General features: G+C 23.7%; 2 protein-coding genes across 2 annotated transcripts in view; both read right to left on the bottom strand.

Annotated features, from left to right (window-relative positions):
- The window catches only part of LOC134832598 (uncharacterized), a 36,842-nt gene extending 10,291 nt beyond the window's left edge, over positions 1–26,551 (bottom strand). Inside the window, exons 1-2 of the mRNA XM_063846684.1 lie at positions 25,983–26,551; positions 24,547–25,245 (exon numbers count right to left, since the gene is read on the bottom strand). Of these exons, the coding sequence (XP_063702754.1) occupies positions 24,547–24,649 (103 nt within the window). The 5' untranslated portion in view covers positions 24,650–25,245; positions 25,983–26,551. The remainder of the gene's footprint in view (positions 1–24,546; positions 25,246–25,982) is intronic.
- Positions 26,552–31,340: 4,789 nt separating this feature from the next.
- LOC134827111 (cysteine-rich motor neuron 1 protein) lies at positions 31,341–70,527 on the bottom strand. The gene is made up of 6 exons (XM_063839664.1): positions 70,270–70,527; positions 65,896–66,023; positions 51,677–51,840; positions 51,530–51,611; positions 50,049–50,092; positions 31,341–31,461 (listed from the first exon to the last, which is right to left on the bottom strand). Exons 1-6 carry the CDS (start codon positions 70,509–70,511, stop codon positions 31,414–31,416), a joined length of 708 nt encoding a protein of 235 aa, XP_063695734.1. The 5' UTR covers positions 70,512–70,527; the 3' UTR covers positions 31,341–31,413.
- Between the last annotated feature and the right edge of the window lie 1,562 nt (positions 70,528–72,089).

The following is a 72,089-nucleotide window of genomic DNA, read 5'->3' as shown; positions in this document are numbered from 1 at the left end:
CAAACACAAACAAAGGCGTTGATTAATTTTGAAAACAAAAAAAAAATACGTGGAATTTTCTGTCACCATCGCGAGCGACTGTAATTTGCGCTGTATATTAAAAACAATTCGATAAAACAAAAAATATTCCGCTGCGAACGACAAACATGGCAAAAAAAAATTAAAAAAAAAAGTTACGGAAATAAACAAACAATGCTGGATAAATGGTGCGCTATTTCGACACTCACATATGCTCGCATTGTTGCAATGACGACGATGTCATAGCCCAAAAAATAATGGGAAATGTGTTAAATCACAAAAATGTTATTTTTCCTGAATCGATACATTTGTGGAAACCAACCGGAAATTTTTATGTTTTATTATATGGATGATACAATTTTTTTTCATTTCGTCCTCTAGTTTTGCGTTCGTGGTTGTTTCTATCCCGTTTCAGGCACAAAAAGAACACAAAAAGCATCAAAAAGAGAGAACTTTTTTTTATGATATTGCACTTATTTCATAGATGACTTGTAAAAAATAACACAAATGATTTGAATTTTCATGAATGACTGGTGTTTTGATGATGTGAATACGCGAATGCTTTCCCAATCATGCAACCGGCAGACATACAGAGGAAAAAATATGTACTCAGGTAAAAAATTTTGGGTTCAGAAATTGTTTGCCGATTTCAAAAATTTATTTTTTTAATAATTTAATAAAATAAAAATTAATTTAAAAATTTTTATTTATTGTATTTTTTAATTTATTAATTTTTTTTATTAAAATTTTTAAATAAATTTAAATAAAATGCATAAAAATTTTTTTTGAATATTTTGCAAAAAAATTTTTATAAAAATAAAAAATTAATTTATTATTTAAAAAATTTAAAAAAAAAAAAATATTAAAATTTTTATTTATTTACCTTAATTATTAAAATTAAAAAAATTTTAAAAAAAAATTTTTGAAAGTATTTTTATTTTGATTAAAAATTAATTAATTTAAAAATTAAAATAAGTTAAATAAATTAAAAATTATTTTGATTTAAATTTATTATTTTAAAATTTTAAAGTTTTTTTCATTAAATTTTTAAATAAATCATAAAAATTCAGAAAATTTATTATTCTATAGGTATATGAAATTTATTCAAAAATTTTAAATATTGAAAATTCAACTTATTTATATTAAAAAGAAATTATTTACACAAAATTGATAAATTTTTTTTTTAAATTAAATCACATTCAAATTTTTTATTAAATTTTAATCAAAAATAAAATTAATTAAATTTATTTAAATTAAAAAAATTAGGTAATTAATTTAAATTATTAAAATTGATAATTTAAAATTATTTTTTTAATTTAATATTAAAATAATTAAAATTTATTTTAATTTAATATAAAAATAATTCATTAATATTAAATAAATAAAAAAATTAGTTTTTGAAATAAAAAAAAAATTAAGGATTTTTAACCCCAACTTTTTTTTAGCAGGGCAGAGAGAGAGACGTTATATGATGTGCAATGTTATTGTTCTATTGTTTGTGAAAAAATTTCCGACTAAATGTGGCTTGAAAAGTTTTATATTGACCTTTTTTATTGTGATATGATTCAGGGTTAAAGCATCCAGAGAAACACACACGATGACGAAAAAACGACCAATTGAGTGGAAATGTGAAATATGAGGAAAAAATACATCCGACCGACGACGACAACGCTTCTACTTGATTTTGGTATTTTATTTTTTTATCGGAAAAAAATAAAAATTTGTCATGACATTGGATTTGAATTTTTCTTCAAACGAACATCGAATGAAGAAAAAAATAAATGGAAGGATTTTCATTGATTACGAATGATGTTCGTATCTAAAAAAATTTGAAAAAAAAATTGTCGACGACAAAAAGACGAAAGTGCAGAAGAGACAAAAGGTTAGTTAGTCCAGACTGTCATGACCGCAATGAAAAAGGACAATGCATGTGGTTTTTGTCCAAGGATGTTCCGAGAAGGCAGGGCATTTTTATTGTTTTTCTATTTTATCAGAAATGAATGTTTTTTAATGTGAAATATTTTTTTATAAAGCATTTTTATTTTATTCGACAGTTAATAGTCTATAAAATTCTCAGAAAAAAAAGTTGTATCAGTACTGAAAAAATTTTTTACATGTCTGGAAATTTTTGCATAAATAACAATTTTTTGCAGTAAATGTCAGTTGATATTTCAGGTGAGTTTTATAAAATGATTTTAATTAATTTAAAACTGTTCTCTTAAAAAGTTTATTTTTTATTAAATTTTACGCATATCTCATTGAAATTTAAAAAAAAAATTATTTAAAAATTTTTCTTGAACTTTTTTTTGGATCAAAATTTTATGAATAAAAAAATTACTTTAATTTAAAACATAAGATTTTAAAAATAATAAAATTTAAATTTAAGCTTTAGAAAATTTTTCAAATATTAATAAAATTAGGTTTTCAGAAAAAAAAATTTTTTCCTGATATAAAAAAAAAAATAATTTTTTAAAATTTTTATTGAAAATCGATTTTTTCGTTTTTGACTTGATTCAAAATGAAAATGAATAAATATTCAATTTTTGCTCGATTTGAGTTCAAACATTTTAAAATTATTCACAAATTTCTTCGAATTAAAACTCCTGCTGAAACTTTTCATAATCATGCTTCTCAAAAGTAAAGCGAAATTGCAGGTAAATTTCCAAGAATTTATAATAACAAAACCTCAAAAACTGCATCAGACAAAAATGTCATACTCGAGCAAGTAACAAAAATTCTGTTAATTATATTTTCCTCGAATCCAAAGTTTAAAATTTTACTAATTTACCTCCATTTCGCTGCATTGCTTTCTGTTACCTTCCTAAAAATTCATAAAATTTTCCAAAAATAGAGAGTGTAGGTAAATATCGCTTTATTTATAGCTGGAAACGAAAACCATAAACAAGTGAATTCCCCGCACACATTTTGTCTTGTCACGTGCTCATACTTTTCCTGTTATGACTAGGACATTGTAGAGCATTTATTTTCTTTTTTTTTTCTCTTCTACTTCAGGTACGAAGATGAAAACATTTCTGCTACAGCCCTTCCTTTTCCCAGAGTATGAAATAAAATTATTAATGAAGGTATCCGAGCAAAGAGAGAAAAAGCCTCATATTTAAACAAAAATTTCATATAAAGATATTTCCTTTATGTTGTCGGTGCGGTGCTTGTACCAATATTTTGTACAAATAGAAAATTTTGCAGACATGTGTAATTACAAACTGAACAAAATATCATGAGTTTGTACTTTTATACACGACTCTCGTATAAAATTGTAAAATACGTAAGTTTCTGGGCAAACATGAGTAATAACACGAATATGAAAAGTAAAATTTCTCCTTCGGAACACAGGCAGCTACACGATGAAACATGACATGTCAAAATATTTGTGGGCGTATGTAATTGACAATCATGTGAGTTTAATTTACCGTTTTGAAGATTTTTGCCACAAGTCACGAGAGGCGCTGAATTATAAGAAATCCATGTATCGAAGTTAAAATATCTTGAAAATTATCTCGAAAATTAGTTAAACTAAAAAAAATATACATTGGGACAATATTTTAGAATGTGTATTGGGGCAAAATTTTATAATGTGCATTGGGGCGAAATTTCAAATTAATATTGGAGCTAAGTTGAAATGTACAATGAAGTTAACTTAAGAATGTGCATTAGGGCAAAGTTTTCAGAATGTGCATAGGGACAGAAGTTCAGAATGTGCATTGGGGCAAAATCTTGGAATTTAATTGAATCATGCATATTTTAAAACCATTGCAAATTCTGAAATTTTGCCCCAATGCACATTTTCAACTTAGCCCCTTATTTTATTTTAAACTTAGCTCCAATATTAAGTCAAAATTTTTCCCCAATGCACATAATAAAATTTTGTCCCAATACACATTCTCCCAATCTTATATCGAAATTTCATCCCAATGCATATTTTTTAATGTTGCCCCAATTAACATTTCAAAATTTTGTCCCAATGTACAATTTTTTAGTTGGTTGGTAGTTAATTTGCTTAATTTTCATTCTCGCGATTTTTTTAGCTAACGAAACTTGGATTTTTGATATTAAAGAATGTTGTAGCTGTTAACTCGTAAAAAAGTGTCTTACTTAATGGATCATGTAAGTTCTTTTTAAATAATAAATTTTGTGTGTTTTGTTTCGCTTTAAACGGGGCTTTTTGTCATATTTTCTGTGTGGGTGAATATTCATTCCTTTTGTCGCCAAAAGTTTGTCAACACTCTCGAGATCCTCGAACAAGTAAGTGAATGAATGCGGTACACCCCAAAGGTAAATTTTCGAAACGAAAACCTGCAAACCTTTTAAATATTACTCGTCCTGGATATGGAAATGTCTTTCTTTATATCTTTTTCTTTTCAGACCGCCCCGCCTGATGATGATAAGATAAAAACCAAACAAAAAAAGATGAACAAAAAGGTACAAATGTGTCATTCACACGTTTTCCAAAAAAATATTATAAAAAGCAAACACAGCACGTGCAAATCGCATATAGACGCAGGACGATAAGATGTGTTTTAGAGAGGTAAATATAATAAAAATTCTTTGGCATATGCTCTCTCACAAAATTCAAGACATGCGGCGGCGGAGAAGAGAAAAGTGCACAAAAACTGCCAATGTGTGAAAATTTTCTTCTCACTTTTTCTCGGGCTGTACTTATTTTGTATTTTATTGCAAATACATGTACAATTATAATGACATGTTATATCTCGTAAACATAAACATGATGATTATTGTCATTGACACTCAATTTGTCAGCACCTTCCAATTTACGTTTCAAGTGGAAATTCCTCGTTATATTACTTTTTTTTTTGTTTTTTTAGAACGATGGACGGAAAATTTGCTGTGCAAGTGCGAGGTTGCCATTAGTTTGTTGGAATGAGGAAAATTCTTTGAATATTTTGAATTCTTGACGCAAGGGACCTCATTAACGGGCAACGATCTTTAATGACGGTTGGAAGGTTTGTATGAAATTCTTGCTTTTATTTTATAGCCTGAAAAGAGCTGGATATTCTATCCATTAGACAATATGGGAAAATATTTTTATGCGCATTGAAAATATTTAACGTGAAATATATTGAAGTTCAGAAAGTTTAAAATAAATTTTAATAATTTTAGAAATTTTCGAAAATAATTTTAGATTTCAGACTGTTATAAAAATTTTTAATTAAAGTAATTAATTAATGTTTATAATTTTTAGTTTTAATAAGATTAATTGAATAGTCAATTAAAATTTTAACAAAAATAATTAATAAAAATTTTATATTTCTTCGAAATATTATTATTTTTCTTCGAAATATTAAGAAAAAATTTTAAGTCTCTATTTTATTTTATATTAAAAATTAATAAGTATAAACAAACTATCGTTTAATATAAAATTTCTTCAGAAAGAAATAAATTTAGTTTTTTGTTTAAATAATTTATGTTTTTTCAATAAAACTTTTAAAATTAAAAAAAAAATTATTTCTTTAAATATTTTTTTTAAACATTAAAATTAATTAATTAAATTGAATTAAATAAAATAAATTATGTAAAATTTTTTTGGCAAAAAAATTATATTATTAATTTTTTTTTCAATTTTTTTTTGATTTGAAAAAATGATAAATTAGAGTCCTCTGAAAAACAAAAATATAAGTTTTTAATTAATTAAATATAAATTAAAAATTGAACTTATTTTTCGAAGGTTTAACTCAGATTGGAATTTATTTAATTTAAAGTTAATTTTTTATTTATTTATTTTTTTTATAAAAAATAATTCTTAAACTTTTAAAGCTTTCAAAATAAAAATTCTGAAATTAATGGAAAATTTAAATGAAATACAATTATTGCCCCAAAAATATTAAAAGCAAACACAACAAATTAAAAAAAATACAAAACAAATAAAAATTATTTTTTTAACATCAAAAAATAAATAAATAAACTTGACTCAATCCATTATTAACGAATTCCGTTGAAATTTCCGAGTACCTCGTTATTTCTGTCTTTTCATCATTTCTCCATGGGAATAAAATTGGAATCGATCCATAACCATAATCATCACTAAATTGACATACACACAAACACACACACACAAGATCTATTAAATATAATTGACAGCTCACATTATTATAGTTAGTTGCCGATATGGATAAATAAATAAATAAAAATATCAAATACTGCGCGATCATCAGTAAATAACACTAACATTAATGACGTGACACGACAACTATACGACAAACAAACATCATCGAAATGGGCCCTCATCGATGTGGTGAGGCGAAAGCAAACCCGTGAAATTCCTCAATTTTTGACAAGAGTGCGAAATATACTTGTTGGTATGTGTCATGTCAGTTCCAATCAAAAAATATGATTGATAAATTCGGTCACGGTGTTAAATATTTCTAAAATATTCATCACATGTTGTGTGAGAAATTACTTAATTTTTATTTTTTTTTGTGTAAAAAAATGGCCCTGATTTATAACGACAGACTGTTTTATTTTCTTTTTTCTTTCACAAAAAAAAAATAAACGCCAACGACGACGACGACGAATATTTATAAAAAAAATATAAAGTAAGTGATTTTTTGTCTAGCTCGTCTTAACGAGAATCGACTCTTATTTTCTGACAGAATTAATTGACATAATCCAAGAGAACATCAATCATTTTGTACTGTACATAAGTTAGTGTCTGTAGAAACTTATTTTTTATATTTCTCATACATTTCATCCACTTCGTCTTATTATGTTTAAAAGTCAGAGTTTATGCGTCAATCAGCTGTGAGAATGTTTACACTTTTTATTCACACTCGTCTTCTTTGATTAGAGAGATTTTTCTTCTTCATCTTCTTCTTCGAATCTCGTTGATGGTGTTTTCGAGATTTTTTTAAAGCGATAAGATAAAAAATTGTGTTGAATGCATTTGCTTGACTTTTAGTTGTTTATGTTCAGCTGTTTATAATAATTTAAAAGATTTTTTATGCGTTGATTTATTTTTCATTCATTTTTTTTCGTAATAGGTCAAAAGTCTTCTATTGAGTCATCTTAATAGACATTAATCATCGTTGTAAAATTTTCAATAAATTTCATAAATAAAATCGCGATGTCATGTCGGCATCTATTTTTTATTTATTTTTCTTATTCTTCATCGCCATCATCTCGCCATCACGTGCAAATTATTCCTTTTCTGGCATGCGGCATCGATTATTACACACTTTGTACATTCCTTATTCGATGAAAACAATTTTAACACATTTTTCCATTTCATTCCATTTAAAATAATAAATTCACTTGTGTGCGATACTTAACATGCAAAATGCATAATCACAACTTTTTTTCGCTCCAAACGCGCGCTCTATTTTCAATTGTTCATTCTTCGCTCTGTTTTGTGTGCGAAATCGTGTCAACGTATAATGGCATTTAATATCATTTAATTTTTTCATAATAGAGAGCAGAAAAAAAAATAAATACGATGAATGGATGAATGGATGCCGTAAACGTGTGAAACCATGACCTAACTTAATGGGTATTAAATGAAGGTTTACATCTGGTAATTATATTTATTCTTATGTGTGAGAGCGCCATGCATTTATACACTCGAGTATTTTTTTCACTTCAGGTTCAGGTAAGCAATGATGAGGTTGGACTGTGAAAAATTTATTGCTTTCAATTTTATTAAGTAAACATTTTCGAATTTCGAAGAAAAAAAATATTTAATTAATTTTTCGTTGAAAATTTAATTTTAAACAAAATAAAAAAATATTATTTTATTGAGGTAAAAATTTAAAAAAAATATATTTTAAAAATAAAAAAAATTAATAATATTTAAAAATTAGATCATAATTAATTAAAAATTTATTTTATAAAATTATTTTGATCAAATTTAATTTTTTCTTTTATTTAAAGTATTTATTATTTTTTTAAAATTAAATTAAATTAAATTAATTAAATTAAATTAAATTTTATTATTTTTTGTTAATAAATTTAAATATTTAAAAAAAATTAAAAATTAAAAATTAAAAAACAAAAATTAAAAATTAAAAATCAAAAATTAAATATTAAAATTAAAAATTAAATTAAATAATTATTTAAAATTAATTAAATAAAAAATTAATAAAAAAAATATAGTACAAAAGTATAGAAAAATACTTTATTTTTTTAATTTATTTTTTAAACTTTAATTTTCATTAAAAATTATTTTTAATTTAAAATAAAAATTTAAAAATTATTTTAAAATTAAATGAACAAATATAAAATTAATATTACTTAATTAATTTAATAAAAATTCTATAAATTAAAAAATAGGAAAATTAAAGCCAATAATTTAAAAGTTAATTAATTATTCATTAAAAATATTCAAAATAAATTAAATTTTGGAAGATTCTTGAATTTTAAATAATTTAATTTTTTTTAAATAATTAATTTTAATTTACCTTGACTTATTAATATTTAATTTCCTGTTTTTCCATGTCAATTATAATTATTTTAAAATTTTCGAGACATTAATTTCCCACACTTTGTATGTACACAAAAAATCAGTGCGTCAAGATTAAATTTTCAATTTTTTATTACCCTTTCCTTCGACGTGCAAATTGTCGGTTTTGTGCAAACTTGTGTTGGCAATAAATATAAATAAACAAACAATAACGAATAATTTCCTGCACCCACTATAATCGTAATCTTGCTGACGCCTCGATTAAATTTACGCGTTCGAAAAGGAAAGAGGAAGCGAAATTCACATATTTTCGCCCTGCCAAGCTAATCAAGTTGGAATGAATTTAATTCTACTTGGCATTATTTATTTTTGTGTTAAATATGACGACGCGAATAACTTGTATGGCTTTCCCATATATTTTTATATTTTATTAAAATAATTCATGAAGAGAGCAAGGGAAACGGTAGAGATGACGACGAAGAGCGTTAAATGGACCATTTTCTGACTAATTGACACGACTTCACGAACCATTTCATGCGAAGCACTGTCATGCCAGCACCTCTCGCCAAACCCACTACATTTTCTATCTGACGTGATTTTGTGCTGATGTTGATGATGATGTGGTTTTATTGGTAATAATATACTGCAGCAGCGAGTCTGTCGATGATTTTTTTTTTCGTTTCCAGATAAAATTCATTTTCATACGTGATGCCCGACTTTTATTAGCTTCTGTATAAAATTTCACGTTAATTACATAATTTGACTTGCAAATTAAAAATTTATTTATGGAACATATCAGTTACACACATCAACGGGAAAAAACACTGCAAATTCCCGAAATTGCAATTTTAATGCTGCAATGCATTTGAACGTGTATCATTTTTATTGATTTTTAGTCAATCCTAATTATTATTATAATTATACCCCATCATTCCTGTGTTTTTATAAATAATAATGACAAAATAACACAAAAATGTTAAATAATGGATAAATATTTTTCGCATGAAACAAAAACCGCCGCCGTGCTCGTATGTGTCGCTGATCGTCGGTGTCATGTCATTTTTGCGATAATAATTAACAAGCAAGAACAATTGAATTTCCTCTATGCGGGTAAAATTTGATTAAACATAATTTTTCTGTACTCTACTATAAAAAAATAAAAAAAATATTTTGCCACGTGTCTTGTCTGGACAAGGCCTTGTCAAAAATCGTAAAATTCAAAAACAACGAAAAATATTAAGATTTTTTTTTTTTGAACAACAAAGCACATTGCACATTGCTCCCGGCTGACAAATTAAACAATATACACCGAAAAAAGGGAGAAGAGAGCATTTCATAATAAGTTCTAAAGGCAAAAAAAAAATAATATTTAATATTATAAAAAATGCTAAGAGTCTTCTTTTATATTTTTAACGTTTTTGTCTTATTTTCATTCTTTTTCGTCTTTTATCTTTAACGATTTTTTTTCCAAGGGACCATATTTTTATTGTTATTATGATCGTCGAAGAGCAAAAAAAAGAAACTAAGCCGAACCAACAGAAAAAAACAAACAAAAGGTAGCTTAGATAAGTAAAATTAAATACCGAAAAAATAAAATAAAGAAAATACATCAAAGCCTCGTTTTAATGATGAAAAGAGTAAAAAAGAGAGAAAAAAAGCGGCGGAAAAATATTTTAACGCACGTACAATAAAAAAAAATATTTCGTTATCGACAAATCCGTTTCCGGTTTTTACGAGCAATATTCAGTCAATAAATGGCCATAAAATGTTCTCCTTGAATGTCGCATCATTATTATCTTATCGCATCAACGAATTGATAAAAGATACAGGAGGATGGGAATAAGAAAAAGAAAATTTGTATAAAGCTGAAGCAGGAGTTGAAGAAGAAGACACATGTAAAGCACACAAAAGGGAATAATATTTCCTGAGCCATAACTGTTATCATTATACATTACATTACACAAAATGTTGTATGCACAAGTCTTCCTATGTGTCTTTAGCTGAAACTTTTTCCTTGCCGCGTGTGATATTGAGCTGTGCCATACACTTTTGACGTAAATAAATAAAATAAAGTACATAAGTGGTGAAATACTAATACATGATACATCACGTCACATCACACACAAAATATCGTTCCTGAAAATTGGGGGAAATTTGTGTTTTGTAATTTTTTAAGTTGCGAGTTGTAATTTGAGTTGAAAAAAAATTAAAAAAAAATTAACAAATAAATTTTTAATTTAAAATTTATAATAATATATTTAATAATTCAAAAAAAAAAACATAATTTTCTGTAAATTTTATTTTTATTTTAATTATTTAAATTTTTATTGAATTTAAATTTTATTAATAATTCATTTTAAAAATTTAGAACAAAAATATATAATTTTTTACTAAATTATTTAGGTAATTTAAATTCAATTTTTTTAAATTTTTATAACTTAAAATTTTGTTAAAAAACTTTCATTGAATTTTTTATTATTTATTTTAATAATTTTTTTTAAACAAAAAATGAACAAAAATAAATATTTGTGAAAAAAATAATTTTTAATATTATTTTAAAAATTTTAGATATTAAAAAAAATAAATTTGGTAATTCCAGTAATTAATTAATTATTTCTATTTTTTTTTTAATTTTCTATAAATTGAGTTTTCATCATAATTATTCAATTTTTTATTTAATTAAAATTTTATTAGGTAATCATTACAAAAAAATATGAATTCTACTAATTTTCAAATATTTTTTTTTTAACTTTTTTACAAAGTCTTCATTAAATTATTTTTTTAAAAAATGTATAATTTAACAATTTTTAAATATAAAAAAATAAAATAATTTATTTAAATATTTTTTAAAATTAATAATTCTTTAATATTCTTATGAAAAGAATTAAAAAATAATTTAGTTTTTTTTTCAATTATTTTATTTTTTTTTTCAAATTATAAAAAAAAATATTTTATAAATAATTATTAAGTTTAAGTTTATTTAAAATAAAATAAATATATTGATTTGTTTTAAAATGAAAAATGAAATTATAAAAAATAAATCTTAATATAAATTATAAGAAAATATGAAAAAAATGTTCGATCCTTAACATATTTTTTTAATTAAAGAAGATTCCTCATTATGCAAAACGTTAATTTATTACAATTTATCAGCAAATGTTGCTTCTCAAGTATGTAACAAAACAAAAAAAAAAAAAAAAAAGAAAATGAGATCTAAATTCAAGTTTACTCTTGTTAGATTATAATAAATAATAGCATATGGGAATTACTTGAACCTGAAGGCATCAAGTTGGTACACACAAAACTGGTTCCACACACAGTCACTCTCTCTCTTCTCTTCTCTTGCTGCGTCAACACACACTGCTGAAGACATATCACATATTTAAGTGGTTTTCCAGTATCATAAATATTACAATTATAATATACAAAATAAGTTAAACTAGTTTCTGATGTTATATTTGCATAAAATATGTTCCTCATAGCAGTTTAAAATACTTTTTCCTCTGAAATTTTGTGATGAGAGCTGCCATATCATTGTTTATTAAATTTCTCATTTAATTTTTTTTTCTCATGAAGGATATATTAAACAGAGCATCCCATTTCATCAATTATCTTTAAAACTTCAGGTACTTTCGGTAATAATTTAATGAATTTCCTGCATTAACTTTTCACTTGATACGTGAAATTTTTGTTGTGCACGATCAATAATGTGAATCTCGTTAGCGGATTACATACGATTGCATAAGCATATCTTTTTGGTACATTAATTACAATGTAAAATTAAAATAATTTAATATTGCCACTAAAATTCTGCTGTAGCGAAACGCAACGAAACGACATAATTTGCGAACGTAGGAATGGAGAATGAAGTTATTTCATGCATCGTGAGCAAAGTTCTTCGGATGAAATTATTTTCCTGATTAAATTTTATGGCATCGTCGTATAAAAGTCACTTTTGGCAAGGAAGATTTATGATTTTTATGCATTTTTCGGGTGATGGAATGCCTGCGATGGTGCTTTTAAAAGGCGGCGTGGGATTAAAGGGAAAAGTTTAGCAAGGAAATTAACTTTTTCTTTCTTATTCTTCGGTTGAAATGAAAATTGGACCAGTGCACATTTTAAAATTTCTGCAAATGTCTGAGAATCATTTTAAAACTATATTTAGGATATTTAGACCCTAATTAGTTGTTTAAGATGAGAAAAATTAAATTGACCCAATGCACAAACATATTAATTAACATGAAATTTTTATGAATGTGCATTGGGTCAATTTAATTTTTTTCATGTCAAATAGCTAATTAGGGTCTAAATATCCTAAATATAGCTTTAAAATGATTCTCAGACAATTCCAGACATTTTGAAATGTGCATTGGGCCAAATTTTTCACCCACACAAAATTTTATCTTTTCCAATATTAACAGACAACCTGTCTTAAATCTAAATCTGCTGATAAAATTTAATGCATGTGCGTTCTAATTTACCACAATTAGGCGTCTGGTTATCATGTTCACATGACGACGATGCGTTGCGTAGGTAGCTCCACAAATTCAACACAAACAAGATAAAATAATTTCCCAAAAACTGTCGGAAAAATGAACAACTAAAATTTTGATCATGTACTAAAAGCGAAAATGGACAGCACTCGCCCTAGCTTATGTGAATTTGTGGCTATGATATTTTAATCACATTGTAGGTCATTGGTCACGTTCCATTTAATTTATTATTTGGAAAATATTGATCTATTGACGATTCAACGGCAGCAACTGATACTCTTTGGCAGCACAAAAAAAAATAAAAAAATATTTACACTTGCATACAAATGAGGTAGGTATATTTTAATAATAAATGAAATGAATTTATGAAAATATAAAAAAAAAGTAAATTGCCATTAATATTTAATCAATTTCCGAAATGATTATTAACATGACAACATTCCATGCTTCTGAACAATCTTTCCTCTTAACATTCCTCTGTTCGTTCCCTATTTTCGTTCTTCTTCGTTTTTTTTCTGTATTATCATTATTTTTTTATAATATTGCCAGAGCGAACCAGAAAACCAGATACCAGCCTTGACTGTAGTCTTGGCTTGCTTGCGTTAAACAGACATCGTCGTCTACATAATATTCATATCTCAAGGTGCTGAATATTGGAGTACAGAGAAAAAAAAATACAAATTTATATTTTGTACATATATGGAAAGTAAAGCAAGCTTGTTGTTGTTGCCGTTTGCTGTACACTTTAAAAAATAATAAAATATGCATGAAAGATACACACAAAAGTCTGTTTCGACGTATAATGAAAATAATAGGCAAGTACTTTAAATAAATCATATAAAATTTGATCATTTATTGAGATAACGAGCGTCATTTCAGCCGCATGTGAGGAGAGAGAGTACTTGCCACAAAGAGAGATATGATTACGGAATAAATTTGGCCACAGACACACAACTCTCTAATAAATAAAAATTTTGGTTTTTTATTCTTGATGGCGCATAAAAAATAAATAAAACTTTACATAAATGCGCTCGATAAAAAAAAATTGTACCAAAAAAAAAATCGATGAAAAGTTCAGACGATTTTTTTTTTATTGTAAATAAAATAAAAATGATATCACAAAAAAATAATCTGCTGCTTAACTGAGGTAATAATATTTAAAAAAAATGCAGTAAAATAAAGTTTCATCTTTTAATATTAATTTAATGACTCATATATATTCATTAATGTAAACATTCGTTTACTTATTTTTTTTCTTTGGAATTTTTAAAATTACAACGAAACTCGAATAAAAATAAATAAATAAATAAAATAGTTACCGGTAATTGGTATTGTTGTCAGTTGTAATGAAGAAGCCAGTAATTAAGAGAATTACCATAAATATTAATAAATATGTTCCAAGAGCAAGGTGAAGGAAATGACGTCAACACGCGATGGATAGGGGCAATGAATTAATTTTTAAAATGTTTTTGTCGAACATAAGGGCATTATTAAATATTAAGATAAAATCTGATACAGTTGGTGCTTTTCTGAGACATGTTCACTATATAGAAATGGGAGGAGACGACTGGTTAATGTAATAATGGCAAGCCCGTGTCGTAAAAGGTTTCGACGATGGAGGTCTTAATTTTTTTTTTCAAAAAGTGACAAGATCGAATTTCTGCTATAAAATTTATGATTTAATTTTAAATTGACATGGTTCTTGTTTTTTTTTTGTTTTTATTTTTCAACATTTTTTTTTTTTGTTAATAAAAATCTTTTTTGTGAATATTATTTTTAACGTATTCAGATATATTTAAATTAATTAACAAAATTAAATTAAATTAATTAAAATAAATTATTTAGTTTAATTTATTTAATAAATAAAATTTTTTATTATAATTTTTTTAATAAAATTAAATTATCTGTTTAAAAAAATAAATTATTTTAATTTTTAAAAAATTATTTTATTAATTTTTATAAATTTAATTTTAATAAATTATTTAATAAAAAATTTTAAAAAATTAATTTTTAATTAAATTTAAAAATAAATAAATTTAAATGAAAAACTATTTAAAAAATAAATTATTTTAATTTTTAAATTAAATTTAAAAAAAAATTTTTTATTAATTTAATTAAAAAATTTTATTTTAATAAAAAATTTTAAAAAAAAATTTAAAATTAATTAAATAATTAAATAAATAAATTTAAATGAAAAACTATTTCAAAAATAAATTATTTTAATTTTTAAATTATAAAATTTTTATTAATTTAATTTTAATAAATTATTTAATAAAAAATAATTAAAATAAAACAAAATAATTTATTAAATAATTAAATAAATTTAAATAAAAAAATAAATTTAATTTAATTTTTTTAATTTTTAAATTAATTTTTATTAAAATATGTTTTAAAAAAAAAAAAATTAAAAAAAATTAAATTAATTTAATTATTATTATTTTAATAAATTAAAATTATTTAATATTTTTTAAATTAATTTTTTTTCTTTAGGTACCTAATTTATTAAAAAAAAATAAATTAGGTATTTTAAATAAAAAAAAATTAAAATTAATTATAAAAGTCATAAATTTTATTAAATAAATCTAAAAGCATTTTTCGCTCGTATATCATTTTAATTTATCTTTAATATAATGAAAAGGTAAAACCCCAAAATTATTATTTAAAAAATCTTTAAAATGCCGTAAAATATATTACACATAAAAGAAAATTTAAAACATTAATTAGATGAATAAAAAAATAAATTATAAAAATTTTCCCATTAAAAAAATCTCAAAACTGCCAAACAATTGAGTTCATAAATTAAACAACTTTTACTTTCCGCAATTCCTGCAATCCATCACAAGGAACACGTTTCGCACAAACTCAAGTTAATTGTTGCCACAAATTTCCCAGAATACCCCTTTTTGTTACACGCGAGAGAGAAAAACCAACACCAATCAATGTACCAATGTAGACGGTCATAAATTATGGAAAAACTTCGTTATTAATTATAATCAGTGCTAATATAATTAACTGTTGTCACGGTTCAATGAAGAATTGTTTCTCGTTTCGCAAGAATTGTGCGCGTACGATGATGACTGCTTAGCGATAACATAAATATGTATTTTTCATTTTTGTTTCAAATCAAAGCGCCGCGCACGAGATGAGGAAGATTTTTCGCTAAATAATTCATTTTTATTAATAATTCAGTGTCTCTTTTTATTTTATTTTTTTATTATTTTGTAACGGGCACGACAACGACGCGCGCGAAATAAATGATTGATGAGCGGAATGTAAAAATCGTTATCGGATCAAAAATTGACGTTGCGTCTGATAAAAATTTCATTTCGAGCAATTGGGAATAAAAGTTTTTTTTTTCGTCGTCGTCGTCGTCGTCGATAAAATTTATCATGGAGTACGTGACGACGCCCGAGCGATGTATTGAGGAAGGTGAGTACGAATTGAAAAGATTATTATTAATAATAATAAAAGTCTAATAAATTATGTCATTATGGTGTTAACTTTTTTTCGTACGTTTTTTTTCTGGAGCGAACTAAATATATGGCAAGAATAAGTTATAACAGTTTCTTTTTTGAGTCAATTTAGGAAACCAAAAAAAAAAACGAGAAATAAAAGCATAGTCGAAAACATATTTATGCGAATATAAATAACATACTTTGTACTTATAATCCCTTATAGACATCATTGAATACGTGATTGGAAGATTTTATTCGTCTTCTTTAAACCTTTTTTTTCACTTTATTTTTTTTTTCGCCATCTACTTGAATGTTGTAATAATATTTTACTCAGTACTTTTTTATTCGTTAAATTGTAAGCAAACGCTCGTTCACTCGCTTTTATTCATTACACGAAACCGCTACTTAAGACATGCTCCGCGCTTTTCACAATATTTGTTGTGTTGAGCTCCACAGGAGATTTTCCTTTCTTTCCGTTTTTCTTCCCTTCATTTTTCGCTGAAGTTATCTTCAAAGCTCTATTTTATCGTGTTTTAAGGAATTTTTTGGTGAAAATTGTCATTTTGGGAAGTTTTTTGTCTGTATTGATTTTTACAATTTTTATTTTTTAATAATAATTTTTTTATTTTAAATTAAATTAAATAAAAATATTTTAAAAAATAAAAAAATATTTTGTGCAAAAGAAAAAAATTATTTTTAATTTTTTTAAATTTATTAAATATTTTTTTTATATTCAAAAAAAATATAAAATATGAAAAAATATATTTAAAAAACTTTTAAAAAAATATTTTATTTTATTAAAAAATATTATGTTAAAGAAAAAAAATAGAAAACATTTAAATAAAATAATTAAGTTTTAAAAATTTACATAATTCTCTCCAAAAATTTTATTTTTTAAAACTAAATTTTTTCTCATCGTCAAATATTTTAATTTATTTATTTAATTTTTTTTGTAAAGTTTTTTAAATAAATTTAAATTAAATAAAAAATAAAGAATTCGTTAAAAAATAAAATTAAATAAATTTTAATTAAATCTTAAAAAATCTGATGTTCACGAAAAATAGAAAAAAAAATTTTTAACAATTTATCAACAGTTTGTTTTTTCATAAATTATTTTTTGTATCTGAATTTTTTGAAATTTTTTAATTAAAAAAATTAAATCTTTAAAAAAATTAATTAAAATTAATTTAATTCAAGAAAAAATCTAAAAATTTTATATTTTTTTTATAATTGTGACAATTTTGCTAAATATTTTAATTGAAAAAAAAAAATTAATAAATTTAAAAAAAATAAAATGCGCTTTAAATCTCTATTTTTTTTCACATCGGCTCTAAATCCCGAATTTTTTTTCCATTTTATTATTTAAAGGAAAAAAGATTTTTGTGCTATTCCTCGTTAGCTAACTGTAAGTAACCGCCAAACGCCCGCCCGCTTAATGCCAAGCACTCACTCTGGTTTACTCCATTCTCTTTTTTATTTTATTTTTTGATTTAATGTAAAGGAAACACGAAATTTTTCTTTATTTTTTTGGCGTGAAATGCGTGGAAAAGAAAATTTATAAGCGATTTAAAGGAAATTTATGGCGCCAAATCGAAATGGAAACGTACCAACATAAATTCATATTATTATTTTAACTAAAAACGATTGTTTCGTTACGCGCAAAAGGCAATTGCAATTCGTTCTGTATTTTCTTCTCCTTCTCTGCTACATTCACAGAACACACAATCTCGGTTTTTATCCTTGAAGGTTAATTTTTCCATTTATTTTTAATGGGTTTGCCATGAGAACGTGATTAAAAAAGTGAAATAAAGCGTGGCGAATTCTCGCATTAAATTCCGACTGACCTTCGAGAGTTTCGCTAGAACAGTAGGCTCTCAAGTTTCAAGTGACGTGATGAGATCATCGAAAAAAAATTATAATATTCAATAAAATTGCAACCGAAACTGCAACAAAGCGTTTCAAAACAATAAAAAAAAATTCTGTCTGAGTCACAAGGTTCTATTAATATCTTTAATTTCATCAATAAATCAATAAGATGAAAAAAAATCGTCACGGTGACTAAATTTCAAATAATAAAAAAAATTAATAAACATCAGTTTTAATGATACAAAGCGGCGGGCGACACAAAACACGAACGGAACAACAACAACAACAAAAAAATGTCTCTAATGAACCATACACTCAAAAGTGATGAACCTTTGACATTGAATGCGCATTATTTTATAACAGTAATATTAAATGGTACAAATTACCGTAATGTACGAACATCGATATATCGACGTGTATATCAAAAGAGAGAAGCGAAAAAAAAAATAAATAAATAAAACTGTAACAGACAGTAAACGACATTTGAAATTCTATTTGAATTCCAATCACATATTTTATATTATTGATCATGCTTTATTTTTACTTTCGTGTTATTACTGAACGAAAATTACGTGCGTGGCTTCACTTATTCAGCTAGACTTGGCGCACTACTCGATTTATAATTATATTTATTATTAAATGCGGTGCGTTTGCTATTTTTGCAGCCAAAACAAAAAAATGACTAAGCTTTTATCTACTTTCCTCAGGCTAAATGTTCGATGAGTGTTTTAATTTATTTTATTTTATTTATTTATTTATCTCTCTTTCCTGCATTTGTAATTTTTTTTTTCAAATTTTTAATGAGTTTTGGTGATTAAAAAAATAATTCTCTATTTTTGCTCTATTTGAGTCAATTTAATCTCCTATTGGTATTTGGCATGGCAACGAATACAGTTCATAATTTAACAATTGAATGACTTTCATCCTCCTACAATCCTTTTTGGTTGCGGAAAAATTCGGTAAAAGCATTTTTGTGATAATCTAATCATATGTAGAGAATCTTTTGAAAGTCGAATTTTGAGTAGTAGGCCACAAATCGTTCTCCCCCACAATAATAGATTTATAGAGATTTTGATCTACTATGACGCACACGTGATGAGTTTTTTTGCCTTTGTATATTTTTTTTAGATTTTTTTTTTTGTATTGAGAAATTTATTAGAAGATTTTTTAATGTCTGTCGGTTGAGTTTAAAAACATCTTGTTTAATACATGATTTTAAATTTTTTTTCAAAAATTTTACAATTAAAATTTTTGTGGTTTTTAATTCAATTTAAAAAAAAAATTAAATTTAATTTTATTTTAAATTTTTTTTTTAAATTAATTTTTTTTAAATTTTTAAAAAAAATTTTAATTTTTTTTGCTTTTTATTTAATTTCTAAAAATATTTGGCATGGCATTAATAATAATTTAACAATTGAATAACAATTTTTTGGTAAATAATTTCGGAAAATTATTCGGTAAAAAAATAATTTTAATTTAAAATAAAAATAATTTATAAATTTAGAATATTTTTAAAAATTTTTAAAACACAATAATTTTAATTAAAATTGCATTAAATATTTTAAATTTTTTAAATTTTTTTTTTGAATTGAAAATTATTATACGAAGATTTTTTAAAATATTTTTATAAATCTTTTTAAAAATTTTCAATTAAATTAAAAAAAAAAAAAAATTTAAAAATCAATTTTTTAATTTTAATTAAATTTTGTATTATAAAAATTTTTTATTTTAATAAAAGTTTTGATTTCAATTATTTTTTATTTAAAAATTAAAATAAAAATATTTAATAAATTTTTATTTTTATTAAATTTTTTTTAAAAATTAATTTATCGGTTTTTAATTAAAAAAATTAAAAAATTAAATAAAATTTTGCATAAAATTATTTAAAATTTTTTAAAAAATTAAAAAAAAAAAGTTTTTTAAAATTTTCTATAAAAAACACGCCACTTCAGTTTTGCCTTTAAAAAAATAATATTTCGAAATAAAGATTTATTATTTTTTCTTAAAGATGAAAATTTTCATCAAAAAAAACTAACTAAAATTAAAAAAATTTTATTAAAAAATTAATTAAAATAATTAAAATAAAAATAAAAGGATATAATAATTTAAAAAAAAATTGAAAAATTAAAATAAAAATACATTATTTTTATAAAATCTTAAACTTTTTTATAAAAGTTGAAAATTTAAATTTGAGTCAAATAAAAATTATTTTAAAATTTAAATTAATTATTAAATTTAAATTGATAAATTAAATAAATAATGAAATTAAATAATAATTAATTAAAAATAAAAAAAATAAATATTTCACTGTTATGCTGTTATTTTAAAATATTAATTATTTTGCATTAATTTTTTTTTTCAAACTATTCAAATCAAAAACAAATATTTTTTAAAATTATTAAAAAAATATTTAAAATTTTATGTAAGAAAATATAAAATTTTCAAATAAATTCAAACAAACAAAAAATTTCACAAGAAACATTTTAAAAAATTGCCTCTGCCCTAAATCTCTTTTTGACAAAGATGTTAAAAAAAAAAAATAAAAATCAAAAGACGCTTATGTCAAACATAATTAATTCTGAGAAATCAACATTTTTTTCAACACAAATATGATGAAATGCCGCAGAAAAAGCAGATGTACTACTAGAATGAAAGAAAACTCACATAACATTGCGAAATAGACCATTCACAAACTACACGTTCATCATATTTTTTTTTGTTGTTCTGCTCTCTCGCCTCTTCGATAAGTTGCAAAAATATTTTTCTGTTCTATGAGGAGTGGGTGCATGTTTATTTAAAATTATCTAAAAACGAATTCCATTGGCATCATCTGTTTTTTGTTTACGTATTTATATTATTATTATTGTACATGTGATCAACTATGTATGCGTGCGAAGAAGACGTTGATGATGATGATGTTGTTATTTCAAACAAATATCGCGTCGCGCCGTATATTTAAGTGTATTAATATATATTCGCGCTAATAATTTGCGAATAATTTTTTAAACACAAGACACAATAATGGACTTGTCAGGTAATTGTTTAAAAATAATTGTTATTTTTGCGTCAAAAACAAATTAATAAACTGCGACTTAACACACTTTTTCGAGTGCAAAAAGACGTTCAAAGGCTGTTTTTCGAGTGCATTAGGTAATAAATACGAATAAAAATAATAATAATCGAGTCATGTGCCGCGCGAACGAAAAATTTTTGTTTGATCTTTTCATTATAAATACAAATTGCGTGTAAAAGTAAAAAAGGTTATTTAAAAATATGTTTTCTCTCGTAAACTTTTGGTATTTCATTCATGCCGCCGCTGCCGTTACCGCCATTCATTCATAAAAAAAATCGAAAAAATAAAAATTGTAAATTCGATGGAATGTCGCACCAATCGCGGGAAATTCCATGGAAATTTGTTTATTTTTTGTGATTTATTGATCCTCGTCTTTTGGTCTTTTGCCGAAAAGCGACAAATAAAAAAATTTATTAAAATGATCTTCGCAACGACAAATTTTATCGACATCGTCACATGCGTGTAAATTTGCGTTTCATACTAAAAAATGTATGTGACGCTTCACGACCATGAATACATATCACAAAATTTGTTGGCTGCGTGCGTGCGTGAAAAAAAATTTTTTTTTGACGTCGTCGGTGTTCAAAGTTTGAACGCTAAACAAATAAATAAAAATTGATAAGTTCCTCAAATATCAGTACACAACATAACAAGTCCATGTCATGAATAATAAGTTGGAATGTACTTTTTTTTTCTGGATAATCATAAATTTAATAATCAGTTCTTTGTTATTTTTTTTTTCGTGTTCTGTTATTATTAGATATTCACGAGATTAGATGGATCGATGGCTGGAGTAGAGCAATAAAATATCATTAAATTTACAAATATGAATCGATTATCGATCAATAATTCAACTGCTGAGTAATAATAATGTGTGATTGATTGATGTTGAATAGAAGTCATAAAAGTACGTTTTTTGTGGTGCCCAAGCGAGAACGAGTTGAGTAAGGCGACGGCATTTTTGTGGTGACAACTAGTTTTGTGTGGTTAATTTAAGATAAGCGGTCGATTTTAGTGGCCTCTCGTAAATTGAAATATATAACAATTTGGAGTGCAAAAGATAAGCGTTTTAATTAAAATTTTATTACGAAAACGTGATTTAGATTAAGCGCACACAGAACCTTTTTTCAATTAAGGAAGTGAACAATCATGCGTTGAGCATACTTTCGTGGAGGTCTGACTTGGAGATTATTTTTAAAAAAAAATTTAATACAAAGTAGCGAGAAAGGAAACTTCTTGAAAATGATCAAGATTATTAAAATTTTTAATATTAAATTAAAAATTTATAAAATTATTTATTTATTTATTTTTTATAATTTATTATAAAAAATATTATTTTTTAAATTATTTAAAATTTATTATTTTTTATTTTAAAATATTCTTGAAAAAAAAAATAATATTTATTTTAGTAAATTAATTAAAATAATTATTTTTTATTTAAAAATTTAATTAAATTTTAATTTTTATTTTTATTAAATTTAAAAATATTCTTTTAAAAACAGAATATTTTTAAATTTTATTCAAAATAATTGTTAAAATATAAATTTTTTAATTGAAAATTAGTTTTTATTATTTAAATAAAATTTGAAATAATTTTTTAAATATTTTTAAATTATTTGTTTAATTAATTCATAATAAATTATTTAAAATAAAAAACATTAAATTTTATATTTTAAAATGAAAATATTTTTTTAAATTTATTTTTTTTTTTAATTTTATGGAAATTTTTCAGACTGAATAAGCTTCAAAAGCTAAATAAACAAATTTTTCATATTTAAGTTACTTAAAATTAGTGCAAAATTAAGCTGCTTAAATTTAATGTTTAGCTTTAAATTGGTTCAGAAATTATCAAAAGGCTTAAAAATGTAAAAAAAAATGTTTGTTAATCCAATTTATGCAAATTTTCTGACATTTTATAATTTATAAGATCGCATTTTTCGAATTTAAGATGTTGTTTTTTTACAATTTTATGCTCATTGACTACCAAATTAGGTATTAATAGGTGTATTTTTAGACAAAAATGATAAGAAAGGCGCCACTTACAATATCTGTCACAATAAAATACACCTTTATTAGTCAAATATGTTTTAGTTTCGAGGCAATTATGTGAATTTTTACATATTTTAGGCTTTGATATTTTTTGGCGAAATTGAATTAAATTACGTTTTAAAACAAATATTAAGCCAAAAAGTCTTTCAAAATAAAAAAATATGTATTACAAAAATTGTTAAAATTAACTCAGAAATAAAAACAAGAGTTTTAGATCGATTAAATTTAGCAAAAATAAATACATATAATTTAATTATTAAATTTTTTTTTTAATAAATTAAAAAAATTTTAAAAAAAAAATTATTTAAATTTAAATAATTTAATTAAATTAAATAAAATGTTTAAATAAAAAAAACTTTTTAAAAATTTTTAATTATTTAATTTTTGCATTATTTATTACATATTATTATTTAATATTTAATTTTAATTATTTTTATTATTTAATTAAATTAAAAAATTATTAAAATAATTAATTAAATAAAATTAAATTAATTAATTAAATTTTTTTAAATAAAAATAATTATAAAATAATTGTTAATTTTTATTAATTAAAATATTATTTTTTATTTAATTTTTTTTTAATTAAAAAAATTAATTTATTATTATTTGAGCTAATTTTGATAAAATTTAATGAAATAATAAAAAAAATTAATTACATACTTTTCAAACAAAAAATTCTTTTAAACCTCGAACTTTAGACCCTATTCACCTAAAAAACATCAAACCCAAGGCAAAAAACCCCCTTCACACCAATTCTCATACCAATTTTCCCAAAATAGACGTATTTTTTCATCTCTTTAATTAACTACCCATTGATCAAAAACTGACCCGTGACAAGTTCACTCCGGATATGGTGCGACACTCCACAATTGACATGACAACAGACACAAAAAAAATCGACAATGAGCAAAAAAAAATGTACTTTGTAATTATATAAAGTTAATTTACGAAACTTGAGTCATGTTCTTTTCCTTATCTTTTGTACACATCTGTAACAAAGATGCATGTTTGTTCTACTATATCACAATCTTATCTTAATTAACATTGTAAATAGATTTGTCAATTAGAGTGACATTCTACGGCACAAACGTCTTACAAACGACTTTTATATAAAAAAAAAAGACAAAAAACTGCTATAAAAATGTTTTTTTAAAGATAACGTACCTGAAGTCGAGGTGCTTGTAGTTGTTGTTGTTGTTAGTTCTGCTCCGACTAGAATGAGACTAGTTATCAGCAAAAAAGCGCGATTTAATGATAATTTCTCCATTTTTTAATTGTTTTTATATTTTTTTAATTTAAAAAAAAAATCTTTTTTTTTTAATACGTCTTCATTTCACATTTCATATCTTCTTTTGTTATTTTTGTGCGAATCTTAACTGGTTTTTTTGTTTATTTTTTATTTTATTTATTTTGTAAGTCAACTTTTGCACAAACACAGCGCACAGCTTTTATTTATAAAATGATTTTTTTTTTCAGCACATACAGCAGCATCTGAGCAGCAACTTGAGGTTATGCCTGTTGTGGTGCGGGGTACACACACATTCATTAAAGAGCCATAAATTTTAATATTCTTTGATAATCGTTTTCTTCTAAAAGCGCAATTCACTATAAATCTGTACGATGGATAAATAAATTGGACTTTTTTTTTTTTTTTGGAGTATCACTCGTCGTCGTATATTGAAGTTGAAAAATTTATACTAAAGACGTGTTTATGCTCATTTTTTTTTGTAGTATTATTTTATTGTGTGTGCGGTTTCGAGTGTCTGTATAACTTTTCTTTTTGCTGTTTGTATTTAAATTTATATCTTCCGTAATAACAACTTCATTTGCTTTGCAAAAAAAAATTTCTTCGTAGGCTTTAACCTGAATGTAATAATAAATAAAATAATTTTCTCCTTTAAAAAGTTTATTATCTGGGCACTACCGAGTTATTTATCATGTTTCAACACTAATTTTCTCATTTATTAATCAAAAAAATGCCTCGGAAGATTAAATTTAATTTTGAGTCCTTTCCTGTCGTTTATTCTGACTTGACTTGAATAAATTGTCGAAAAAAAAACACCCAATTCAAATAAATATATTAAATAACATATAGATGATAATAATAGCAGAGTATCGATTTCTACGTAGATCTACAATTTCACGCGCTACAGTCCAGATATTTGAGGTCGATGTGCACGATCGATCACGTCGTTGGCTGTTGGCGTACGCTAATTGATGATATGAGATGTTCAATTAATCAAAAAATGTATCAGTTCTTTTGTTTTTTTTTTTAAAGTCAGATATATTCAAATTAAATTAAAGAACGCGACTTAATATTTTTTTATGAATTATTTTTTTAAAAAAATATTTTTCGGCGGTGAATTTTTTTTTAATAATTAATTACCAAGTAATTAAATTGCGTATTTTTTAATTATTATATATCTTTTTTTATTGTTTTTTTTTATTATTTTTTTCACACACGATGAAAGTTCTGTTCATTCTGTTTGTAGGTGTTCATATATATGAGCGTTTGTGAGATAAAAATTTTTTTAATAGCCACGAATACAAATTAAATGCGCTTAATTTGCATTAATGATACAAATAATTATTGCCAACACCTTCGATGATATGAGTGTTGTTCACCTTTTCACTCACTTTTAATTTTTATTTTATTTTTTTTTTTTTTGCATTTGTTTGTTTATTGATGTTGTTCACAATTTCCTTACTCAGCTTCTTCACACCTTTTAAAGTTTTTTTTTTTATTTTTTTTAGCTTAAATTCATTCACTTTAACAACTTATTTTTCTTTTTCTGTGTTTTTTTTGTGTATATCAAAATTAATATGAAAACACTCTTATAAATATTTTAGCAAGCAAAAAAAAAAGTGTTGCGACGATTTTTTTACATTTATTTTGTGTTAAGTTTATAAAATTTCTGCAATCAAAGCGGATTTTTGTTGTCGTACACATATGGAGGTACGAATTTTTGTATGAAAAATTTTTTTCTTTTGCAAACTGCTTGCTCTACAAGTGTGTTACACTATATAAAATTATTATAATAATATAACGCGAATACTATATATTGCTTAGTCAAAGTAGTGGCAAAGAGAAAAAAAAATATTTTTTTTTTTTTGTTAAATAACTTTGTAATGAAAGCGACACGACGCACGACGCGGGCAACAACAAGACAAGTCTGTATGCGACTGACTCGAAAACGCTACTAAAACCAAGTTTCGATAATTGTTTATTATTGTGTGTTCAGTTATATTTTTCGTGCACACCAGCTATACAGACACGCGCGGCGACAGACACAAACAAAAACCACTCACAACGACGACGACAGCAAAAAAAAACTGAATTTCTTTATAAATACAACATTTACTTTGTAGCGTACGCTAACCAACTAATATACTGACAACAACATGTTTTTTTATTATGTATGTCTATCATAACAAGAGTGTATTTTTGTTGGTAGTGTGTTGAATGGTGAATCAAGTGAAGACGAAAAAAAACACACATTTACATATAAAAGTGATCGTTTCGCGTATAAAATATATTTATGTGTGGCTGCGATGAAACAGTGTAATCTCAAGCATAAAATATTATTTTATGAAGATTAATGGATGTTACTTTACAGTTTTTTCGGCGGATGGCCTAGAAGTAGAAGAAAAAAGGATGAACGCGAATTTGTCGGCCATTAAAGGAAAAGCGCATCAAAAGTGAATGAGAATAAATTTTAATATAAATAGTTTTGAGAAAAAAAAATAATAATAAAATGGTTTATGTTTATCTCGGAACTTTGATGATGGATTTTTTAAAAAAAAAGTTTTTATAACAATTTTTATGTAAAAGTTGGAAATTTTTTTAATATTTTATGAAAAAAATCTGATCGCATAAAAAAACTTTTTTAAAAGGCTTGGTATTGAATGAAAAAAAAAATTATTGAGTTTTTTTAATGATAATTTGAGGTAAAAAATTTTTCTATAGTTTACATTTTTAAGTTAATAATTTAAAATATTTTTTTAACTTTTAACTTAGTGTAATTTTATTATTATTTTAATATTTTTTTTTATATAAAATCTTAAAAGAAAAAATTAAATTAGGTAAATTAAATGAAAAGAATAAAATTAAACTAAATAAATTTTAAAAAAATATATTAAAAATGAATTAATTAATAAATTATTAAACTTTATTTTTACATCTCAAAAATAATACAAAAATTATTTATATTCTTGAATTAAATATTCAGTTATTATTTATAATTTATTTGAAGAAATTAAAAATTTATTTTGGTATTATTTATTATACCATATATTTATTTTATTTTAAAATTATTTTAATAATATTTTTATTGAATAAAATTAAAAAATAGATTAATTAAATATTAAAAGAATTAAATTAAAATAAATTAACTATTAAAATTTAAAATTAATTAATAAATTGTTATTTTTTTAAATTTTTTATATTAATTAAATTATCATTAATTTTATTTTATTTAATTTATTATTATTTATAAAAATTATTTTATTTTATTAATTTATTTATTAAAAATTTTTAATATTAAAAAATAATTATTTATTTGTAATTTTAAAGTTACTTTTTTTAAATTTTATTAATATAATAAATATAATTTTATTTTATTTAATTAACTATTTTTGATTTTATTTAAAAATTTATTTTTATTATTATTTATTTATTAAAATATATTTTATTTTATTTTAAAATTAATTTAAAAAAATATATTATTTTTAATTATTTTTTTTTTGTAATTTAAAAGTAATTTTAATATTTTTTTATAATTAATTAAATTTACTATTTTTGGTTATATTTAAAAATTTATTTTAAATTAATTTCAAAAATTTATTTTTTTACAAATTAAATAAATTAATATTTTTATTTAAATACATTATGTTTAATTCAATTATTTATTTTATTTATTGAAATTTTAGCAAATTTTTACTTATTTTTTTTTAATTTTATACACAAAAGTAAAAAAAATATATTAAAATTTTTAATAAAAAAATTTAAATTTTAAAAATAAAATTATATTATAGATTTTAGTAGAAATTAAAGAATTTTTTTATTAATTTTAAAAATAATTAATTAATTAACAGAAAAATAAATTTTAAATTTAATTCAATAAAAAAAACTTTGTGAAGCACTGTCAATTAATCACACACAACGAAAGATGTTCAACTTTTTAAAACGACACATGCACAAAAATTATTTAAAATGTATTCGACCAACAACGTTGAGTGCCTTTAAAATTTCTGTACTGCCAAAGTGAAATGAGTTACTGACAAAATAAAATACAAAAAAAAAATATTGTTAACTCATCAAAAAAATACACTTACTTGGTATACATATATTGGCACAGAGAGATAAATAAATAAATGATTTATTTACAAAATAATTCGTTCCTATTTTTTTCTGCTGTTTGTTGTCTTAAATTGTTTTTTTTTTAAATTTTTTTCTGTATTTTTAACTTTGACTTGATCTGGCCCACGGGATAACTTCTCTAACGGTTTCTAGGTCACTATTGACAATAAATCTCTTTGACATAAATTTATGAATTTCTAGTTATTTTTTCTGCAAAAGTACTCATAAGAAGCATTATTACAAGATATAAATACCGTTCTTCCTTGAATATTACTTACAGATGTTGCCTATCTCTTCGTTACATATGTTTTTTTCTTTTTCAGGAAAAATTCGAAAAATGAATGATTCATTACCCATTCGATTTGAGTCAATGAATCGACTTCTGTTTTCGACTCGGCCCTTTTCTGCTATACGAATGAATTTTACATTAGTTAGTCATAATAATAATAGAGCTTGTCACACATGGCGAGTGTCTAAAAGGAATCTTTTTATAAATAAATGAAATATTTTTTAATAATAAATTTTTATCTATACCGGAGGTCTTTCAACATGTTTTCGTTGTTTTTTGCAAAAAGAAAGATAAGCTTTGTATGAAATAATAATAATAAATATCTTTGCGACAACGGACGACCTAGAGAAGAAAAAAAAATTCACAAACGGAGGACAGCTCAAGCAATTTGATTGATGAAATCATTATTCATACTTACCGCTCAATACATTTAATTTTATTATACGCTAATTTTTTATTATCATACTTACGATGAATGGTGTGCCATCAAGATTAAAGATTAAACAATAAGGTGCGTTGATGACGATAATGATGATGAAGGATCCATTTTCGCAATTGCTTTGTCATTTTCTCCAGTTTCAAATATTTTTTACGACACGAAAGTCATCGGTTTCCTCTTTCACTACTTTTTACGACGAAAAATTCGATAAAAATCGCAAATAAATAACTTTTTAAAATTTTCCAATCAAGATATAGAAAATAAATCAAAATATTGACCTTTTCTATAATAAATATTTTATTAATCTACTTGTTTGATTTTTAGATTTATTGAATATTTTTCACCCCCAGTTTGGATTGGATTGTGCCTAATGGAATTTTATCGATTAAAGTTTCCGAAAAATTTAAATAAAAAAAAAATTGACTGTCTGTCATTTCATCAATAATTCGTAAATAAAGCGCTCTAACAGCAAATATTTGTTCAAGAGTTTTTTTTTCTTTTTGGTTCAATACACACCCAAAATCCTATTAGACGAGAAAAAAACAGTAAAAGGCAGGCGAAACGGCAATTTAATACAAACCTAACAATATCGAGCAGAAAAAAAAATTAAATCACAATTTTAGTAAAAAATCTAACAATGAAAAGTTTTTCTATTTATTAATTGAATATCATTTCATGTTGTTTTTTTTTCTTTTTTTAATATATATCATATAATATAATTATATATATATTGTTCAATTTTTTCTTCTTCCATTTTTGTTGTTCAAATATTTATTGAGCTTAAGTTTCATTTATTTTTATTTTTTTTTATACATCGATGATTTTTCTCGATTTTTTACAATTCACATACATTTTTAATTTTTTTAAATAATTTGACAATCTTATATAATATATTTTATTAAATATATATATTTATATTAATTTACTATAATAGTCTTAAAATTTACAAGGATTTTAGGAGGAGGAGGGAAAAGTTATTTTTTTATTATTATATAATTATTTTTTTAAAAATGTGGGAGCGTTACATTGATTGGAAAGTAATAAATAATAAATTTAATTACAAAAAGTGTGAGTTTTGAAGGAAAAAGGTGTGTTTGGTGAGCAAAGGACATCAATTTATTTTCATATATTGGAAAAATTTTAGGGTGAGTAGAAAATAATTATTTAAATGGATTTTTTGATTTTTTTCGTTAATTAATTTTTTTTCGTATTTCTTCTCTCCTTAAACTCTAACTAAAGGAAGCTCTTCTTTTTTTTATTTATTTAATTTAATTATTATTAATTTTTTTTATACATAATAATATATATATATTTCACAAAAGTTAGAGTTAACAGTTAATATTTATCTTTTGTCTTAAATTTAATACAATTTTATACAATAACTTTATCTTCACTAAATTTACGATCTTATTTTAATTATATATGTATATAATTTAATTTTATATAACTTTTGCTCTATTGTTTATTATTTTATGCACATTGATCGCTTGTTTATTGTTTTCTATTAAGTTTTGCCTTGAATTTTGTTCCACGAATTTAATTCCATTACCTTGCAATTTGTCTTAAAATGATGATAGAAATTCGGTACGGAGCACCGAATAACGGAGCAGAATGAGAGAAAGACTATAACATGTGAAGAAAATTGATACGTATTATGTTTAGACTATCATTTTGCTTCAAACATATAAATATATCTTGTGAGTGTATGTGAATTTATTGTTTCAACAATTGTTTTATTTTATTATATTACGGATTGGGAAAAAGTTTTTTGTGTTGTTCTTGATGATGCGATGATGAGCGAATGTTGTTTAAGCTTTTATTATCTCCCTTATTCACTATTTTATTTTATGTGTTTATTGATCATTTGTGGCCTTATGATTTAATTATTATGTTATTATTATTTCGAGATTAATTTATCTAAACGTAGAGATGGTCTTATACATGTTACAAACAATCAGGAGATGAGCAATTAGACTGGTCCGACTGTTTTCTCTGAAAATACAAAATGAATAAAATATTTTGTTAGTATTTTGATTGATATGTACCAATTATTTAATATGGGGAAATTGTATAAACAATTATTCGAGTATTTGAGAGTTAAATTCTTCGTCAATTATGAGAGATATTTAATAAGAGGTATGAAGGAGAAAGGTGAAATGTGATAAGTTGATTTGATATAGAAAATTATTTCATTTGATTTTCATAATTAATTTTACTTGAATTAGCAAAAAATCGATTTTCAAATTTTTAACTGTAATTTTTTGAATTGACATTTTCAAATTTAATAAAAAAAAAAAAATAAAAAGGATTTTGCATTAGAAAAAAAATTTTGAATTTGGAAATTAATTTTCAAATTTTTAATAATAATTTTTTCAACGATCATTTGATAATTTCATTAAAAAAATTAATATAAATTAGCAAAATTGAATTTTAAAATTTTTAACGGTTTTTTTAATTGACATTTTTAAATTTTATATAAATAAATAATTTTAAGTTGCCAATATTAATTTTTTAATCAATTTTTTTAATTTGAAATTTTTAAAATAATAATTTTTTAATAATTTTCAAATTTTCAACGGCCATTTTTTGATACATTTACAAATTTAAAAAAAAAAAAATTTTGAATCAAATATTAGTTTTCAAATTTTTAAAAATTCAATTTCAATTAATATTCGATAATTTCATAAGAAAAACTAATTTAAATAAGCATAATTCAATTTTAACGGTTAATTTTTAAATTGACATTTTAAAATTATATATAAAAAAATAATTTTTAAGTTGCCAATATTAATTTTTAATTATAATTTTTTAATTTAAATTTTGATAATTTTATTAGAAAAATAATTTTGAATTAGCGAAAATCAATTTTCAAATTTTCAACGGCCATTTTTTGATTTGACATTTACAAATTTAGTAAAAAAAAAATTTTTAAGTTCCAATATAATTTTTAAATATTTTTAATAATATTTTTATCAATTAAAAATTTCATAATTTTATAAAAAAAATTAACTTGAATTAGCAAGAAACGTTTTTCAAAATTTTAACGGTCCATTTTTTTAAATTGACATTAAAAATTTAGTAAAAAATAATTTTCAATTATTCAATATTTATTTTTAAAACTTTTAATAATATTTTTAATTAATATTTGATAATTTAATTAAAAAATGTAATTTGAATTAGCAAAAATCGATTTTCAAATTTTTAACTGTCATTTTTAAATTGACATTTACAATTTTTCAACATTATAGGTCAAAATTTAACTTAAAATTTATTTTAAAAACAAATTTCAATAAATTTTGAACAAAATTTAAAATATTAAAATTCAAATTAAACGAAATTTGAAACATTTTAATTAATTTCATCTACCTTATGACTTAATTGATTTTCTCCCGCCCGCACAAATTTCATTAAAAACCATTAATAATAATCCTTTTTAGACGTATACAAGATCATTATCTTCATAAATAATATCAAGTAACAAAACCAAACTTTCGAGCGCATTTCGGCGAAAAAACTTTGTAATTCGAGTTGAGAACAAACAAATGCGCTAACATCACCCCACTGACACACATATTTGACTGACTTGTTGACTGATGGCGGCAAGAGGAAACTTTTTTTTTATTTTTTGTTTTTACATATACTTGAACTCGGGAATTATTATTATTATTAAATTTGAGGAAAAAGAACGAGAAGAAAGCACAACAAAAAACAAACAAGGCAAAAAATAAACATTATACACATTATGTCGAGAAAGTCATAAGGTTAATTATTGTGAAAACATAACAAAGTTTGTCTGAAACATAATCATACGACCCTGCACATGTCTCAATGTTGTTCCTGTTTTCTGTTTTGTGCGACGTCGAAACGTTGTCATGTTGGTTTTCCTTTTTCCTCATCAAAATGTGTGTGTGTTTTTTCTCCCAGCGTGAATGTTTTGCATGCAAAAACACTAATAATAATACTAATATTGCTAGCTAGAAACATGTCACATGAAACTTTTTAATTTTCAGAGCACGAGAAACGACGCAGATTTCTGATGGAATGACGAAACGCAGTCACTTTTGACGTGAAAAGGATACAAACTCGTGTTTTTTCAGCGTTTATATTTTTTTAATTTCTTGGTTTGTTTAAAAATACATTTTCATATTAAAAAAAATGCTCATATAACCTTTAGGTTTGCCAGGGTTATTAAAAACTTCGTACAAATAATAATAATAATAAAACATTTCATGACATTTTCAGTGACATTCTGTGCCATTTTTGTGACATGAGAACGTTTTTTTTTCGTTTTTGATGAAGACTAAAGGCGCATAAATATAAATTATTGCTTTTGGCTTCCAAACAGACGTTTTTTCCGCATTTTTTCGCGTCGAATAAACAACGCCGCGCGAAATATTTTCCATGATAAAGTTTATTTGTTTCAGAGTCGTAAATTAATAGCGCTCTCTTTCTCGTTGTTTTTGTGTACTTGTTACGGTTTCAGGTAATCTTCAGTTAATAACGCGAAGAAGATACTTTAAATATGTCTAATAAAACGTTCTTATCGCATGTCGAAATATGAATCTTTTTCGGCGAAAACTAACTAACTAGCAAACTATTTGCCGATGTCTTAAATAAGCCATTTTAGGTGAGTTTGCACACACAGAAATATACGAGGCACACGGAACGCAAAGAAATGCCGTAAATCAAAAAGTTGTGTACAGAAAAGCAGACGCTTTTTCTTTATCGGTTCAATAAATTGTATTTATTGCGCATTCCATTACATCCTTCCTAATGCTAGTTCACTGGTTGGATTCAATACTACAGGGGGTTCAATGAGATTTTAGATGAGTTCAGGTGAGTGTTTTTAACTGATATTATTTTTTTATTTTATGATTTTTTTTTTGATTTGTGAAACATTTTCAAATATGCGAAACTTTTTTAAAAATACTTTTATAAATTTTTTTTAAAAATGTTTCAGAAATCAAAAAAAATATCATATAAAAATTAAAATGAGCGCAGAGAAAATGTTTAAAAAGCTACTTTCAAAAAATGGTTGAAAAGCTAAAGAGTAAAACTAATGACAATCGAAAATATTTTGGATTTCTTTTGACTTTTTATTTCTTTACAAATTTAAAAAAAATTAAATAAAAAGTAAAATTTTAATTAAATTAAATATTAAAAAAAAAAAAAAAAAAAAAAATTTTGAAAAAAAATATTTTACTTTTGCATAGATTCTTATAGAAATCTTGATATTTTTGTTATAAATTAGTTGAAATTGTACTGAAAATTAATAATTTTTACTTTTTTTTTTACATTGATACGAAAATTTCTCAAAATGGATATTTAATAAAGAAAATCTTAAAAATTTTCTATAAATGTTGTGAATTGTATTTAAATATCGTAAATTTATTAAAATTGTTCAGTTGAATACACGATATCAAGAGCCTCAATTTTTTATTTTAAAAATTTAGCATCTTTAAAATTTAAAATAATTTTCAGTAAAAATAAAAAAAAATAAACTTAAATAATTTACGAAATAATTTTGAAATAAATTAAAATTTCTTTAACTTTGACTATGATTAATTTTTATTTAAATTATTATTTTTTTTAATTTTTTTCTAAAATTTTTTATAATTCTATAAAAAAAAAAATAGCAAACATTATTTTTGCCTTCATTAATTGTTTTTTAGAAAAATTTTCTGTATTGAACCCGTTATCTTCGTTCTACCTGTCGTCAGTTTCTTTTTTTAATCTTAAATTAGCAGTATTTTTTATAAATTTCATTGAAAAATGTATTGAATATAATGAAGTATGCAATGAATTTCACACACGCCATATTTCAGAAATTTTCTATTTTTTTTCATAATTTTCTTCAAAAATCTTTTTAAAAGTCTCTTGTCTCAAAATAATTATTTTTATTTAATTTAAAATTATTTTTATTTAATTTAAAAATTTAAATTTAAAATTTTCCATTCAAAAAAAAAAATCAAGTAAATTTTCGTTGAACGCCCTGTACAACACCTCCGTATACAACTATCACCGATGATATAAACGCGTACATTTTGTGTCATGTCTGGATAACTTTTAGCTTTTATGTTTGAATGAATGAATGGCGAAAAGAGACTGGTAACGACAACATTACGTTCAGCTGCCTCCTTCTCCCTGTATCGACTTTTCTTTTTTGTTTTTTTTTTTCATTTCAGTGACAAGTTGGTACGAAATAACGAGCGCTCGATACACTTTAAAGCCAAACAAATGAAAAAGTTTTTCATTTGGCAAAGACACTGATGTTTCACATTTATTGGTAATTTTGTCTGTGTAACTAGTTTGGTGTCTGGTGCCTTGTTTGTCTCTCCTTTTTTTGTCGTTCGGGACTATTTATCGAGAAATCTTCGATAAAAGTTAAATAAAAGTGCTAAGTAGTAACCTTATTTGTGTTTGGGTACATCACGGAGGTTATCAAAATATAAAGCACTTTTAATTCTCTTTATAGTTTTTCTTCGTTTTCTACTCCGATTCTCGCAACGAAGTCACGTATCGCAATTTCGGAACGAAAAACTCCCATAAGCAGCAATTTCTTCGGCAATTTTTCAGTTTAACGACCACAATCGGAAAAAAATCAGAAAAATCAAAGAAAAAAAAAAAGAAAAAACGACACTTGAAGATTCGCACACGATTAAAATTTATTTATCGCTTTATAATGTAATTATTTGTCGACACAAAATTATCTCGTTAATTCAATTTCTTTCCTTTTTTATTCACTCGCTCGCTTGATCTTGCATGCATGAGCAATTATTGAATAAATTTATGTCTTGTTTACTGTTTTTTTTTGCAGATATTTATTATTATCTTGTTAAGTGGCCCACATCTCTTTGCACCAACAACAACGAGAAGATGATGATGATGGCGATGGAGACAACAACAATTACAGACACACACTCACGATGTTTTTCTAGAATAATAATCTTTAATGGCTCGAAAAATGTTTTCCGTACGTCGTATAATAAAGAGTGATGGGATGTTAATACTACTCGTTAAGAAATTTATATCAATTTGGCAAGAGCTCTAATAATAACAAAACAACAAGAAAACAGGAAACAAAAATATTCTTCTTGAAAAAAAAAACTTTTCGCATGGTGCTAATGTTACTTGATTTCCTGCATGTGAAAAGTTTTTTTTTTGGGCGAAACTCGGGATGAACATTAAAAGCGCATTTTGTGTGTTCCCAACACTTGTTCGGCTCGTGTTCGTTGAATGCCACAGAAACACTTGCGATGGAGAATGAGGGAAAACATTTTCAATTAGAGATGTTGGTACATGATGTTAGGAAACGAAAACATTTTAGAAGGAGAATTTGTTGTTGTTGTTGTTGCTGTAGACATCATTCAATTGTAAAAGTTTCCATGATCACTTAGATGGTTAAACTTTTGGAATGTAATTGTTAATATTAAATGTTCTTTCGAACCAGTTTTGAGTGTGTGGGTGAATTTGGCACAAGAAAAGCAGCAACGATGATGTGGTTATTACCATTTATTACAAAAAGACTTTGTAGATTAGTGCAGACAAAACCTTCGCCAAAATTTCTTTAAATATTAAGGATTGGGAAAATTTTGTGTTTCGATGTTGTTGAAAAATATTTTTACATTTTAAGTAATTTATTATTGATTAACTGATAATAAATAAATAAATTAAATGTTTTCAATGGATGTTATTTAATTTTTATTATTTAATTTATTAAATTATTTAATTTTTAATTTATTTTATTATTTAATTTTTTTTATAATTAATATTTAATAATTTTAATTAATTTATTAGAATTTAAAAATATAAATTTTATTTTATTTAAATAATTTTGTTTAATAAAAAATTTTAATTTTGATAAAAAAATTTCTAAAAAAATAATTTATTTATTTTATTTTTAAAAATTAAAAAAAAAAAAAAATACTTTTTAAATAATTAAAGGATTTTGACAAGTAAAAAATTTTTTCTTTAAGTTTTTGTAAGCGAAAAATATTTTTTAAATTTTTAATAGAGTTACAAACGTGAATTTTTAAAATTTCTAATTTGAATAAATTTAAAGCAATGAATTTGAAACAAAATTATTTTTAAACATTATTTTAAAAATTTAATTATATTTTTTTATTATTCGTCTAATAATTTTTAAAATTTAACTTAATTTCTAATTTTTAAAAATTATCATTTATTTTTTTTATAAAATTTTAATTTAAATTAAATTAATATTTATAAATTTAATAATAAAATTAAAAATATTAAAATAAAATTTTTAAAGATAATTTAAGCATTTTGACAAATATTTTTTTTAGTTTTTTTAGAATAAATTATAAATCTTATAATTTTGTAAAATGTTTCAAAAAAAAATTTTAATTTTTTTTTAATTAATTTTAAAATTAATAAAAAAATATTATTTTGATAACAAAAATTAAAAAAAATTTTTATAATTTTTTAAAAATTTATTTTTTTTAATATTTTTATAAAAATTAATAATTTTTAAAAATAATATTAATATTTTAAATAATTTAAAAATAATCAAAAAATTATCAATTCTCTTTAAAAATAAATTGTTAAAAAAATATTTTTTTTTTTAATAAAAATTTTAATTTTTTTTTAATTCATTTTTATTTTTTTTTTCAGAAAAATTTAAAAAAAAATAATGCGAAACACAAATTTTTCACAACAAAAGCAAAAGAGTAACGAACCTAACAATATAACAACTTCCCTTTTAATCCCATTTTCCACGTAAAATGTTTTTAAAATGTTTCCTTTCTTGTTCTTCTACTTCGTCTCTATTCTCACATCCACACTCACATCTCTACCTCCGACGTTCATTTGAGTCTCTTATCTGCATATATTGTCATAATATAATAACATTATACACTTTTAAGTTTGAAAAGTTTTTGCAATGAATACTTTTTCCGTTTTTTTTTGTGCTCGGGACAAATTGAGCATACAACTTAAATTACTTTTCTTTCAAAACCGAAACTTTTCAAGGACTCGGCAGCAGCAGCACTAACCAGCCCTAATGAATTACCTGTTAAATGAGCAAAATATGTTTCGTATCTGTTTCCTTTTATTTTAGTTTTTTTTTTTGTGTATTTTTTGTCCTTTTGGTCAGTGTAACATTTTTCCACATGACTATGCCTCGTGAGAGAATTGTTCGGTACGCGGTACGTGTTTTATGTGAAAATAATACCAAACACACACACACACGTATGACGAAAAAGGAAACCAACTTAACCACTAAGGCTATTATTATATAGAATCCTATCAAAAAATAATTCCCCACAAAATAAGGATTCGTTTTTTGTGTTGTTTTGTTCGCAAACAATAGAAAACTAACGAGCAGCATATGGTTTAGAAATTATTTCGTTTTGTGTGCATTGCAGGACAAAGAGACATTTTTCTCTCTCGAAAATTATTAGAAAATTTTTAGGAAATAAAGAGGAAATTGTCTGGTCTTGTGAGAACGTGCAAACGCAATTTTGTCACGTAAAACGTTCAAAAATGCAAGAAAAAAACCTTGAAGCGAAATTATTTTCATATCGGAGACTTTTTCAAGCACTTTCGAGTCTAACGAGAGATATCGCGTGAGCAAGTGTCCGTTCCACTCATTTTAGCGAGAAAAATTACGTGCCATCACTTTTGTTTCAATTCCCCAAATACACTCGGAATTGTTATTTTTCCATTAAAAGTCAAGAATCCTTGAAGAAAATGAACGAAAAAAAAATCTTAAATATATTTTTCTTCCATTATTTCGCTTCGAACGAAATAAAAAAAAAAGTTTTACTGACACTCACGTACATTCAAACTTTCCTTTGGGTTTGAAACGAAAAAAAAAAAAATAAAATATAATTTGGAACTCACATACGTCTACTTTTCATTACTTTTTATTTATTTTTCTGTTTTGTGTGCCGAAATTGGGTTTTAAGCGATCGGACAGAAAAAGGAAAATCAGTGCGTCTCATGTAAAGTGAAGTAAAACCATTAATGAACCACAATCTTGCTCACATTTGTAATCCTTTTTGTGTTTTCTCTTGTTCTCTGTTTGTCTTTTTAGCAAAAATAATGAAAAAAATTCCTTTTAATGATGAAACAATGAGTGACCAAAAATTTGTCAAAAAAGCAAAACGAACTCATTAATCAAAGAATACATCAAACAACGTAATGGGCGGACAGAGAACATGACAGAATGTTTATTGCTGATTTGGGCAGAAAAAATGTCGTTCTGTGGTTAGTAGGAAAAAATCGTATTTTCGAGATTTTATTCTGAAAATTTGTTGAAAAATTTTGAAAAAATTTTAGATTTTCAGAAAAAGTTATAAAAAATTAAATTTAAAGTCAATTAATTTTTTTCAAAATTAATAATTAAAATTTTTAAACAAAAAAAAATAATTTAAAAAAATATTTTTTTTTTTTTTCTAAGAAAAAAAAAAATTATTATTAAATTAAATTTTTTACAATTAAAAATTAATTAATTATTATCAGTTAAAAATATTTTTTCTATAAAAAAAATAAAATAATGTTTTTTTATTTAAAAAAAATTAAAAAATATATTTTATTTCCTTAATTGTTTTTTATTTTAATTTTTTAAATTTATTAAATAAAAATTTTAAATAATTTTTTTTATATTTTGTTTAATTTATTAAAGATTTTTAGTATTTATATTTTTTATTCACAAATAAAAAAATATTTTAATTTAAGAATAATTTAAATATTTTTAAATTAATTATTTTATTTAAATTAAATATTTAGTAAAAATTTTTAAATTAATTTAATATTTTTTAAAACTTAATTAATTAATTATAAATTTATTTAAATTAAAAACAAAAAATTTTGAAATTTTTTTTTTAAATAATTTTTAAAAAATGACTGCTTTTTATTTATCTACATCTCTGCTTAATTTTCATGTCAAATGTCGAAAAGAAAACAATGAGCCGCATTCATCCCTCACTCTTATAGGCAAATTAATTTACTATTTTTGTGCGTTATTTGGCGTCATGTGTCATGTCAGCGTTATTTTTATATTTTTTTTAAGGTTACAACGCGCAGTTTTGTTCAGATAAGAATGGAATGTGTCACATTGAGATTAGATAACATGATGGAATTCCATTCCTCTGAATTTATTTATTCTCTTTTTTTTTGTCGTCAACAAATATTTATTTGATATCTGCGACTGTAAATAGATGCGACGAGAAGCTTGATTAAAAGTATACAAATTCCAATCTATTCAAACTTTTTTTTTCTTCCTCGGTGTTTATTATTTATCATTCACACGCAATCAATGCTCGTCATATTTTTTTTCTCTTCTTTTTAATCCCATCGTCATTCGTTGTCGTCGTTCCTCGTCGTCCTTGATGAGTTTCACATATCAGTGGAAAAGGAAAAAAGCGAGGAAAATTTAATCTAGCTCGCAGAAGCCTTTCATGTGAAATATGCTCTCACAATGCCTCTACTCCGGTTTCTCATAACTATATTTCTTACTTGATGATAGATTAATGTTTTAGAGTAAAAATTTTGTGTTTCGCAATTTATTTTTTCAAAAATAAAAATAATGGAGACAATGTTAAAAAATTTAATAAATTTATTAAAAAAAAAATAATTTTTTATATTAAATTTTAAAGCAATTGAATTTATTTATTTTAATTGAAATGAATTTTTATTTAATTAAACAATTTAATTTAAATAGGTATATAATTTTATTTTTAATATGATTAATTAAATTTTTAATTATTAATTTAATTATTTTAATTCTTAATTATTATTTAATATATTTTATGATTCATTTAATTTAATTTTGGCTTAAAATTAAAAAAAAATCAGAAAAAAATCCAAAGGATTTTCCTTATAATTAAAATTATTAAAAAAAATTAAAAAAAAAATATTGACTTTAAATTAATTAATTTAAATAAATATAATTTAAAACTTCGAATAATTTAAGAAATTTTTTTAAAATTAAAATCAGGAAAATAATAAAATAATTATTTTTTAATTAATATTTTTTTTTTCATTAAAATTTTTAAATAAAAATTAAAATTTAAAAAAAAATTTAAGTTTTAAAATAAAAATTTTAATTTGAAAGAAAAACACAAAAGAACATTAAAAAAAATGTTATTTTTTTTCTAATTTTTAATAAAAATTTAGTTGCGAAACACAAAATTCTCACTTTTTCAGATAGATTTCACATCACATCAACACATCGGCACACAAGTCTCTTTGTGCACCTTTTTTAATAAACACTTTACTCGTCTATACCTCCGTTTTACTGCTTGCTTTGAAACGTCGAGACAGAAATGCATCAATAATGTTATTACACTTACCGCGGGAGGTTTTTCCCACATCAGACACGAGAAAAAAAACTGAACCGATGAAATAACGAGATACGGAGAGAGCGAAAGTGAGGTAGGCAGCATAATAATAAAATAAAAGGTTTTCTGTGAAATTAAATCCCTTTTTGCATGTTAGCCATTATTATTATCTTCATCGCAACGTCTTTTTTTTTTGTCTGTCTGCGTTGAATTCAATAACTGGCGAGTTTGATATGATGTTTTGATAAATTTCACGCAGAGCTTTGAAAAAAATTCAATTAAAATCGTGTACAAAACATTTTTTTCTATTCGCAACGAAGCCAAATCAAAACACGATTTTTATATTTTTTTCATCATCATCATCATGGCAGGACAGCGAGAAAAAATGTACCTCTTCCGCAAAAGATAAATAACACAAGAATTGCATGTGACAATTTGATGAATCAATCTGAGCTGAACCAGGCTGAGCTCGTGAATAATCGCTTTCATATGAATTAAAAAAAAAATCTGATGGAAATAAATGAAAAAAAAGGTAAAAAACTGACTAGAAAACGTGATGTGTATGGAAATAAAGTAATTATCAGTCAGTTTTATAAATGGAAAAAAATTTTTCGTCTGTGGTTTAAAAGCTAAAAAAAGAACATTTTTTGATTAAATAACAGTTTAGAAAGAAAAATCGATAAATTTTTGCATATGAATCTGCAAATTATTAAAAAATATTTTCGAAAAATTGATATATTGAAAAATAATTAAATTTAATTAATAATAAATTTATTTAATAATTAAATTTAAATAAAATTTTATTTATTAATTAAAAAATAATATTTATAATTAAAAAAAAATAATTTAAAAAAATATTAATTTATTTAAATTAAATAAATAAATTTATTTTTTTTTATTTTAAATTTGAATAAATAATTTTAAAAAATTTTTAAATTTAAATTTAAAAAAATAATTAAAAAAAAAATAAATTAAATTATAATTTAAATAAATTTATTTTTTTTTATTTATTCATTACTTTTTTATTTTAAATGAAATAATTAATTTTAAAATAATTTAAATGTCCAAATTCGAAAAATGTCAAAGTAAAATAAAAACTTTTCTTTTTTCGACAGCTTTTAATTCCAGCAAAAAATATTTAACTGACATTCCGACAAGTATTTTGTCCAATTCACTAACTTTTTTTAAAGGCTTGTTAGTGACGAGAAAAAAAACTATGAGCATTAAATAAAAGTACATTCGTTGCCATTGACTCGATTATCAGCAATTCCTTAAATTGATATAAAACTTTTTAAATTAAGTTCAAAAACAAAAGGCACAAAAGTTTTTTTTTTCGTTCAACTCTCTTCTGGCTGAGATTTGTTTAAAGTGTGCAATAATGGCAAAAGTGTTCATTTGAAGTAATCTAGAAAATAAATTAAATCACATACGATTTGAAAAGAAGTTTAGTTTTTAGAACAAAGAAGAGAAAAAAAAACAACAAATGTGTGTTGGAAAGTTTGAATAAAAACGATGTGCAACTGCGAAGTGAATATTGCGATGCAGTAGGCGTCAAGGGACGAGAATTGTGAAAAAGAAATTGTTTTTGTTTTGTATGCTAATATTATTTCAAACCCAGATAACGAAATGCCAGAAGTTCGACACTTGAAATTAATTGATAATATTATAAATTTACATCGAAAAACACTTGAACTCGATAAAATAATAAAATTTCGTTTAAACTTCATACGAGAGAAAAAAAAATCATTTTATTTCCTTTTAATTTGTTTGGACACAATAAAATGAGGGATTTCAATTGCGAACTCAAAACAAATAAATACAACATTACATTTCAATTCTATCATCATCATTCTCATGGACATTTGTTTCCGGGAATTCGAAATGACAAACAAAATGTAAACACGAGCAAATAGATTTTGGTCCAAACGTATTTAGTATTTGATTGTTTCCGTTCTGCCGATAATGCACGTTTAATGTAATATAATATTGGATTTGCGACCAGTAAATAAATAAAATAAAAAATAACATGAAAATGTACAAAAATTGTCGGTGAGTCAATAATGATACCGCTTTTTTGGTTTGTTGTGTGGCTAATACTTGAAAAATAATATTAAAAAAAATATTCCAGAAAAAATATTTAAAAAAATATAAAAAAAAAATTGATTAATTAATTTAAAATTAAACTAAAATAAAATAAATTAAATTGAACGAAATTTATTTTCATTTTACTTTATTTTAATTATTTTATTAAATTTAAAATATTTAAATTGATTAAAAAATTATTTATTTCAAATTATTTTTAAAATTAATAATTAAATAAAATTTATTAAATTCAATATTTTTTTATTTTATTTTTTTATTATTTTAAAATAATTAAAATGAACAAAAAAATCGGAAAAATTTCCCCTAATCTACGGACCTTGAGCTTTTGAAAAAAAAAATTAAAAAAAAAATTAAAATATGAATTTAATAAATTTAAATAATTATTAATTTTAAAAATAATTTGAAATAAATAATTTAAAAAAAAATTATTTTTAATTAATTTAGGTAATTTGCAATTTAAATGAGTTTAAAAATAATTAATGAAAAACTATAACTATAGCTTAAAATTTATTTTAATTTTTTTTGTTGCTTTTGATCGCATTTTGCGTTTTAAAATTAAAATAATTAATAAAAAATGTATATAAAAAAATAAGGTTTAAAAATTCTTTTATTTAAAAACAATATTAAATATTTTGTAAATTTAAATTATTTTTAAATTATTAAATTAGAATAAATTTAAAAAAATTTTTTTATTTATTTTTTTACTTAATTTTTTTTTTTTATTTATTTTTTTACTTTATTTTTTTTTCTTATTTTATTTTATTTAAATTTCTATTTTGTTTTAAATTTTGAACTCCTATATTTTTTTCAAATATTTTTTAAATTTTTATTTTATTTTAAATTTTTGACTTTCTTTTTTTCTACTATATTTTTAATTTTAAAAAAACACATTATTTTGTAAAAAAAATCATGTGAGACTGCCTACAATATTGTCATGGATGTCAATATTTGAACACTTTGTTATTTTTTCCTGCCAAATTGTTTCTTAATTAGTTCTTGAAATTTCTTTTCTCTAATTTTGCTTTTGTTGTTTATCTTCTCTTGCCGAAAGCCAATATTCAAGGTTTTTTTTCAAAGAAGTTTAATTTAAAAAAATAATTCTTCGAACAAAAAAAAAACAATGCAAAGCTTTAAATTTAAACAACAAAAAAATCATAAAAAAATAAAAAAGATGAACAGACTCGGCGCGAAAGTAAAACTTTTTTATTTGCCAGTGTTAATTTTTTTCTCACTTTTTTTCATGAACATTTTTTTCCGTTGTTGATTCATATATTTGCGGAATAAAGTGCTCTACAATGTTATACAATGAACGCCTCTGCGGTATGCAATTCACATTAGCTATTCAAACTGCATTATTTTCGTAGTTCATAATAAATTATTATTATTTCGTGTCATGTAGGCACAAAAAAGATACATTGTTGCACTCACACTTTTGTTCCTACATGACATGAATTCACGCAGGTTTATGGAGCAAAATTTATTGGTGTATGTCAAATAGTTCTCTCTCCGTCTTCTTCTCGAGTTTTGTGCTAAATTAATAAATTGCATGTAATAACTTTGAGAATTTTTCTCGGAACTGAAGGAAAAGAAGATCAACAGGCGCAGAAGAAAAAAAAAATAAAAAGCTTTTTTGCTTAATTCAAATTTACCGAGAAACTTACTTTTAAGCTGTTGGAATAGTTTTCGTCGGAACAAAGAAAATGTTGATCCATGTTAAGTTTTTATTTTTGTTTTACTTTCGTTACGAACTATTTCTCCCCATTTCTCGATGCGGCAAAAGAAACTGCGAAAAGTGATGTTATTTTTGCGAATGCTTCACTGGAACAATTTTCAAGATAAATATTTCTTCATTATATTTGCCTTACTCTATCTGGCTTCTATTATTAATAATAATAAAGTATCATCTGCTTATTTCTTGCTTTTACAGAGTTTGTGTCTCTCTACAGACTCGAGACTGACGTAAAATGGGGTTGACATACTTTTTGGCAGCAAACGTACATGAAGATGGAAACTAATGCAAGAAACATTTGTTTTTATATGAGACTTTTATTAGATGTTAATTTCAATTTTTGTTGAGATTTTTCTCTCTCTCTCTTTTGTTGCCTGAGGAAAAGTCAAGAAGGGTCATAAATGTATAAATATGTGATTTTATGGACTAAACATGTCCAGGATTAAATTTTCTTCGCATCTTATCGCATCACATGGGAAGAAAACGCTGCTTGCCAATTCTTCTGTGTCGTTTCGTAACATTTTTATAACATTCAAAAAGCAACTTTCGTCCATCATTAATATTTAATATGATCAAATGGAACGTTTTTCGGTGCCAGATTGAGAAATGAAGAGTTGTTTAATTTTGAAAGAACGAAGGATTGAAGTGCATTTTGATTTTTTCCTTTTAATAATTCGTTATTTTTTTCAGATATAAATGTTTGAAGTTTTATTTAAGAACTTTTACTTTTTTAAGATAAAAAGTTTAATATTAAATCTTTTTAAATTAATTAATTATTAATTTTAAATTATTTATTATTTAAATTTAATTAAATCTAATGCAATTCAAAAATATAAAAAAAAATATTTTTTTTATTAAATCAATTTGCTTTGAATTAAAATGTTTTAAAATTTTCAAAAATTCTTCAATATTATTTTTTTCAATTTAATTTTTTACGTATTTATTTTAAACATTTTATTTTATTGATTTTAATCTTAAACATTTTTTCACAAAAAAAAATTATTCAAAAAAATTTGTTTAACTTATATTGTATAAAATTTAAAAAAAAATTATAAAATATAAAAATACAATAAAATAATTTTTAAAATTAATAATTTTAATGTAAAAAAAATTAAAATTATTAATTAAATTTTATTAATTTTACAAATTAAATTTAATTAAATAATTTGCTTTGAATTAAAATTTTCAAAAATCCTTAAATATTTTTAAATACATATATTTTACTATTTTAATTATTAATTTTAAGAATTTTATTTTATTTCTTTAAATCATGAGACTGAAATTTTTCAAAAGAAAAAAAATATTAAAAAATTCTTTTTTTTAAATAATTTTAAATAATTTTAATCTAAAAAATATTAAAACTATTAATTATTTTTTTTTATTTTTTAAAATAAAAAAAAATAATTAAAATTAATAAATAATTAATAATTTATTAATAAATTATTAAACATGAAATAAATTTAAATTAATTTATTAAAATTTTTATTCATGAAATATTTTATTATTTTAATTGAGTTAATACTTTTTTTTTAAATAAATAATTTTTATTTTTTTTTTTATAAATTGAAAAAAATATTTTTTATTTTTTTTTTTTTCTAAAATAAATTATTTAATTTTTCAATAAATAAAAAAATGCATTGAAATTTTTGAAAAAAAAAAAAATACTTAAAAAACAGTTAAAAACACACAATTCAAGTCTCAATTCAAGCGAAACAGACAAAAAACTCCCGTACGCGAATATAATATAAAAATCTGTAACTTATCATTATTTAATGTAGTACAAATATTTTTCTATAATAATAAAAATAATAATATGAACATAATGTTACCAACGTTCCAATGCTTGCGGATGGTTGGTTAGAGCAGGAGATGGTTGTCTTGGTTCAAGGAAAAACGAGAGAAAAACGGAGAAAAGAAAATAAATAGAGCATGAATAGAATAGAATTGATGCAAGAAGAAGTACTTTATAATGAAAAGCGTATTAAAAACTAATATTTTTTCACAACTTTTCCCTATTCATGTGTCGTAACAATATAATAATAATAATATAAAAATGCATTTGCAACGTTAAGTCGGTACGAAAGTGAACATTCCGCAGTGTAATGATGAAGGATGTGATCAAGAAGTACACGAGCTACGGCTCTCCTGCATCATTATATAATTTAAAATTTAATAGGAAGTGTACAGAAAGAGCAAGAAAAAGCAAGCAAAAAATATAGGACAATGCTTTTTTACAATACCAGACTTTTATAATGATAACAATGCTGTTTTCAATTAAAATCGAACTTGTTCGTATCTTAACTGCAGGAAAACTTTCATACAACTACTTAGCGCGAATGGAAAGGAAAAATGAGAGAAAAAGGAAGAAGATTGTTATAACAATTGGCACAACTACTCTTGCTTCTCCCTTGCGTCGTCGGCACTAATTTATCATTTAAGAGCACAGTTTTTATTACTTTTTTTTTCTTCGTTGTCTCTTTTTTTTCTACAATATTTAAGGATTTGCCATTCATCCTTTTTTTTATCAAGAAAATCTTTTTCTTTCCAAACTTCGTTTTTTTCGTAAAAAATCTTTTTTTTGTTGGCTAGGTTTTTGTGCTTTTCCTATCTAATTAAAATTCAATTAAAGCAAAAACCAAAAATTATTATTGGAATAACATCTGTGCACTTCTGCGGCATGCCGAGCAGAAAAATTAAGATAAATTTCTCAACTTTATTACTTTTGGAACAACGTTTGATATTAAAAACGAATCTGGCAAAGAAAAAAAGTTTTTTTTTCTCGTTTTCGACAAAATCCTGAGAACAAAGGAATTGCATGTAAGAATTAAATTAAATATTAAAAAGAAAAAAAAATCGTCTGAGAATAATTAAATTATGTGCAGTCAAATGAGAGAAAAATCAAATACTTTTTTTTGTATTTTATTTAATTGAGCACGAATAAGGGAAAAATTATGAAGTTACCAAGAAAATTTTATTGGATTTTGCTGATTATTATTTTACAATGCGATACGACAGAGACGTCGACGTCAAAGGTAGGCTTTTATTACATAATAATTTTATTGTCGGGAAAATTTCTTGTTATGACGAAATGAATTATTCAAAGCACTTTTAAAGATTCAAATGCCGTTTGAATATTTATTAAAAGCTGGAGAGAAAAGCGGTTGTTGCTTTACTTTATTTAATTAAAACACTTGGCGAATCACCTGTTGAGAGAATTTTCTCCGAGTAAATGAGCTGTTACATGAAACGCATTTTGATTAGTTATTAAATAATTTTTTTTTTGTAATAATTTTCATATTTTATCGTTTTTATGGTTTCTGAACGTTTAATTGAAGTCATTTAATTTTTTCTCTAATTTTTCATGATTTTTTTTAATTTAAAAATTATTTAAAAATATTATTTTAAATAAAATTTAATTTATTTAAAATTAAATTTAAATAAATTATTTTTAATTAAAAAAAATTCTAAATTTTAATTTATAAGAAAATATTTTTTAATTTAAAAATTATTTATTAAATTATTTAAAAAATTATTATTTTAATTAAAAAATTTAATTGAATTAAAAAAATTTTTTAAAAATATTATTTAAAAAATTTAAAATTATTTCAAATAAAAATTTTAAAAATATTTTTTAATAAAAATTAAAAATATTTTTAAATAATTTATTTAGTAATTTTCAAATTAATTTTTTTTTATAATCAAATTTATTTAATGAAATATTTAAAATAAAAGTTTCAATTCCAAATATTTGCTAAAAAATTTTTTATCGAAATTAAATAAATAAAATTCTTAAACTAAAAAAATTGAAATATTATTACAAAATGGAGACGCCTGGTATATTTAAAAAAAAATCACTCTCAACAAACAATAAATTGATACCATTGAAAATGCGAAAATTCTTTGAAATTCAATAATTGAAAATAAATTTGGCTATTACATGGTTTTTGATGTCGATTATTCCATTGAATTTTAACTAAAATCAATTTTCAATCAAAATTCGTGGAAAAAAAAAACAAAAATTGTATGTAAATTTGTAAAAAAAAAAAATTAAATGTCGTCAGAATATTAAAAATTATTTTAAATTGAATTTTATTTGATTTTCCAACGAAAAATTGCTCAACGACTTTTAAATGTTTTTATAACTCGGAAATTTCTCAGGAAAAAATAAATTACACTCGAGTAAAATTTTGATTAGTCAAATTTTTCTCAAGAAGAAAATAATGATCATTTCAGTAATTCCTGAAATAAAAAACTTTTTCAAAACAACAATCAACGGGGAACAAAAGAAAAAATTGCGCATTTCCCAAAAAAAAAAAAAAAGTGTACGAAACGACGTTAAAAACACTCCAAAGTATCATAAGAGCTAATCTGATATTTTTATTAGAAAATAAAAACTCTCTTTCTCTCGCACAGAAAAGAACCATTTAGAGCAGTATACGTACCTTTTTTAATAATTTTCTTCGTTTGCTTTTTCCTACTTTGTACTCTGCGTGAAACGAAAGGAAAAAAGAAAAGATAAAAGAAAGTTGTTAGAGAACCATTTGATGATTATAGTAATGCCATAAAATTTAAGAACGCAAAAAATTGGTCTTCATTGCTTCGCTTTGCTTTTTCATAAACGGACTTTAGCATGATAATCAATTCGATTAAATTTTGATTAAATTGAATTTTATTACGGCACACACAAAACTAATTCGCCGAAGGGATCAACGAACGAACCGAAGGACCGAAAAACAAACGAAAATTTTCGAAAATCACTTTGAACTCGCTCTCAAGAGGAGAAATTCGCGTGAAAAACAGACAAAATCAATTTTGGTAATGAACTGCAACTTGCTTCATAAATTTTATATTTTGCAGATTTATATAAATTTTGATGAGTTGTGCGAGCGAAAATGTGTGTGTTTTTGAAAATTGCTCACTGGCTCGAGTTCCCTTCAATTTAATAATATTGAAATCTGATTGAATTGTTTATCAGGAAATAATCAGCTAAAACTAGTTCAAATAGCACGCGAAATATATTTAGAAAACCAATTTTATGTAATTATTTTAGCTGAATGTGGTTCAGTAAATGACAGCCAATGACAACGTGCGTTCAGTGAAATGAAATGGATTTTTTTATGGATGAGCGATTTTTTAAATAAGGACCTCCAAATTTTCATACAAATTTTTTATAAATTTTTTCTTAAATTATTTAATTTTAATTTAGAAAAAAAAAATTAGAAATATTTTTAATTTATTAAAAACTTATATTTTTATGTTTAATTTAATTTAATTTTTTTTTTGTTTTTAATTCTTAAATAAAAAATTAAATTTTTTTACTAAATGTCTAAAAAAAAGAAATGTATGTATTAAATTTTTTTAAAAAATACTTTTTTTATTTTAATTAAATTTATTTTTTAAAATTTTTTTTTTATTTAAATTTTTTTTATATTTTTTTTTTTTTAATTTTATCCAAATTTTTATTTTTTTAATTTTTTTTACAAAAAAAAAAAAAAATAGAAAAATTAAATAAATAATTTAAATTTTCATTATAAAAATTATAAAAAGGAAAACTTTCGATTTTTTCCAAATTTCTATTTTTAAATTTTTTACAAAAATAAAATTGAAAAATTTTATAAATAATTAAAAAATTTAGAAATCATAAAAAGAAAAATAATAAAAAACTAGAAGAAGGCAGAGAATTGGAAAAATTTAATAAATTAAAATAAAAAAATTATAATTTCATAATTTTTCTAAATTTTTATTTTTTAATTTTTTTTTAAATATTTCTCAAAGAATTATTTACTCAAAAAATTGAAATATTTTAAAATACAACAAAAAAATTATTTTTTTTTTATAAAATTTTAATGAAAAAAATAGAAAATTTTTTATGAAAATTTGAAAGTCCTTAAAAAAATATTTTATTCCCTCTTAAAATACTCACCAAAACTTTGTGGAGGTATTGTATAGTCTTCGTCAAATTCTAATTCAGATTTAACTACGTTTTGTAAATTAAGTTCGCAATCCTGTAATTAAAAAAGTAACACATTAGGGGTTGTCACCAAACATTCGTGGTTTTTGCGAAACTTACTTCCAAATTTTTAAAGTCCCATCGTAGCTTTTGGTCCTGTGTCTTGCACACACTCAGCGTGTCCCAACATTTGCATTTACGATTAACAATATCACATCCCGCCTCTATCGAAATTTTGTTATTTGGACAGTCGTCCAGCGGTGCGGTTAGATTATCTGGAAGCTCTGCAAAATTAAAATTAAATTGAATTTTAGTACATTTTCGCTTGTTTTTCCTTTTTTTCCGCCAAATACACGATTTAATCACACACGAAGCTAAAAGTACCATTGGCACGTGCATGAGTGAGTTTATTCAGTATTAATTAACATTAGGTAACATTTTATTGAAATTGCTTTTCTAAGTACCTCGGATGGTGACGATGATGATGATGACGCTCGGAACTGAACGAACGACGGAAATATGAGAGAGAAAAAAGTGTAAAACCATTCAAAAATTATATTACTGTTAAAAAGTTAAAAGCCAAACGACTTTTCCGAACGAACGACGAGGGAAGAAGCATAAAAATAACACACGTCCTCGTTGATACACCACCCCATAAATAGATCATGAAAGTAATTTTCTCATTTTTATGTCTATCCTGTTATATCTTAACTTAACCTACATACAATCATCGACTTCATCGGCGAAAAAAATAACATGAAACGAGGCAAAACATTTGAATACAATGATGATATATGCAGTAACATTTTAAGTGCTATCAGTTGTATGTGCGTTTTATTATTTCCTCTTTATTTTTATTGCACACAACTCGTTTTATTTCCATACTTTTGCTTTTTTTCATTTTTTTTTTCATATCAAGAAATGTGAAAGTGGCATGAGACACCTCGTAGGCTTACAGTTTTTTATACAACACTTTTGTTCCTGCTTCTCGTGCAATAAAAAAGAGACGAAGGAAGGTCGTTACCTCAAGATAAAAAGAGAAAACGATTGATTTTTTCAACTTTTCATGTGATTTTTAAATTCTAAAAAAAAATCTGAAGAACAAAAAACTTAAAATAAGGAAAATAAAATTATAAGACGGATTTATTTTGTAGAAAGATGCTGCCTTCATAAATCTAATTGGTTTAACTTTTTAGCCTTATTTTTTTAATTTTTTTTTTTTTGTTTGTATATAATGCACTTTACTTGTTGGTTTTGTGTGTATGTCAAAAGTTCATTTATCAAAAGAAGATTAAATTAATTAAATTGCAGAATAACGATAAAACGTTTTTCAGATTATTTGAACCATTTTTGGTTATGAACTATCAAAAAGTAATTTGAAATTATTCAATTAGAAAAATTGGATGGACATAATTTAATGAAAACTTTAATGACAAATAAAAATTTTTTTCTAGTTTTTTGTATAAATGACAAAATCCAATTTTTTCGGGCAAAAAAAAAAAATTTAAAAATTTCATAAAATTTACCATTTTTTGGTAATTTTTCTTTTTTTAAATAATTTTCAAAATTTTTTAAAAATATTGTTAATTTTTAAAATTTTTTGTGTTGAAAATCGAAAATTTAATTTATTTTAATTTACATTTAAAATATTTTAAAAATTTTTTTCAAAAATTTTTGATTTATTTTTATGAAAATTTTTTGTTAAAATTTTTAAAAAAATTATTAAAATAATTTTAATTTTTAATTGTAAATACCACAAAAACTTGTTATTATTATTTTAAAATTTTGTTAAATGAAAAAATTTCAAAACTTTTTTTTTTAATTTATAAAAAAATGTTTTGGGATTAAAAATCATAAAAAATTTTAATTAATGAAAAAAAAAAAATTGTCAATAATTTTTTTTTGTATATTTGAAATCAATTTTTTTTCAGAACAAAAATTTATTTAATATGGTACAAAATAGACCTTTAAATAAATAAATAATAATATTCAGGAAAAAATTAATAAAAAAAAGAAAATTAAAAATTTAATTTATTTTAATTTTCATTTAAAAATCTTTATTTTTTTTTAGGTATAAGAATATGAAATTAATATAAATATATTCAAAATATTTTTAAACAAAAAAAATTAACTAAAAAAAATTATTTATTTAAAAAAAAGTTTTTAATATTTTTTTAAATTAAGCATAAAAAAAAATAAAAATTTATAATTATTTATTTTGATTTTAAAATAAATAATTTTTTAATAATTTTTTTTTGTAAAAATATATAATTTCAAAATTAATTTTAATTTAAATATTTAATATTTTCATAAAATAATTTGATAAATAAAAAATTTTAAAATAAATATGACAAAAAATTATAAACAAAGAAAATTATTTTTAAAATAATTTAAAAAGAAATTCCTTTCAATTTAACACAAAAACAAATTAAATAAGAAGAATTTAATAAATTAATTACATTTTCATTAAAAAAAAAATAAAGAGGCTCAACATGCAAAATTAATTAACGTTCGCCCAGATGTCTCTTCATGTAAATTACAGACAAAGTTATTGCTCAACTTTTTTTTTCACTTCCTACATTCCCTTCCATCAGGTGCACATGCATTTTTCACTTAAATAGTAAAAGTTATTGCATCGTCGGATTTATTTAAAACTTTTTATTATTTTTTTTTCATTCTGTGTTTTATTAGAACAGAAGAATTTACGCATGGAACGAAATCCTATTTAATTAATTGTAAAGTCAAAGCTTAGGTACATTTACTTTGAACAAAAAAAAAACGAAAAAAAAAAACTTTCATATAAGTAATGAACGAAACATCCCTCAAAGATTTTTTTTAAACGCAATTTATCTCGAGAACGTGCTCGTACTTTGTTTCGTTGAACTCATATTTTTTTGTATTGTTTATCATACATTCGTTCTACGAATTCATTCATTATTATTACTGCAAATGCTCCTGTTTTGCGATTCTGGGTGAAATTTCTGCCTTTTTTCTCGTTTCATGCCTTCGAGCGTGTATGCGAGATTTTTGCAGGGAATCGTAATACAGTTTTTAGTGCCAGTCGTCTCTGTTTCAGCGCAGCAGCATCCCCAGTAGTTAATACACTTTATGAAGCTTTTGTTTATTGTGATTGTTTGGGAGTTGGAGTTGAATAAGAGGACTGCCAGCAACAACAATTGTGCCAGCGATACGATGATGAAAGATTTGTTTAAATGGAGAAATATGAGATGGTGTAGCGTAAATATATAAAATGTAATGAAAAAAAGGTAGGAGAACGTAACAATAGAAAATGTAGTGCAGGTTCGAGAATAGTTGGCAAACATATCTTTCCCATTTTTTTGTTCCTTTTTTTTTTGAACAATTGATTTTATTTTCCTCGCTGGAGCTCTTAAACAAAACTGCTTTACATTTTTTTGTGTTATTTGTGGTTACAATTTTATTTCTTTATACATATAACATGTCATGCCGTATCTCTATAAAAAATCCATGTCTCGCAAGCTAAATTATCAATAAGAATGTGCATTGGGGTATTTTTCTTTTAATTTGCATTGGGACAAATTTTGAGAGTGCGCATTGGGGCAAAAATTTTGGAATTTGCATTGAGGAAATATTTTAGAATTTGCATTGGGGCAAACTTAACAATGTGCATTGGTGCAAAATTTTATTATCTGCATTGGGACATACAAATTTTATCCCAATGCACATTTTCAAGTCATTGCCCCAATGCAAATTCTTAAATATTTCCCTAATGCAAATTCTTAAATTTTTCCCCAATGCAAATTCTTAAATTTTTCCCCAATGCACATTCTAAAATTTAGCCCTAATGTACAATCTTGTGGATATTTAAGTTTACGATTAATGACGCGAGACATGGATTTTTTATAGTTTTACTGACACCATCGCATGTATGTCTAAACTTAATATCGCATAACTTTCATCCTCGGGAGAGATGTTTTTCATTGTTGAGAAGAGAGAGAAAGAGAAGAAATACAGCAGAGTAGAGTCAATATGACACTCGTTTCATTACTGTTTACAAAATGCTTTAAGAGCACACTCACGCCTGCCTGCCATGCCTGCTGCTTACATAACAAGCGAACAATCCTTTTGTACATATTTTTATTATGGTTTAGCAAATGTTATTTACTTCTTTTTACTCCTCTCGTTTTTTTTTCATTCAACAACAACAACAAAAAAAAACCTTATCTCTCTGGCTGCTGGATGAAAAGAAGAATATGCAAACAAAAATATTGAATTTTATTGTTTGCTCTTCACAATATAAAAACCCATGAAGAGAAGAGTCGTGAAGTTGGTTATTTTTGCGCGAAAAAGGACTAATTTTAGGTATGAGATACGTATTTGGTTCATCAATGAAAAAAAAAGAAAAAAATGTAATCAGTGAAAGTAAACATTGTTGAAAGTGATCCGTGGAGAGAGATCAACGACTGTTATTTATTTAGAATTTTTTTGATGTTTCTTAGCTATTTGTATAAAAATTTTCATTCAATAGTTAATTTTATTAATAGAAAATATTTTACTTCGAATTGGAAATATTTGCTAATTTTAGGCTTAAATTTTCAATGATTAATTAAATAAATGACTTTTTTTATATATTTTGATTTTTGTTACAGAATTTTGTCTTTTTGAAAGAAAATTCATTAAATTAAAAGCTTTTTCTTTGAATTTTAAACATCAATAAATATCAATAAAGTAATTTTTGATATAAAAGAATATTCAAAAATCAATCAAAAATAAAAAAAAAACAAAATTTATGGAAATATTTTTTTTTATAAAAATTAAAAAAAATAGAAACAAATATAAAAAAAAATTACAATAGGTCTTCGGACCGCGGTGATGCATCCTCAAACCTAACCTATAAAAATTAAATCTCCTGCTAAAAATTTTAATTTAATTTATTTTGTCTTTATTTTATGTAAATATTTTTTATTTAATTAATTAATTAATTTTTAATTAATTTTCTTAAGTATTTAAATTAATTAAATGAATAAATATAAAATTTCAAGATAAAAACAAAAGTTAAATTAATATTAGTTGAAAAATTAAATTAATATTTAATTTAAACTTATTTGACTTCTGGATAAATAATATAAAAACTTTAAAAACGAATTAAATTGAAAGAAAAATATTAAATTTTAAATATTTTTAATAAAAATTCGTTTAAAAATTTAAAAAATTAAATTTAAAAATTTAAAATATTTAAATTTTAAATATTAAAAAATTGTTCATATAAAAAAGAATTTAATAAGTATCTTATTCAAACTTATTTTACTTTCGAAACAACGATTTAAAAAATTGAAATATAATTTTAAAAAATTAAATTTTTCATACATATATTTAAGAAAATATATATAAAAATTTCTTTAAATATTTAAAAAAATTAATTTATAAAAAAATTTTTAAAATTTATTTTATTTAATTATTATTTATATCACATTAGCTTTAATTTTTATCTCATTCTCTGAATTCAATAGTAATAAAATGAAAAAAATATCAAGCCTATTTTTAGATACGAATTCTTTTTAAAAAGTGAAAAATGAGCAAAAAAACCGAAATATTTTGCATTAACAGCAATTTTGTTTCACATATCAACCCAAAAACGTCACTCCATGGTCACTTATAAATTTTTTTTTGTTTAAAAATAAATGAAGAAGAAAAAAATCCAGACGTTCATTTATTACGAATTCATTCCCAAAATGATTGATTGGATATTTTTTTTCCATCTATTGATTATTGTTCCTAATATAATAAATTGACAAACGGATTGATTTGAGATTAGAAACAGCGTTAGAGGAAAATTGAAAAATCATTCAAGTCAAGCGAGAGAGCGAAATATCGAAAAAACCACATGCAGTTACCACAACCTGTATTTCATCCAAACCACGTTACCATTATCGTCATGCTCATCGTCGCTCGTCCTCATCCTCATCATCATCATCATCAGCACCAACATCGTCGTCGTCGTCGCTCTGAGCTAACTCACAACGAGCATTGCACCACAACACGAAATGTTATTGTCATTTCAAACCAGGAGGACAGACAAATATAACTTGTTGACATGATATATCAAAAAAAAAAGTGTCACAGAGATAAAAAAAAAAGAAGAAAAGGAAAAAAAGCTAGTTGGCTTGGTAATGACATTTCCAGCGTATTATGTCAACCATTAAACATGTACGAGACGAACAAATATGCAACGCTTTTTTTCCATCACTTTGATGTTTGCGTCACATCATGTCGCATCGCATTCTTTCGGAGTAAACATCTCTCACAAACTAAAATTATCATCATATCATTTCATCATCATTATTTATATTTGACTTGAAAGCAATGTTCTGACTCGGTTCTGACGTTCGAATGACAAATCATGGAAGGCATAAATCCTTTTTTTGTAGTTTTAAAGATTTTTTGGATGACAGACGACTTTTTGAAACCCAAAAAGAGCGAAGATGCGGGAAAAAACAAGGAAGAAGAATCAAATCATTTGTAGAAAAGTAAAAAATAAGGTAAGTGCAATTTTGAAAAATGTTTCACTTTATTTGAAGAAATTTAAACTTTAAAATATCCTTAATTATAAAATAAAAAATTAAAAAAAAATTTATAAATATAAATTTAAAAATTAAAATTTATAAATAAAATTTATTAAATAAAAATAAATATAAATATAAATATAAATATAAATATAAATATAAATATAAATATAAATATAAATATAAATATAAATATAAATATAAATATAAATATAAATATAAATATAAATATAAATATAAATATAAATATAAATATAAATATAAATATAAATATAAATATAAATATAAATATAAATATAAATATAAATATAAATATAAATATAAATATAAATATAAATATAAATATAAATATAAATATAAATATAAATATAAATATAAATATAAATATAAATATAAATATAAATATAAATATAAATATAAATATAAATATAAATATAAATATAAATATAAATATAAATATAAATATAAATATAAATATAAATATAAATATAAATATAAATATAAATATAAATATAAATATAAATATAAATATAAATATAAATATAAATATAAATATAAATATAAATATAAATATAAATATAAATATAAATATAAATATAAATATAAATATAAATATAAATATAAATATAAATATAAATATAAATATAAATATAAATATAAATATAAATATAAATATAAATATAAATATAAATATAAATATAAATATAAATATAAATATAAATATAAATATAAATATAAATATAAATATAAATATAAATATAAATATAAATATAAATATAAATATAAATATAAATATAAATATAAATATAAATATAAATATAAATATAAATATAAATATAAATATAAATATAAATATAAATATAAATATAAATATAAATATAAATATAAATATAAATATAAATATAAATATAAATATAAATATAAATATAAATATAAATATAAATATAAATATAAATATAAATATAAATATAAATATAAATATAAATATAAATATAAATATAAATATAAATATAAATATAAATATAAATATAAATATAAATATAAATATAAATATAAATATAAATATAAATATAAATATAAATATAAATATAAATATAAATATAAATATAAATATAAATATAAATATAAATATAAATATAAATATAAATATAAATATAAATATAAATATAAATATAAATATAAATATAAATATAAATATAAATATAAATATAAATATAAATATAAATATAAATATAAATATAAATATAAATATAAATATAAATATAAATATAAATATAAATATAAATATAAATATAAATATAAATATAAATATAAATAAAATATAAATATAAATATAAATATAAATATAAATATACTTAAATTAAATTTGAAATAAAATAAAATAAAATTTTTAACTTTTTTCAATTAAAAAAATTAAAAAAGAAGTAATGAGAAACACTTTTCAAATTGCTCTGGCCTCAATACGACAGACATTGAAAAATATGTCAGAATATTTGTCATTTTGTAACAATGGCAAGCACATGACAATAACATGTCGCTCATGTATCCACGCAGCTTTGATCATTAAAGGATAAAGAATTGAATGGAGGAAAAAAGTAGATAATGTGAGATAAAAAAAAATGAGTGGATGGGGTTAAATTGAAATATATTACGTAGGCAGTTAAGTTGAAAGGTTAAAAATGAAACACTTTTTTGTACTCTGAATGAATGTTCTAGCCCCGCATTCTGAGTAAAAAAGTCAAGGACTGAAGAAAAAGAAGAGAAAAAAATAAAACGAGATGATAAATTAGGATATTAAAGCAAGTTTGGGGAGGATCAATGTCCGAATAGGTTTCGCACAAAATGATGAAGAAAAATCGAAAAAAGAAAATCTCCCAAAGCTATCAATCAGATAAGATCAGAGGGACAGGTTTTTTGTTTTGCCATTTAGAGTTTCCTCCAAGATAATTTGCTAATCACAGTTAATTACCTTTCTGAAAAATTCATTCATCAACATTTAATCCCGCCCGCACTCGAAGGTCCCGCCGAGACAAATATCTCGCCAATTCGCAACCATTACGACATAAAACCAACTCTCGTAATCCCTAAATACATTAATGATCGACCCGATTATTTTCACCAGAGCAGAGATTCGTTTTCGTCGCGCATTTATTCCAACGACAACGATGAAAAAAAAATAAATACAAAACAGGCACAAACATTTACCGCCGTCGACGTCAACGACGACGCACGACAAAAGGTTTCACGTGAATGTACGACGATTCAGAGAAAAATATTTGCATAATTTGTTCAGGGACCTAGATGATTTATTTAAATGAACGAAAATGAAAAGAAAGCGAAAAAAAAAGTTGAAAACTAGATTATTACACTCGCAAACACACACACAGATGATGATGATGCTGCTGATGATGATATCTAAATTGCAATCTCACGAATATGTACAAAGGTCATATTCAAAACAGAGACAATGTGATGAGAATTGGAAATGCGGCGGCGGAGGATAGAACGAGCCAGAGAGAGATGAAAATGAAAAGTAAACATTGAACAGTTTTTTTTGTGTTTGGCGATGATGGTGTTGGTTTGATGAATTGGATGGATGGATAAAAAAAGAAGAAGAAAAAAAATTTGGAGTTAATGAAAAAAATGGTGTGAGCGTGTTTTGCTGTGAATTTTCAATTATTTCATAATTTATGGAACAACTTTAGATTAAAAGGTCAAAGAACTTTTATACGGTTTTTATCTTTTAACAAAGAAGACAAAGACGAATTTCTTTTTTAGAGCTTTGATTTGATTAAAACTTTGTAAATTTTTTCTTGAAACGTTAAACTTTAATTAAGTTACTGAACGTCTTTTTTGAATGAACGTAAAAACTTTCAAGTTGAATATTTATCGAAAATTTTTGGATTTTTTAACTGAAATTTGTTCAAACCTTTTTTTTCAACTTTTATTTATTTTTTTTTTTATTAATAAAATCTGATATTTCATCAAAAATAATTTAATTTAATATTAAAATTAACTTTTAAAAAAATTTAATTCTTAAAAAATTTATTTTATTTATTTATTTTATTTTATTTTTTTTTCTAAAATTTAAAAAAAATATTTTTTGAACTTTTTGAATTTATTTTGATATTCAGTCAAATTTTAATACCAATTAATTTATTTAATTTGCTTGAGAATAATTCAAAAGTTAAATTTTAAATATAAAAAAAAAATAATTAATTTTAATGCAAATTATTTTTTTTATTTTAAAATTTAAATACTTATATTTGAAATAAAATTTAAATTATTTTTGAGAGAAAACTAAAGTAGACCAATTTTTTTAGTTTTAATTCAAGGAAATTTTTTATCTATGTACAAAACACAAAAAAATAATTTTTTTACAAAAAAAAAAAATAAAATAAAATAAAAAAATTTTTTTTTCTTAATTTTAAATTAAAATTTTTAATTATATTTTTAAAAAATTAATAACTTTAATTATTCATTTTATTTATTTATATTTATTTACTTTATTATTTATTAAAAAAAAAATATTTACTTAAAGAAAAAAACATTTTAAATAAAAAAAACATAAATTTGTCAATTTACAGAAGGAAAATAATAAAGGAGCAACATGTGGTCAAATTCTCAGTTCATCGAGTAAAAACATAAATTTAAACCTCTTACAGACATCCAAATAAATCAAATTTCTTGCAACAAATGCGTCACAAAAAAATAACACAAAAATTTCTACGCAAAATCTGAATGAAGAATGTCACTTTTTTTGTGTGAGTTACAACCACAAGTAGCTTTGTTATTTTTACGATGGTCTTAGAAAGTATTCGTTTCTCATTTATTTCTTTTATATAGCGACTTGAAAAACACAAAATAGCGACGACGTCATTGAAAGACAACGAAAAATGATGATATCCTCAATATGTTGCAACTAGCGTCTCTCCATCTATTTTGTATGCGAACGCCTTCGAACAACCGAGGAAAAAAATGTAAATAACATTTTCACCATGCTCCTTTCAGATCATATCCAACGACGAATACATTTTGATAGGGCATGTAAATGTCTTGTTAGCAAACAATGTTGTTGTTGTTGTTGTTGTCGTAGAACAAGACAACAAAATGACTGTAGAAGCTTTTTATTTTAGCATATGGTTGGGGTTTCTTTAAAAAAAAACTCGGCAAACAACACAGACGCTCGAAAAAAAATCTTCTTAGTGACTTATATTTATGTATGAGATGGCAACATTTGAGTACCAACATTGTTCATCTCCTTCGTCGTCCTTCAGTGCAAACGAAAAAAAATTCTATCGATTCAAAATTGATATACATAAATAATAACAACAACAACATTTTCTCGAGAAGAGTCTAATGTTGTTGTTGTTTTTATTTCATTACCTATACAAGATGGTCTACATTGTTTCATACGAAAAGTGCCTCTTCTCTTCAGTTCCCGTATAACTTCACATCTCCGGAATGGTATTCAAGTACCATTATTATCATATTAAACAAAAAATTTACGGAAACGGCTTCGTACTTGAGCTTCGCATCAAAAGTTAATGCTCTGACCTGTTTCATTTCCACAAATGGAGACGTCTGGTTTTTATTGCGTCCCACAAAAGTTCAAGCTTTTAAATATTTAAACGTCTTATAGATGGAAAAATTTGCAATTTCTATCGGTTTGTGGCAAATAGTTTATTGCGGAAAAAGTTTCTCTTCCTTTTTATTCATTTTTTTCCTTTGAAACGGAAGAAATTCACAATAAAATCTGTCATCATATAAAACTATGAATGTGCAAAATGATGACAGAAAAGGAGAAAAAATGTCTCTGATTATAATTTTTTATTCATTGCTTTTTAACATTCATCGATAATCTTCCTCAGTCTTCGAAACACACAAAAAAATATCGAAAGGAAGAAAAAAGGACAACAAATATTTAAAAAAAGAACATAAAAAGTATAAGAAACAGAAATCATTATATTTTTATCGTTTTTCAGAAGCACTTAAGCTCAGAAAATTCGATGGCTCATACCAACTGATTTTAGCTTCTTGACTTCATCGACATGCATATTGATTCGAAATGCGTGGAAATTCCAGCGAAATGAGGAAGTAATTTTTTTTCTGTTTGTTTTATATTTTTTCTCCGTAGGCTTTTAATGTTTATATCCGTAAAATCATATCTGGCTCGCACAAACAGAGGAGAGATAATTTCACATTATGCTAACATGATAAAAAGGAAAAACAAACCATTTGATAGGATAATGTTAATACATTTTTAGCTGCGAGGGACTTTACGATATACATGAGTTCATCGACGACGAATGGCGGCGCATCATATTGGAGTAAATTTTGAAGGTCATTGTTAATTAAATTAAATGTTTACGCATTTCCATGTAAAATGAGCAGTTTCTTCGAGGCACAATTTTGAAAATGTGATTTAAAACATAAAATGTCATTCAGTCCCTTTAAATCTCAGTAAATTTACGGGAATCAATTCAAATTGGTATCACTCAGTTACTCGCATGGGATTCGTAATTTTCTGTTATGATTATTTTGCAGAAACATCTCGTTTGAGGGCTTTGTATTGTACGCTACGTTCAAATAAATAACAGAATTGCCTGGAAGGTGTTCGTTCAATGCTCATGATCAAAATGAAAACATCATTCCATGTTAGAAAGATTTATGTCATACGTTGGGGAAAATGTATGTTTCGCAAGATTTTTTTTATCGTATAATTTCAAAAATTGTATCATTTAGAGGAAACAGTTCATTTTTAAAGTTTCAAATTCATAAGCCAATTGATAGATTCAGGGCTCAAATCTTTTAAATCTTGAACATCGCCATCGAATTTAAGCAAAGGACATTCCATCATTATGTGTTCTGTTGTTTGTGTGACGGCTCCACAAGGGCAAGCAGGACTTTCAACATAAGTCCATTTATGAAGTCGATAGTTGCAGCACCCGTGTGTAGTTCGCAGTCTTTTGAGGTTGCAAAAAGCCTTCCTTGGAAGCTCGAATTCGTTTTTTCGATCTAAGTCCATATTAAAGAGAATACTTCCTCTACCACTGGTAATCCAAATTGCTTCCATTTGTCATTTGCATCGAAATTTGTCAAATTCAGTTCCCGTGCAAGTGATATTGCAGGCTTATGAAAGTGTTTGAGACATGGGTTGAGAATTCGAAAGGTAAATTTTGATCTATGGACAAAAATAAGTCATTTATGGAGTTGTTGTTAAGGTTTTATGGTTTAGAATCGCCCATTTTTTGTTGTCAAATATCGAGGAAGTAAGTTTTTTGTCGCTTTAAAAATTAACTTTAACACATTAAACGAGATTCATTGCCATACACTTAAAAGATTTGTTTGCTGTAACATTTGTCGAATACTGCTATCTCTGTTTCCATGCGTCAATATCTTTAGAACTCAGTTTAAGATGTTCATAATATATGACCTTCAAATGACCTTTGCGATAACTGAAAGAGAAAAACCGTAAGTGATAAAATATTCTTTTAGTAAACTACCTTATATTCCCTTTAAGCGAAAAACGGGTCAAAATGATCTCTTAAGGTATTAGGTTGACCCCTCAGGAGTCCCTTAATGGAACAAACTGATCCCTTAAGAGATCAAAAAATTTCTTTAAGGGATCAATTTAACTCCTGAGAGGTTGACCTGATCCCTTAAGGGATCAATCTGACCCGTTTTTCGCCCATAGGGTTATTCAAAGTTTAAATCCTCGCATCGTATCTAAAAAAAAATTGGATGCGAAACACAAACTCTTCACATTGTCTGTCTCTCACATGTTGTTACAATTTTGCTGCATTATCATCATTATTATTAACAAGAAACGACAAAATACTTTAAGGATGTACACGTGAACGCGATAAGATTGTAATCAATATCTATGTGAGCAGCGAGAGTCTGCTCGAGAAAATCGATGCTGACGAAGGAAAGGAAAAGGGAAATTTTTATCAGAACTTTCTCCCAAAGGTATCATTAGCTTACCACTGTAGTATTAAAGGTAAGGTACCTTTTTTTTGCAACAATTTGGCAGCAGCAGCAGCAGCAACCTTAAAGTCGAGAACGTTATAACGTCATAAATCTTGCCAAAAATAGCTTTTACGGGCAGATCACGTTCGAATATTCTTTTTTATTTTTCCGTGTAAGAAGTTATAATAATATTTGAGTTACTTTTGGTTAATCAACGTTTTCTCGTGCGTTATTAGAATTGTAAGTAATAATCGTGAGTTTTGCCCGAGAAAAAAGGGAGAAAAGGTCAAATGTACTATAAATTCGTGTGCCTTCTATGTTTGGCAACCATTCAAGGGCGAAATATTAAACTTTGTTCAATAAATTGGATGGCGTGTGGATGTCTCTAATAACGTTACCGATTCGCATCACGTTTTACTTGTCAGATTCATTTGATTGAAATTATATATATTCTCTCAGGTGAAGAGGTACTTTGACATGTAATTTTATTATTATAACAAAATACTTCGTTCGTTCGCTTGTTCCTTCGTTCATCGTCCCGCATGTTTGCCGTTATTACACTAAAGACACTCTTGCGCTAAACGGCATAAAAGTGCTCTAGAGTCATGTCGTGTGTGTTTGATGAGGAAAGTCGGCGATTATGAAAAATAAAACTCTTGTCGTCGTTCCCCTTTTTACACACATAAATTTTCTAACGACGTCGCTGAAGGTAAAGTTTGTCAAAACATTTTGAATACGAAATTGAATGTTTTTCGAAAACATTTTATGCACAAATTAATTATTCAAATTAACAAAATTGTGACGACGACGCGTCTTATTACTTACCCACACACACTCCCGTGCCAATGATAGGCGGCTTGATGACACAAACTAGCGGCGGTTCGCAACTGCCGCTGAAACCGCCGGGACCGCCGCATGCTTCTCCCTTGATTTTGGCACACATTTTACAGCATCTGAAAAAGTCATAAATAAAAAGAGGACGAAAATTTAATTACGGGATTAGATGAATTTATGTCTATGTTAACAACATCCCACACACAAGCACACATATGTCGTTGTAAAGAAGTGATCAACTCGAATGTGTCGACGAAAGGGAAAGAAACCTAACAAATTGAAAAGGGATGCATTTGAAGCTTTTGACGCCCATATAGTAAAAAAAAAATTAAAATAGAATTTTTGTTGTTTAAGGTAATCTCACATTTTCTAAAAAATATATTTTTTATTTTAATTTTTAATTTTTTTATAATTTTTTTATTTTTTTAAAATTTTTAAATTCTTTGAATTATTTAATTCAATCAAATTTATTAAAAAAATAAAAAAAAAACTTTAAGTTAAAAAAAATATTTTACTTAATCTCAAGTTAAATTAAGGTTGTAAAAATTAAAAAAAAATATTTTTATCTCTAAATTTTTTAAAAATTTAAAACTTTTAAAAATTCAAATAATTTAAGTTAAAGCTTAAATTTAAGTTTAAGTCTCATAAATCTTTACGTTAAAGTTTAAGTCAAAAAATGTTCACTTTTAAAATAAGCTTTTCAATTAAAAATCCGCCTTTAAAAATCTTCAAGATGAGAAAAAATTAAATTCTTTGAGTTTTTTTAAGAAAGGCTTTAATTTAAGTTTAAGTTAAAAGACTTAAACTTACGAAACTTATGAGACTTAAACTCAAACTTAAGCAAAACCATCTAAAATCATCTGACTTAAAAAGCTTAAAAACTTCAGAATATATAAAAATTTAAAAATTTTAGTTTTTAACTAAATTTAAAAAAAGAATTATTTTTAAATTTCTTTAAAGTTGACTTAACAAAATTTTTACTTAAACTTAAGAAAATAATTAAGATTAAAGTTCAGACTTTTGACTTAAAAATTTTAAAAATATTTTTTTTATTTTTTTAAACTTTAAAATTTTGACTTTTTAACTAGATTTTAAGAAAAACAGAAATATTTTTATTTTTTTTAAGTTGACTTAAGTAATTTTTTTTAACTTAAGAAAATAATCAAAACCTAAGTTCAGATTTTAAACTTAAAATTTTTAAAAGTATTTCTTTTTCTTTTCTTAAACTTGAAAATTTTGACTTTTCAACTAAATTATTTTTCAAAAGAATTATTTTTATTTTTTTTTAAAGTTGACTTAAGAAGTTTTGGCTTAAACTTAAGAAAAAAATCAAGACTTTTGACTTAAAAATTTTTAAAAATATTTTTTTTTTATTTTCCTAAACTTGAAAATTAATAGCTCCTAATTCAAACCACTTTTAATTAACAGGGCAAAAAAACAACTGTGGGAAGAGTGAGAAAGCAAAGTAAACATAAATAAAATCCAAATAATCGCCTCGGAGCTTAATAAATTAGTTGTAGTGGAAATCTTAACATATAATTGAATATGTGCGATCTTCTGTTGTTTTGTTTTATTCGTTTTGGAACACCTGTAGCGTAGCGGCAGTAGATTAGGGAGGGATTTAATTGAGTGGTTTCTGTGGTTTGTAATTTGTACGAACGGCATGCCAGCAGCTGTTGTCTACCGCGCCGTTTATAGACTGCCTTGGAACGCTCTCGCTTCAGTCTATCTTCTGGCTGGCGAAAAACAAATTCAATAGACGATAATTAACCTTCTATGTGTTTTTCTTATGAATATTCAATCAATGTTACCCGAAGAGAGAGAGAGAATGAAAGTCTGCTACAACAAAAAAGACGATACATGTTGCATAAATAAAATGAGACTCGAACAACGCATGAAACAAAGCACGGAGAGACATTGTCAATAAAGGTATTGAAATTTTCTGTTAAAGATTAAAACTTGTTCAAAAGACGGCTTTAACAAGGATTTATTTTATAATCTTGTTGAAATTATACCAAAACAAATAATGTAAGCGAACTTTAGTGGTGTGAAGATACAGCTACTTTGTATCTCCCGTGTGTCGTTACGGTATCCTAGATTTTTCGAAAAGAAGATTAATTTATGGGAGTGTTAGATAAATAATTAGAAAAGGTGTCGAAAAGGTGCCGTCGAACGAAAGGTGTGAGAGATTATTAAATAATAAGTGAAATATTGCCCAAAATCTGCGATTTGAGTTACTCTACCGTTAAATGACGAACTACCTCAATTTTTCCAGCACATGACATGCAAAAAAAAAATTTTCCCTCCCCGAAAAAGAGTTTGCTGGAATTTGTAACCAAAACCACTGAAATGTGTGGGAGATTGCACGTAACGAAGGAAGGTAAGCAAAAGTTAATTGGAGTGGAAATTTTTTTTCCTTTCTTCTGCTTTGCCATGATTCTATGATTCCATACAAAATTCGCCTAAATTCACATTTTACACAATTTTTCAGTTGAATGTCACGACGACAACGGCAACGAAAAAAATAAATGGGAATAATCCGTGTTTACAAGGGTTTAGGATTCGGCGAAGAAAAATAACACAGTAAACGGGTGAAAATGAGAGCATCAAAGCTAAAAAAGACAAAACGCCCCGGGGAAGTCTATCAAGTTTCGAGTGACATGTAACAGCAACGGGACGATGCAAGAAAAAAAAATATTTTTTTGAGAGACAATTCACAGGAAAATACTTTCGAAAGTTGCGAGACGAAGGCAAAAGTGTCAACTAACGAAACAGGAAAGAAAAATTATATCGAGTTTTGTGACAAAATAGTTTAATGACCGCCTTTGGGTGACAAAATGAATAAATTTGTCCCTTAAAGTCCCTATCGAGTTACTTTATTTCAAGTTAATATTATGATGGATATTAAGTTATGAAAGCATATTTTTCAAATATTTTTTTTTTTTGTAAATATAAAAGACGATAAAAATTTAAAAAATATGAGCAGGTTAATATTAAATAATTGTTGATTTTCGTTAAAAAATTTGATTCAATTTTTAATTAATTATGTTTTAATTAATTAATAAAAATTGTATTAATAATAATAAGTAAATTAAAAAAAATATTTTAATTAATTTATAATTTAATTATTAATTCAGTTAATATTAATTTGTAATTAATTTAATTCTAGTATTTAGCTTATTTTTCTAATTTTAATTTTTAATTTTCGGCCATGAAAAATTAATGAATATATTTAAAAATTTTATTTTACTTTAATAATTTTTTTAAAATTAAATTATATTAAAATTTTAAAGCTGAAAAATAAAAAAAATAAAATAATAAAATAAATAATTAAAAAATATGAATTCCAAGTAAAAATTTATAAATTTATGTTAAAATAATTTTTTTTTAAATTCTCATAGCCTGAAAATAAAGGCTTTTAATTTTTTTTTCAATAAAATAAAAATTTATGAAAATCTTTATAAAAATTAAAATTTCAATTTAAATTCCCCTTTTGAAATTTTTGATTTTCCATTTTATCGAAATTATTTTTTAACTTTATTCTAATCTTAGTGATTTAATATTTATTTAATTTTTTTTATATTTTTTTAAATATTAATTTTACTTGCAATTTTAATTAAATTTAATCTAATTTTATTTTATTTAATATTATTTTTTTTATTAATTTTATTATTTGCTTATTTTTTATAATTTGTAGTTTTTCTTAATTTTTTTATTGAATTTTAATTAAAATTATAAGTAAAAATAACATTTTCCTATATTTTTATTAAATTTTGAAACGAAAAAAAAATTAATAAAATTAAAATGATAAAAAGTGACTTTTGTAAAATAATTCAACATCTAACAGTTTTTTTTAGATAAAATCAGGGATAAAATCCCATCAAAACGAGTTTCCTGTAAATTAATTAAAATACTTCCAATAATTGAAAATTGAAACTTCTAAAAGCTCAAACAATTCAATATACCAAATTGCTTAAAATAGCTTCAAACTCGATATTTGTTTATTTTATTTCGAGTGTTTGACCAATACATCTAATAGTTAAATCTATTTCTGTTTCAAACAAAGACAAAGCAATCCACTTAAATTGCAACAAATTTATCCGGAAATTTAACAAAATATTGTATTACGTCTCTCGAAATGAATAGACTTGACCTTTGATCCTTGGACCGAATAAACAACAAATTATTTACATTTCCATTCTTCTTTCAGGTCACTTAAAGAGCCAACAAGAGATAACTTCCCCCTCGTCGCAACCAAAGAATGCAAACAATCAACAGAATATTCATAGTCCATTAATATTCGATGCTGTTCCAACATATTAAACTTGTGCTAAATAATTAAAAGGGAATTACGAAACAACTTACTTGCATGGATCCCACACGATGTACCCCTTGCCGGGGCAGTCTTCGGAACGAATTACGTCGCATTCTTGCGGATTACAAACACATTTAATTGCTTGTGTAACGCTATTGCCCAGCACCATCACGACCAAAAGGTACAAAATCACGAAAAACGAGAGATTTTCACTTTTTACGATTTTTTGATGATGTGTCACGACGGGACTTTTTGTTATTAATGCACTACACAAAAATTTAGTTTTTGCCATTAAATTGGCTGCCAAAGCATTCACTGCATTTTTAGCCATAATTACTTAAACACATGGCACATAAATATAAATTATTATTATTTTGCGTTATTAATTATTAATGTTGAATAATTAAATTTATCCTCACTGTGTCACTATTATGTTGTCGTTATTATCATGTCGCGTCGTGATATTTAGTTTCTATTTAATTTAAATTTAATTTAATTTTATTGGACAAATAACCAATTTGGATTAAGTACTTGGTCGTTACGTTGTTGTCGTGTTTATTTTGTAAGCTCCTTATTTAATACACAAATTTTATTACTTCACTCGTCCCACGATGAACTCGGGAATTTTTAGCTCGAAGGGATACGAAAATAAAACAAACCCATATTAATCAAATTGAAATTTGTTCACTTTTTTTTTCTCTCGATACTTTTTTTTTATATTTTATTTCATCTATATGACATTTAGTCCTGTGGGCGGGACATTGACTTGTGATATGTGAAACGGTTTTATTTGCCGATAAAAATGTGTCTCTGTTGCTTGCAGTAGTAGCTCACACGTTGCGGTATAATGTGTGAATAATTTTTCAATTTATCTCAATTGATGATTCAATTTGCATTTAACAATTTTTTTTTTATTTTTCAAGTTGTCAAGTTTGTGCCGATCGACAGTTCACATTGCCCCAGACGACTCGACCTGCAATAAAATGGAAAGAAAAATTATTTTCATATGGAAAAAAAGAATTCACTTGATAAAAGTGACAAGCATGATAACGAGTATATTTTGCACAGCTGCAGTTTTGCTACAGAGTGAATAATAATACGTACAACTTCCCATTTAACGAATCGGTTTGTGTTAATAAATTAAAATAACTAACTGGATTTTTCGTCCCAGTGCATATTTTAGATTTTTAAAGTATTATTAACTCGAAATTTGCCCCAGTTGATAATTTAAAATATTTGTCCCAATTAACATTTAAGATTTTTGTCCCAATGTGAATTTAAAAACTTTGACCCAATTCATATTTAAAAATTTTTACCCAATGCACCGATGCATTTAAATTTGATTTTTGCCCAATGCACATTTAAAAATTCTAAATTTTTGCCCAATTAACAATTTAAAATATTTGCCCTAATGCACATTTAACGATTTTGTCCCAATGAACATTTAAGATTTTTGACCCAATGTGAATTTAAAAACTTTGACCCAATGCATATTTATAAATTTTTACCCAAAACTTTCGCCTTTTTGACCCAATGAAATTTTTGATAATGCACATTTAAAAATTTTGACCCAATTTTTACCCAATGCACATTCTAAATTTTTGCCCAATTGACAATTTAAAATATTTGTCCCAATGCACATTTAACGATTTACTTAAACCTATATTGCAGCTTCGTCAAATGGGAAGTTGTACGTAATAATAATTGCTGCAACAACAGAATTACGACAGAATGATTTTATTGTTATTTTTATTATTTAGGTTAGTAAAATCCTGCGAGTGTATAAATTGTACTTTTGCGAGAGAGAGATAATATGATTAGTGCTTCAACACACGCTGCGAGAGATGAAGAGGAGAAAATGTTAAATAAT

This window comes from Culicoides brevitarsis, chromosome 1 (assembly GCF_036172545.1).
Source record: "Culicoides brevitarsis isolate CSIRO-B50_1 chromosome 1, AGI_CSIRO_Cbre_v1, whole genome shotgun sequence".
NCBI classification, from domain to species: Eukaryota; Metazoa; Arthropoda; class Insecta; order Diptera; family Ceratopogonidae; genus Culicoides; species Culicoides brevitarsis.
This window is presented reverse-complemented; position numbering and strand designations above follow the sequence as displayed.

Bases quoted from the DNA above. Each gene is read 5' to 3' on its own strand.
- LOC134827111 (XM_063839664.1), bottom strand. From the start codon at position 70,511: ATGGCAAAAACTAAATTTTTGTGTAGTGCATTAATAACAAAAAGTCCC. The intron at 66,024-70,269 runs GTAAGTTGTTTC...TGACTTTTTCAG, and splicing joins ATCGTGTGGGATCCATGCAA to ATGCTGTAAAATGTGTGCCA. The intron at 31,462-50,048 runs GTACGTATACTG...TTGTATTTTCAG, and splicing joins GAAGAAAATTATTAAAAAAG to AGAAAACAGTCGGACCAGTC.